At 36.0% G+C, this 71,434-nt stretch overlaps 5 protein-coding genes and 1 long non-coding RNA gene across 8 annotated transcripts; all 6 read left to right on the forward strand.

The window, feature by feature from the left end:
- The first annotated feature begins 5,929 nt into the window (after positions 1-5,929).
- Positions 5,930-12,696, forward strand: LOC132173831 (sodium/calcium exchanger NCL). Its single transcript, XM_059585455.2, has 7 exons — positions 5,930-6,524; positions 8,561-8,752; positions 9,497-9,678; positions 10,818-10,963; positions 11,046-11,322; positions 11,403-11,711; positions 12,234-12,696. Exons 1-7 carry the CDS (start codon positions 6,134-6,136, stop codon positions 12,480-12,482), a joined length of 1,746 nt encoding a protein of 581 aa, XP_059441438.2. The 5' UTR covers positions 5,930-6,133; the 3' UTR covers positions 12,483-12,696.
- A 4,349-nt stretch (positions 12,697-17,045) lies between these two features.
- LOC132175257 (sodium/calcium exchanger NCL) lies at positions 17,046-42,649 on the forward strand. Of its 2 annotated transcripts, none has more exons than XM_059587131.2 (7): positions 17,046-17,549; positions 21,555-21,743; positions 23,317-23,498; positions 39,568-39,713; positions 39,802-40,081; positions 40,227-40,526; positions 41,792-42,649. In XM_059587131.2, exons 1-7 carry the CDS (start codon positions 17,168-17,170, stop codon positions 42,038-42,040), a joined length of 1,728 nt encoding a protein of 575 aa, XP_059443114.2. In that variant the 5' UTR covers positions 17,046-17,167; the 3' UTR covers positions 42,041-42,649. The 2 variants fall into 2 exon arrangements, with proteins under 2 accessions (XP_059443114.2, XP_059443115.2); XM_059587132.2 differs by having other exon boundaries at positions 21,558-21,743.
- On the forward strand, positions 27,097-36,512 carry LOC148586720 (uncharacterized). Of its 2 annotated transcripts, none has more exons than XR_015911688.1 (4): positions 27,097-27,368; positions 27,941-28,018; positions 36,060-36,128; positions 36,219-36,512. It is a non-coding gene; the product is annotated as an uncharacterized LOC148586720 (long non-coding RNA). The 2 variants fall into 2 exon arrangements; XR_015911689.1 differs by having other exon boundaries at positions 36,069-36,128.
- On the forward strand, positions 29,916-32,607 carry LOC148586721 (uncharacterized). The gene has a single exon (XM_088514277.1). It carries the CDS (start codon positions 30,028-30,030, stop codon positions 32,605-32,607), a length of 2,580 nt encoding a protein of 859 aa, XP_088370403.1. The 5' UTR covers positions 29,916-30,027.
- Positions 33,814-35,821, forward strand: LOC132174086 (uncharacterized). Its single transcript, XM_059585792.2, has 7 exons — positions 33,814-34,048; positions 34,150-34,391; positions 34,484-34,735; positions 34,838-34,930; positions 35,005-35,106; positions 35,193-35,605; positions 35,710-35,821. Exons 1-7 carry the CDS (start codon positions 33,814-33,816, stop codon positions 35,756-35,758), a joined length of 1,386 nt encoding a protein of 461 aa, XP_059441775.2. The 3' UTR covers positions 35,759-35,821.
- A 5,708-nt stretch (positions 42,650-48,357) lies between the features above and the next one.
- Positions 48,358-60,384, forward strand: LOC132174461 (sodium/calcium exchanger NCL-like). The gene is made up of 7 exons (XM_088514781.1): positions 48,358-48,724; positions 53,030-53,215; positions 54,835-55,016; positions 56,526-56,671; positions 56,754-57,030; positions 57,112-57,420; positions 60,133-60,384. The coding sequence occupies exons 1-7, from the start codon at positions 48,358-48,360 to the stop codon at positions 60,382-60,384; spliced, it is 1,719 nt and encodes a 572-aa protein (XP_088370907.1).
- Positions 60,385-71,434: the final 11,050 nt, after the last annotated feature.

The raw sequence follows: 71,434 nt of genomic DNA on the forward strand, positions 1-71,434 counted from the left end.
ACTTGATAAGCTCAAACTTAATACCTGTTTTTTCGTGTCGGGTTTGTGGGTCGTGTCAAAATTGTCGGCCTTAATTATCTAAACTCAATTGCCCGTGTAAAAGAAAAATAGGAGATAGGAAGGAAAGTTGATATCAGAGTTACTTATTCTCTGCAATTTTTTGTCTTTTTATCTATCCCCATAAAATCTTTTAAACAGCTTATCTTATTATCTAAGTTGAGTTACTCTTAAGTAAAGAATAAAAATCCCATTTCTTTATTTGAGGGGAAAAAAAAAGGTAAACAAAGAGACCACAAACAAACCCCATATGGAGTATGCTTAGTAGATCTGAGCGTGTTTTGTAATTTGAATTATTTGTTAATATTTTTATTTTTAAAAAAAAAATTAAATATTTTTGGGAGGAGCCTGTGGCTCCCACCGCCGCCTCATGAAAAGAACAGCTGCCTACCTCAGGGGACCCGAAACAAAAGAAGAAAGAAAAAAAAGAAGACATCCAAGTGGTCATCACTTCAAGGGCAAAAAGACTAAAGAGCTCTCTCCATTCCCTTCTCAACGAGATGCCCCTGTCAAACCACAAAGAGGTTCGATCAAGTCATCTCATGAAATATCCGGTTCCCCGCCAGGGACAGGATCCTTGTCCTTACTTTATAATATCTAGTCGCCACCGACTTAATTAACAAAGCTCTTTAATGACTTATAATTCTCGAGGGATAACTTAATTTGTTTGAACACCACATTTGATAAAGCAAAAATCACTAATAATGCTTCCACCGCCCCCGATGAAAAGAGGCAAGTTCAAATTATTTTTCCTAAACACTCTTCCTTACTCTTTCACAATTTATTACTCGAATTATTATCAAATTAGTCTAACAACTTATTAAAGACATCGGTCCTTCAAAGCTGGTATTAATATTTGTAGCTCACTCAGACTATTTCATAAATTTGCATTAAGAAAATGGTTAAATAATAGAAAGTCTCCTAGGATTTGAACTCTTTTTTTGCCCCCTAAGTTTTCATTTTTATCGTAGAAGGTATCTGTAGTTTTTTATAAAGAAGGAGATGGTACATCCGTTAAAATTTTGTCCAAAACTTAACTCAACATCATTTTAGCACTAATCAAATGTTTTCACGTGTCATATAATTAATTTTTTGATTTTTAAAATTGATTGGAGATGAAATGGCGAAGATCATAGATGACTGGAATGTCCATGCAAAGAGATATTTTTAATCAACAAAGAGGATCCAACCAGCCAGGGAGCTCCTGAAGAACAACAGCAACATCAAGATGATGAAGAGTTTGATATGGAAGATGATGAAGACTTTGATTAGAATCTGGAACGATTGCTATCCAAAGAATAATGGCAAGTGTACCCGTACCCGGCCGTAGGAGCTTGATAAAAGGTTCAGGTCTCTCCATACTTGAGAGTTGAGAGTAAAAGTTCAGGGGCACGGATGGTTTCTGAGAATGCCATCCTTATTTCACTTCGATACAAAAGCATCTCCTCCTCGTTTTGTTCCAGATGGGAAGAATGCTCATGAGTGCCCTGGGCTTGCTTCCTTTGTGATTATGTATTCTGTATGCAGAAATTAACGACATTTAATCTGTACATTTGAATGAGTGTCTAGAAGTAAAATCATGAACAATGGCACCTTGGGCCGCTTGGGGTGGTTTCGGCTACCCTTTGGACTGCTGGGGGTGGTTCCCCAAACCGGCCAGATGGGGTGATCCGGCCACCCCATGGCCAAAGAGGGTGGCAAATGGCCAATGGGTAAGGCCACCCCAAAATTTTTAAATTTTTTTAAAAATAAATAAATAAATTTTTAATATTTAAAAAAATTAAAAATTTAATTATATGACATGTATTAACATTTAATTGGTATTGATATAGCATTTCGTTAAGTTTTATACCAAAATTTTAACAAAGTATCTCTATTTTTATAAGAGCTATACGTACCTCTGACAAAAATAAAAACTTAAAGAGGCAGAAAATAAATAAATAAAGAGTTCAAATCTAAGAACTTTTCTAGTATTTAACCTAAGAAAATATCAGAATGGAAAACGAGGCCCCCACTTTGCAGCAATTAGTACAGTGTACACCTAGTTTGACCCATTTCCTTCCTTACTTGCTGTCCAACCCATATCCACACGAATATCAAGTACGAAAATGATGGAGTCACATCCTAACCTGTCCATTTCAAGTACGCAAAAGACCATAATCAAAATTTTTATTTGTTGCATTTAATCTTGTACATAGTCTTATATTAAGTAATTTTTTAAATATAAATTTTTAATATTTAAAAAAAAAATCAAAAAATTAATTATATGACACGTGTTGACATTTGATTAGTACTAACATGACGTTCCGTTAAATTTTAGACAAAATTTTAATAAAATATCTCTATTTTTATAAAATTATATGTACTTCATATAATAAAAATAAAAACTTAAAGAGGCAAAAAAAAAAATAAAAAATAAAAATAAAGAAGACTTCAGTCCTAAAGAACTTTTTTAGTATTTAACCTAAGAAAATATCAGAATGAAAAACGAGGCCCCCACTTTGCTGCAATTAGTACAGTGTACGCCATGGCTTGACCCATTTCCTTCCTCTCTTGCTGTCCAACCCATATCCACACGAATATCATTTGAAACTCTTTAATGTTATTATTATTATTATTTTCAAAGCGTGGATCTCACATATTCAACCATAAATTTTTACATCTTTTATATACAAAGGACAAAAAATAAAAATAAACATTAATTTTTCACATGGCGGTGTCGGCATTTACCATTTTACCTCCACAACACAAAAGCATTACATGAGCAAGATCTTCTCCTTTTTATTTAAAATGGATAATATTTATTTTGAAGTCTAATTTAAAGTTAGTCTATTTAACAGTTAATATGAGATCATATCATATAATTTTTTTTTGTTTTTTTTTTTTTAATGTGTTAACATTAACGTTATGTATTTAAATACATTAAGCTTCACAAGACTCAAGCAATAGTATGCTGGAACTCACCCGACAAGTGAGACAGAGATGGAAGAGACCTCCTGGCTCCTACATGGGCAATTGAGATAAACTAAGATCCAACGCTTGATATATTAAGAAAAAAATTCACTTTACCTCTTGAAGTTTTAAAGGTTTTTAAATTTGAATCTCAAAGTTTAAAAATTATAAATATATCCTATAATGTTTCAAAATTTTTTAATTTAAACTTTTCGTTACTAATTTTTGCTAAATTTGACTAAAGTTAAAAAAAAAAAAAAAAAAAAACTTGAAGGTAATTACGTAATTTCATAAATTTTCGTTCAAGTTAACGAAAATTAGTAACGAAAAGTTTAAATTAAAAATTTTTAAAACATCAAAAATATAAATTGTCTATTTTTAAACTTTAGAGTTTAAATTAAAAGCTCCTAAAAGGGTAAATTTTTTCCATATCTTAAATAAGAAGATGAGGGTGGGAGTGATAGTTAGAGACCACGACAGCTTTTTGTTAGCATCTTTGTGTTCCACAGTGGCATATTTTACAAACCCAACAGTAGTCAAGGCGGTGATAGTTTGAAAGGCCGTAGGTTTTGAAAAGACTTGGGTTTTCAAGAATTATTTTGTTAATTGATGCATTGAAAATAGTACAAGCGCTGGGAAATGAGAAATTATGTTGGAACCGCTGTGGACAACTAATTGAAAACACTCTATTTGTTTTAAATGATTGCCTATCCTCATCAAAAGAGAAGGAAACGAAGTACCCTATTGTTTAGGGATAGCAACCCTCTCTCAATCTTTTGACCAAATATGGTTAGAGGAGAGTATTCGTTCAAAGCTGTGTACTTGTTTCTTTCTCTTCAAGTTGAATCTATTGAAGGATGATGATCCATTTCAAAAAAAAAAAAAATATATTAACTTTAATATTTAACAAAAATAAATAGTATCACATATAATATTTAGCATTTAATATCACAAATGCATTGCCTTTTCCGAGAAAAAATTCTCTCAATTTCAAATCTCCTTCATTTTCTTAATTTAGTGTATATTAAAAGATAATGTTACTCAAAAATTTTAATAATAGTAATCTATTAAATGTACTATTCTTTTAAAATGCACTAAATAAAAAAAAAGAAAAAAATTTGAAACGGAGAAGATTTCTTTCCTTTTCCGTGACCTTCTCTCGACAAACGACAAACGCATCAATAATTTTCCAGACAATTAACTTGTCCTTCAAGTTCTGCCAGCACCCCCTGACAACTCTGACAAACCCACTACAATCCCTCTCTTGCCCTTACCATTTGAGGTAATTTAAATGATACTCCTACGCTTTCAGTATTTACTGCAAATTTATATTTGTCATATTAAATATAAAATTTAATAATAATGACCATTTCTTTGATACAATAAAGGCCAGGGAAATGCTTTTTTGCATTCTTCTCACCATCTCCCCACCATCTCTTCTCTCTTTACTTTTTTTTTTTTTAAAAAAAAAAAATCAAAATGCAAGTGAAGAGATGGTGAGTAGAATGCATTATAGCATTCCTCATTCAACCATAACATCCACAACCTTTCCTATTCATCTTCTCCAATTGAGATGTACACAAATCATCTTGTTGGAATTGTCAGTAATTTGAAATTTCTTATAAAAATTTGAGACAAGTCATTCATTCTCTCTTGAACTTTCTCTATGGGCCTTACATACTCGGTAATAATTTTGAAAATTAGGAGGACGAGAGAAAGACTAGAGGAATAAATGAATTTTTTCTCATAAGATATATTTGTTTAAATATATTTTAAATGAATTGAAAAATATTTATTTCATGGTTAAAATTTAAAATTTGTGTGTTTAATGTTAATGATGTGTATAAAGTTAATATTAACACGTTAATTTCAAAAATAAATAATATCTATTTCTGAAAAAATAGAGCTAATTTTTGTCCATCTAATGGTGTTAAGGGTAGTCACTGTCTTTTGAGTTCAGTACGTGTACGTCAAAAAGTAGTGCCTTTGACATGGAAATATTGAATGCTCATGCCAAAACACCCAAACCCAAGCAAATTGCCCTTTCAAAACCCCAAAAATTATGACATCGCCAACTTGTCAATAGGGATGCATAATTTATAAATTATTTTTTTAACGTAATTTTTTGATATTTAGTGTTACTGAAAAAGAAAATTATAGGTGTTATTTTAATGTTTTTCTAATCTTAAGTGAATATTATTTTTTAAAAATTGGATAAGAGAAATTATACTAGTTTATTTTTTACTTTTTAAAAAAATAATGCCACCTTAAACCAAAAGAACACTTAGGACTTGTTTGAGAGGCCTAAAAGTACTTTTAGTACTCAAAAAGTCAATTTGAAGAAAAAAGTACTCGTTTGGTAAAAAAATGAAAATCGTTTTTAAGGGTTCAAAAAGTCTAAAAATAGTAAAAAAAAAACACTTTTGACAAAAGCTTAAAAATGAAGCTTTTGCCAAAAAGCTATTTTTGACTTAAAAACTCTATTTCTCAAACGTAATCACAAACATGCTCTAAGACCTTGTTTGAGATTGCGTTTGAAAAATAGAGTTTTTAAGTTAAAAATAGCTTTTAGGCAACTAAAAGTGCATTTTGACTATTTTTAGGCTTTTTAAACTTTTAAAAGTGCTTTTAATTTTTTTTTACTAAATGAGTACTTTTTTCTTCAAACCAACTTTTTGAGTGTTAAAAATATTTTTAGGCATCTCAAACGCAATCCCAACCGGACTCTTAACATTTCCCGACTGAAAATAATAGTTATACCAATTTTTTTTTTTTAGGTTACCAAAAATATTTTATTTTGAACAAAAAAAAAAAAAAACTCCTGTAATTCATGACAAACCACAGGGCCAAAGTGGGAAAAACGAATATCACCATTTCAACTATAAAACTTTCAATTTTCATCATCACTAAGCAGCTTGATTTCATCGTCCTCTCAAGACACGGCGTTACGGACACACGGTTCCGACGTTTATCATACGGTGTCTGCCACTATAACTACTCGTCACCAATCTCTGTATATATATATATATATATATATAGTAAAGCAATTGCACACAATCCAAAAGAGAGCCTCTCTCAGATGTACAGCTAAGCACAGTCCCCAAAATCCCCCATCCCCTTATCCATGTCTAACCGCTTGACCCTGATCTTCTTCCTCATCTTCATCCTTATCCTCTGTGGCCCCTCCAATGGCCGCTTCACCACGCGCCTTCAGTCATCCTCTGATCTGGTCTCCGATGGTGGCGCCCGGCCGGTCCGCGGCTGGCCCTACCTGGCTCTCAACCGCCTCTCCGCGGCGGATTCGTCGTGCGACGAGACCTACGGGTTCTTGCCGTGCACGACCACTGTGATCGGCAACCTCTTCCTCATCCTGGCCTACGGCTACCTCATGTTCCTCGCTGCGACCTACTTGTCCAATGGGAGCGAGCTCTTGTTGGAGATTCTAGGCCCTGGAATCATTGGCGGTCTGTTCCTTCCCATCCTGGGTGCCCTTCCCGATGCCATGCTCATTCTCGGTAAGCACTTTTATTTAGATGCAGTAAATTTTGTTAAAATATTAATTAAATGATTAGGGGGCTAATATTGAATCTTTCAGCTCTTAAATTAAGCTTTTGAGAAAAAAAAAAGAAAAAAAAGAAAAGATTTTGCAGTAGTGTGATTTGGATTTTTTTTTTTTTTCTTCTTTGGTCTGTTTGGTTGCTGAGAAAGTGTGTTTTAACCAAAATGAAGAAAGTCGTAATCTTGTTTAACTCAAATGGATATCACTTTGATGTTTGGTTTCCTTTTCTTTTTCTTTTTCTTTTTGTCTGAAAGAGGTTGGCTGGAGGTTCTGTTTATCGAGTAAATCGAAGATTTCTGTGTCTCCTTTCCCTTTCTTTCATATTAGTGTGTGTATATATATGTATATATAAAATATTACTTATAAAGTTATAATGCTTTTGAGTACGAATCTAACGGTTCCTGAATCACGCTACTCATTTATTTCTATGGGTTTATATTTCCGTTGGTATCTGCAGGGGCGGATCTAGAGATTTTTATAATTTTTATAATTTATTTTATTTTATTTTTATTTGGACCACCTCAGGGTCCCCCAAGGCCCGAAGCCTTTCCGCCCCTGGCTTTTGGTAGGTTTTTAAAGCACTGGAGTCTGGGCTCTTCAAATAAAATTTAAATTTAAAAAGAAAACTCACTTTTTTTTTTTTTTAATTTTTAATTTTAATTTGGAGGGCCAATTTTGAAAGAACCAAACATTAAACTCTGTGTGTCATTTTATACTTTAGGTAAATATATTTTTATTTATTTATTTTTGTTCTTAATTGATGAGAGATAAGAAAAATGAATATATAAGCTTAAAAAATTAATATTTTTTTATTTTTTTGCTCTTGGGGTCGTTGGCAATGGACCATTACTATTTAGTGGACAGGAACAATAGCAAAAATTGACTGATGCGAGAAAAAAATAAGAATGTTAGGTATGAAAAAGTGGAAAAAAAAAAAAAAATTGTTATGTGGTGAATTTTTTATTTAAATAGTAGTAAAAAGTAATTAATGTGACTTAAAAAGTAAGAATATGAGTTAAATTTTTTTGGATGAATAGTAAGAGACTCTTGTCTAACCTTGATATTTGGAGAGTCAGTCTAACAAAAAGTTAAATTTAAAAGAAAGTAGGTAGCTGGTTAAATAGTCCTGTCTAAAATGTTTTTTGTTTTTAATAGCTAACTTTAAAAGGGTCACTAAAAATGATCTAATGGGTCAGTTGGTACCGGTACCATACTTGTTGAAAAAAGAAAAAGAATAAAAGAGTTAGTTGGAGTAGGTCAGTGAATATAGTGCAGGAATTGAAATCAGTTTTGTTTAAATACAAAAGATTACGCCTCTTTTGTCACTATAAGAAGATCTTTAATTACTACTTCTTCTATCACTCTCTTTTTTTTTTTTTTTTTTTTTTTTTTTTTTTAATTTAATTCATTGCATTTTAAAAACGATAAATATGGAGGTAACAAAATCTGAACTATTTAATTTAAAAAATAATAGATAAGATTTTAGGAACTCTGCTGTAGATGAAAAGAAATTTTAGATGAAAAAAAAATAATTCGAAAGGAAGATATTTTTCTTTTTTTTGGTTCCTGGTCCCATTGACAAAAATTTGAAATGTTTAAACAAGATTAGGTTTAAAAATGGAACTTATTGGGAAGGAAACAAGGATGGAATTTTCCTACGGAATTAAGGGTGTAATTCAGTCCTTTGCTACTGAATTTAGGTAGCATTAGGAAGTTTTCTTAACTCCTCTAAATTTTGATAATTTGGCAGTATTTATTAGTCATTGTAACTTATTAAGTGTTCTTATCTTGTCTGTTGTTTTGAAACCTTTTCAATGTGTTTCTTTTTTAATCAAGAAGTTCTTAAACTGTCCACTTCTTATGTTTAAATTTTGACTAAATTCCCTGTCTCTGTCTCTCTCTGATGACTGCAGTTTAGCTATTACAGCCATTGCAGTTCACACACTTGGTTGATTTTGTAATGTTTCTAATAAGTTCTCTTGTCTTGTATAGTATCCGGTCTATCTGGAAGTACAGCAACTGCTCAAAGTCAAGTCTCTGTAGGAATGGGCTTGCTAGCTGGGTCAACTGTTATGCTTCTTACAGTAATATGGGGATCATGTGTTATAGTTGGCAAGTGTGACCTTGACGTTACTCATTCAAAGGCTGAAGACTTGAAAGATACAAAAGGCTATAGCTTAACTGGTGTGTCCTTCAGATTTTCTTTTTCCTTTTAGTAACCTATGAAAATCAAAGAGCTGGCTCTGTAACCCTTGGTTTTTTTTTTTGAGTACTTTTAAGCATTAGCAACAAGGTGTTTATTTCTTTTCTATGTGTGCATGCATTTCTCTTTATTCGGTTAGGAGGGTGAGAATTGGGAGGCCAGACATCTCCGGGCTTTTTTTTTTTTTTTTTTTTTTTTTTCAATTGATGGCATACAAAATATCATAATTGGGTAGAAATGGTGGATAAGCAATCCAAAGCACAAGGACTCTCTCTCTCTCAACATCAATACGTTGGGTAACCATCGGCCATAGCAATGGAGGGACCAATGGAGAAACTACTTAGTTAAACATTGAAACAAAACTTGCAACTGCAAGACAATGCTCGGGTTAAACATAACAAACTTGTTTAAAATGAAATGTGAAATCAGTAATAGCACATTTTTTAATGAGACCTAAGGCAAGTGTATGTAGGAATTACTGTAGTTTTGTCTATCTTAGACTATTATGATTTTTACTCAAAAGTTCTTTACGTGCAGAAGAGATGCATAAACAATGCCATTCACTGAAATTTATTGCATTCTGATTTTTTGGAGAGTTAGGGGCGGGTTATTATCCTAGACCTCTGAATCATTTGCTTATCTGCCTTGTATAGTGAAATGGTCAATAACTGTGTGATTGAATACTTTACATGGATTCATGACCCAATAAATCTTCACTTTTACAGAATCTGGTGTTAGTACTGATATCTGGACTTGCTACGGTGCAAGGATTATGATCATATCTGTGATCCCATTTTTAGTCGTTCAAATACCACAAGCTCTCAGTTCAACTTCAGGGAGGCGCTTAGCAATCTTGATTGGGCTTATTGTCTCTCTTCTACTATTGGTTTCTTATTGCATTTATCAGGTAAGTGTGTGTGTGGTATTATTATATTTTCTTTGCAGTTTGATTCTCTGTTTTTATCTCAATTTTCATTCTCCTATTGGTAATATTGAATAATCATTTTTCTGTACTTTATCTGGAAATTTGGATGGTAGGTTCTACTGAATGCTAGACATTCTTGTTAAACATGTACTTTTGCTGGTTTGAATGAATGGTCCCACTTCTGGTTTGTGTTATGGACCTGATAATCAAGTGAACTTGGTCCATGCTCGAATTGTAAAACCAGTGGTTTTATTGATGAGATCAACAACTTGGTTGACCAGTAACATGAAAGATCAAATGACGGGGGTTGGCATGAATCAAAACATGGCATTCCAGAGGCATCAGGACATTCTCAACCATTGAGCTATCTTCCTTTCTTGTTGAGTTACTTAATTGTTTCAAGATATATTGGCACAGTTGGGCCACTGATTTGAATAAATTATACGTTTTTAGGTGGAGGGACTTGAACTCAGGCCTCTTAAGAGGCTTTACAATGCTAAACCATTGAGCTACCTTTTTCTTTGGAGAAACACTTGCAATGTTAATAATTTTAAATTAGTTGTATTTCATATTTTTAAAAGATAATTTTAGCAGTTCAACTGGTTGACCCAAAGTTGTACTAGTGATGTGAGTACCCCCACACACCCGCGACCCAATCAATGCTTGGTGCGGGTTCATGACTATGAATTTTAGATGCTGAAGGTTGACATCCCATAGTTATACAAAGTCTGATGTGGCTTCTTAATTCGGCTTTTTGTTTTTGGTCAAGTAAATTTGAAGAAATAGAGCAGAGGATGAGATCCATTAAGCATAAACCCAAACATGCTTGAAAAGGAGTACTTGAACACCCAAGATAGTTTGAATACTTGATAAACCAGCAGCCTTACTCCCTCCTTAGCACCATGGGCCAATTCACATGGGAGTCAAAGATATTTCATTTTCCTATTTTTCTGCTAAGGAAGTTTGAAAGAGAGTCTATTGAACATAACCTCTAACCCACCTCAAAAGGAATACTCTAAATCGCTAGTAAGATTAGATTTGCTATTGTGGTTTGAATATCTGAAATTCTTTCCATATTTATGTTTTACTTTCTGATAGAGAAAATGGAAAACGTTGTGCAGGTCCTTCAGCCTTGGATCCAGAGGAGAAAATTTTCTTATGTGAAGCACAAGCATGTTATAGTTGGACTTCTAAAGAATCTTAGACAACGTGCACTTGGAAGGCTGCTCAAGGATAATGGTGAACCTGACGAAGACGTTATTGACAAGTTAGTTCACTAAGTAACAGAATTAATAAATCGTTTACTTTTTTCTGTATTTGCTGAATTTTTGTTGGATCTCTCATGACAGGCTGTTTTCTGCAATTGACACAAATAAGGACGGAAATATTTCAAAATCTGAATTGAGAGCATTGATTGTTGGGATTGAGTTTGAAGAGATTGACCTGGATAAAGAGGATGCTGTAGATAAATTAATGAAAGATTTTGATACGTCCCATAATGACGTCATTGATAAGGGTGAGTTTGTCCAGGGCATTAAAAGATGGCTAAGGAAGTTGAAGTGGAGGCGGCCTGCCTCTGGTGATCCTGGTCCTCACACAATGCATTTTTTCAATGATGTTCACCACGTAAGTTGAGCTGTTTCTTATACACACACACACACACATATTAACATGATGCTTGATTTCTTTGAAAAATTCATATACAGGAAATAAAAAGAGAGGAAGATTTGTTGGATGTGGGGGTTCAAAGTGATGAAGTTGTCGAGGGTGTTGAGAGTTCCAAGTGGATCTCCATCAAAGCAGTGCTGTTATTGGTTCTGGGAACTCTCATTGCTGCAGCATTTGCCGATCCCCTGGTAGATGCTGTTGATAACTTTTCTGATGCCAGTGGTATTCCTACTTTCTTCATCTCGTTTATCGCGCTGCCTGTGGCTACCAACTCTAGTGAAGCTGTCACAGCAATTATATTTGCTAGCCGTGATAAGCGGAAAACTGCCTCATTAACATTTTCTGAGGTTTGTTTCTTATTCCCACTCTCCCTACATACATTTAGTGCTTACTCCATATTTTCTGAAGTCAATGTTGGCATATCTTTTAAAAAACTTAAATAATGTGGAATCACGCATATGGTTATATGCACAAACTTTAAATTTTGACCATAAATTGGATACTATCAATTTCATTTGAAATGAAGAATATTTTTGTCCAATATGTTTCCAGTTCCCACCAATCCTTGGAAGTCAAGGGACAACAAACACCTGGATTTTAACCATAATTTTGCATTGATTGCATTGTTATGTTAGTTGACTACAATCGGAAAGCATGTTCATCTTTCTTTACTGGCTGTTAAAAGGAAAAGATTGTCATAATATGCATATTATTTGATAACAGTTAGAATCAATCCATCAAAAAATGCATCTCATTGATAACAGTTTGGTAGTACTCTTGTCTCAATGTTCGATTACTTATAAAAAAAAACGTATTCGAGCTCAATGCCAACTACCGTAGCGCTATAACTCGTTAAATTCTTGCTGCAGCTATATGGGGCAGCAACGATGAATAACGTCCTCTGCCTCTCTGTCTTCTTAGCCCTAGTTTACTTAAGGGATTTGACATGGGATTTCACCGCTGAAGTGCTGGTTATTCTAATTGTCTGCATTGTGATGGGTGCCTTGGGCAGCTTCCGCACTGTTTACCCTCTCTGGACATCCATTGTAGCTATCCTACTTTATCCATTCTCCCTGGCGCTGGTTTATGTCCTTGATTACGTTTTAGGATGGTCATAGATTCACGGATGCCTTCAAAGTTTGAGTTGTGGGTATTACATTTCCTGCAGGAGGATTCACAGTTATTTATTTTACTCGGTTGTTGTTGTTCATCGTATGATACATATGTGTATGAGACTAATATTTTGACTGTTTTGAGGAGCCTAGTATGGGCAATTTTTGTAGTTGTACAATTATTGCTTTCATGGCCTGGTATTGTTGTCCTTTTTTTGTTTATTTTTCTTGGTGGCAATTTTTCCAAACATGTTCTGGTATTTGAGTATTGATCATTACAACACTCAATGAAAAAAAGTTAAAATTTCTGAGTTCATAGATTTCCCTTAAAACTCTAAAAACAATTACATGCAGCAGCCAATTTGAATGCTTTCAAATAAATATCGTATATTTGTGTGCTAACGAACCACCACACGCCTACTATTAATGAACCATTGCCGCTGACAAATAGCCGAGATCCAATCACAAACGACACCGTCGACCCCACGTTTAAGTGGAGTTGATGATAGCACTCCTATAAAGTCCATTGGGAAACCAAGAAACATTCATTTGGAGTTGTGCAAAAAGCTTGATTTTTGACGTCAATGGCCTATAGTGGATGATATATTACACAAACCTTGGCAACCGATCTTTCGCACAAACCATCCCATCCCACTTGACAAAGCACAACGAGGCAAGAATTTCCTCCAAGTCCAACTTGGAGGGAATTCCTCCCGTAGAGCCTAATAAATTGTCATGTGTTTCAATTGCCTCTTTTTAATTTATGAGAGAGCTTAAAAATTATTTTCAATACCTAAAAGTTATATCAAATAAAAAATTGATCTGTTTGGTAAAAAACTCCAACGATGATTCTTTGACTATTTTTTTTAGAAAAAGAAAAAATGATCAAAACACATTTTAGAAAAAAGCTTAAAAATTGAAAAAAAAAAAAAAACAATTAATAATTTCTTCTGCCTAGCTTTATTTTTCAACGCAATTTCAAATATGATCTTATCGGCTTCAATATCTGGTCTGGGGCAGTGACCAAATCATGTCCCAAATATATGTGAAATATATATAGCAATAGAAAACCAGCAAGTACTCGACCATTGTGATATACGTGCATGGGATATATATCTGGGCTGAAATCAAATGCAATTAAAAGGTAGTTGCACCCACGTACGACAGCTATGACCGGCCAGTACTCCTCTGAATACTTGAGCGGTCCATCAATAAACTAGAAACCACCTTATAAATGATAAAAACAGCTGTTTTCTTTTCCTTTTCTTTTAAAATGACTTACTTTTTTTTTTTTTTTCTTTTATTTGTATTAATAATTTCAGGATATCAATAAACAATCTTAATTAATATTTCCTTATCTCCATCCCCTCATACATGATCTGAAAAATTGAGCACAAATCGGAGTTATATTGCTGATGAGTGAAAAGGGTTTGGTGGAAATGTTGCAGGTGGATCTCAAGCTTAAGATTTTCATAGGTACATCAGTTTAGAAAGTTTTAATTCGGGAAGCAAAAGTTCAGTTAACTGCAAAGATTATAGTTGGAATTGTTTTACCAAGAATGCATTAATATACATATTTGAACATCATTCTAGCCCATAAACTTATTAAATTAATGGATTTAGGTCCGCTTAAGTATATTATGTATTTTATATATATATATATATATATATATATATATATATATATATATATATTAATGGTTTTGAATGATTCAATTGTAGAACACGGTCAGCGAAAGCAAGAAGCTGGCGTTTGGATCCAGTAATCCTCCGAAGGTACTTGGGGCTCCGAATTGAGACACAGATTGAATCCGAGAGAGAACAAGGGGGTTCGTAGCTGGCCATGGAAGAGAGACAGACGGAGAGCTATGAATTGGAGGGAAATGGATTTGCGGGATTTGTCTGTAAAATAAAATAGCGGGAATTGTGTTAGTAAGAATTAAAAAATAAATCTGAAGATGAATAAGCATAAAAGACGAATGAGTTTTAAAATTATATAACTTTTATTTCCAAATTAAATTATTTAAATTTATAATTTTGTATGTACTACTGAAAAAATGATATTCAATAAAGAGAAATGTTAAGGGTCAATACGTTTTTCATATATGGCCGATATTCTATTACAATCAACCATTGAATTTGTAAACTTATGTAGATCATACATAAGTTAGACAATAAAAGGGAATCGACCCGTGACCATAGTTCCATGCAATAAGGGTCTAAATTCAAGCTATTCAGCGAATCTTCGTGGACTTTTAGTCAAATGTATGGTGTGTGAGTGTGAAATGTGTAGTTCAAAAACTTCGTTAATGGTTTTGCAATTGTAGAACATGGTCAGCAAAAGCAAGAATCTACACTATATAGGGAATTGGTCACCAAAAGCGAGAAGTTAAACTATATGGATATGCTACACTATATAGGATATGCTACACTATACAGGTATAGGGAAGGTACACTATATAGGTATTGGGAATCGGTCACCAAAAGCAAGAAGTCGGAAGGTGTACTATATAGGGATTTGAGGCATTAGCACTAAAGTTAGGCTGACCGCATCTCTAAAGGGCTAACCTTCCACTCTTAGGTTTTAGTTTTTAATCCAAAAACGAATTTTGATGCATTAGAAATGACTTTTAAGGCATTAGGATCGACCGCCTACCCGTGCGCTCGATCACGCCACCATGTGATCGAGTGCATATGTGCTCGAGCTCTGAACACAAGGATCAAGCGTAGACGTTCGTTTGATCGCACCACCTGGCGGGTGCGCTCGAGCTCAGAAATACAAGGATCGAGCACACACTTGCGCTCAATCTCACTATAATACCCTCGCGTGTACTTGCACTTGAGCATAGAAGCGCATGTATTTTTAAACTACTACTTAATTAACAATATTTCTCTTAAACTTTCAATTGCAACAATGTTTTCCCCATACTACTAAAAATTTGATAATGTTCCATAGTAATGAAAGTAACTTTAAGAAAAAAAAAAAAAAAAAAGTTTTTGGGCGTGAAAATTTAATTTTAAAAAATTTCGTTTTCGAATATACTAGAGCATTTTTGTCTTATTGAAATAAAATTTAGATAATTTTTGTCTTTTTGCTTGCTTTGAGAGGGCATTGTCAAAATTTTGTTAGTTAAGATGGACATTGTTACAATTCAAAATTTTAGAGAGACATTGTCAATTGGGTAGCAGTTTGAAGGGTATGTAGACTTTTCCCTTGAATTTTTTACCCAAGGGACCATCTTTTTGTTGGGCATATTTTTTTATTAACTAAAATTATATTTTAAACTCCTTAATGTAATCCCAAACAAACTCTTTTACTTCTAACTTCTCTCTCCAACACACAAAAGAGTTCAAGAGTCCCTCTCCTTAGACGTTCATCTCCGTCTTATCTCCCCTCATACATTATCTGAAAAATTGAGCACAAATCGGAGTTATACTGCTGATGAGTGGAAAGGGTTTGGTGGAAATGTTGCAGGTGGATCTCAAACTTAAGATTTGCATAGGTACTTCAATTCAGAAAGTTTTAATTTGGGAAGCAAAAGTTTAGCTAACTGCAAAGATTATAGTTGGAATTGTTTTACCAAGAATACATTAATATACATATTTGTACACCATTTTAGCCCATAAATTAATGGATTTAGCCCATATACATATTTATGTACTTTTTTTTTTAATATATATATACTTTTTCAATGTAGGACTGAACTCCACTGAACTCCTCACAAGTGCACTCACAACAATCTCTCATTTCTCTTTCATGCACATTGACCTGATTCCCTCTCGCTTTAACGCAATTTCAAACCAAACGTGTGCAGTCACTTCTCCTAAGAAGTTAACCATGACTTTGTAACTACATTGACCTAAGTTAATGGGTTTGAGCCCACTTAAATATATTAACTCCATCATCAAGGCTAAAACACAATGAGCCAACTATTTTTCTTTATACCTTTTCAACTTGAAATTCGATACTCACAATGCACTCACTAACAATATAAATATTTATGTACTTATAAAAACATGCAAAAATGTGGTTGGCAATCATGGCCGGACTGGGTTTTCATGGGAAAGTATGCTCAGAAGAAAGGCAAGGGAAAAGAAGCGTCTATTGGTTGGACATTACTCGTGCAATTAATCATGGCAGAAGCTTATGAAGAAGAATTGCGTATATTTGGAGCAGGGCTTAGGTCAAGTTGTTGCAGAGTAACACAGAGTGTATAAAACCAGAATGCTCCATTTGTCATGTGAGTTGCCGGATCTGTACTTAGAAGATTCCGTCCTCCGGTGAAGGAATTGTTCCGGTGTGTGTCGTCTGACTCTTGAGAGAAGGAATTTTAGGCTTTGGAAGAGAAGGGTTGACGGATGACACATGGCAATTTGTGTGTTTCAAATGACATGTAATGAACTGTCTACTCAAAATATGTAATAAAGAAAAGCTTTTAATGTGTGGACGTGGTACTCTTTTATCTCTCATCTTTCATCTTTCTCCACCCAGTTCCAAGGGAAATTTTTGTCATATTCCGGTGTCCTGAATTTGACACCATAGCTGGCCTGTACTATTTCCCTTTCACAAATGCAATTGTAAAACATGTACAGATGGTGACGGGGACACACATTTTCCGACGCTTATAAGAGATCCTCTCTCTCTCTTAGATATACAGAGTCCACAAAATCCCACATCCCCTTATCCATCCATGTCTAACCACTTAAACATCTTCTTCCTCCTCCTCATCCTCTGTGGGCCCACCAATGGCCGTTTCATCACCCGCCGTCACTCATCTTACGATGTAGTCTCCGATGGTGGGGTCCTGCAGGTCCACGCCTCACCCTACCTGGCCCTCAACCGCCTCTCTGCGGCGGATTCCTGCTGCGACCAGGCGTACGGGTTCTTGCCGTGCACTACCTCCGCGCTCGGCAACGTTTTCCTCATCCTGGTCTACGGCTACTTCATGTTCCTCGCTGCGACCTACTTGTCGGACGGGAGTGAGCTGCTGTTGGAGATTCTAGGCCCTGGAATCGTCGGCGGTCTGTTACTCCCCATTCTCGGTGCCGCTCCCGATTCCCTCATCATTCTCGGTACGTACGCACCTTCGTTTCATTACAGCGATTTTTGCTTCTTTTTCTTTCTGTTTGGTTGCTTAGAAAGTTATTCGTTTTAACCAGATGAAGAAAGCCGTACGTAATCTTGTTTATCTCATTATTCTCATTCATGTAATTTCCTCGTCGTTTCTTATTTTTCACCATTAAATATATAAGACCACGTGCAAATTCCATAGGAAATTCTGAGTATAGCAATCTAATCCAGTCCTGCGATTGTGTTGTTAGAATATGTGTTTTGTTTTTTTTTTCTTCTTTTAAGGATCTAAATTATTTTTTTATTATTTAAATGCACTTTATAATAGCTTTTCTTATATTTCTTTATAAATTTTTTGGGGAAGTCCAGATACCCTCCATCGATAATGTTTCTACATACTTTTAATTGTGACAATATCCCTTACAAATTACAAAAAATTGTCAATATTCCCCCACGGACGAAACTAACTTTAGTAAAATAAAAACAAAAAACACTAAAACTTCTAAAAAAAACCTAAAACTTAAAAAAAAAAAAAAAAAAATTCTTGTCACAATTGAAAGTTTGGGAGAACATTGACAATGTTTTGGTAGTTTGGGGGAGACTTTGTCATAATTGAAAGTTTGAGGAAGACATTGTCAATTGAATTGTAATTTGAGGGGTATGTAGACTTTATCCTAAATTTTTTATTTATCATCACATTTTTAACAACATTCCACTACAATCTCAAATCAAAGACAAAAAAAGAAATAAAAAATATTTTATGTTAAAATAATAAACAGAGAAGCTATAGGGATGTTTCCCTATTCATTAGATATCACTGTAACGTACCTAATATTGTTTAAATTTTAAACAATATCACAAAAATCAAATAAATTGAACCAAGAAATGGCCGAATTGCTATAAAGCATCAAAGGTTGCTACATTGACTTTGAAAGGATTTGTTTGTTTTGTTTTGTTTTTTGTTTTTTCTAAGCACATGACTTTCGTTGTTGAAAGCAAAAAGATGAGCCTCAGCCCTTATACCTTCGAATCAACCTTTCTCCATCGCTTAATCCATTAGTGCTAAACATAGGATAAAGCTCTTCATCCAAACCTCTCCACAAAAAATATCTCAACAATTTTTCTAACCAATTAGCAACACTAATCAGGATAAGGCAACTGTAGAGAAAATAGGTTGGAAGGTTGGATAGAGTGCTCTTAATCAACGTTACTTGACCACCCTTAGGCAAGTAAAGTATTTTCCAAAAGGCTAAATTTCTCTCTATTTTCTTACTGATAGAATCCTAGACAGACTTAGCCTTAATGGGAGCACCCAAAAGAAGACCCAAATATTTTGAAGGCAAGGAAAAAACCCTACAACCCAGAATATGAGCCAACCCACTCATATTGGGCACATTATACACATGAACCTACTCTGGTTTAGCCAAGTTAGTCACTCACATTATGGAGTAGACCTCTCCAAATCACTAATATTTTTTTGCCTTCCTCAATTTCTCTTCATGATCACATTGAGTTCTCACGCCTTCCTAACGTTTCAAGCAAAACAAAGTACAAAATCAGTTGGTTTTACGCTTTTATAATTTGGTCTTTTTTTTTTTTTTTTGAATTTTTTTTTTCCTATGGATGTCACGACACTTGCAGATGTAACATTGTTATTGGGGTGATAATTTGGACATTAATAGGTGAAATAAGACACATGTAGTTAGGGACAGAGCCAACTTTAAATTTTGTGAGGGACTCAGGGCCAAATTTTTTTGGGAGGAACCAATTGACAAAAAATACCTTAAATTATTATTTTTTTACCTTAATTTTTTTTTCTTGTACTTAGGGGGGGTACCAGGGCTAATGCCGGTCCCCCCTCCCTAAATCTGTCTCTGCATGTAGCAGATGACAAACCATTAAATTTAATGCTAAAGTGCATATAAACTTACGTAAAACTTAGGCAACACCTAATGACTTTATGCTTCAAATTGAAAACTTAAAAGAATAAATTCAAATCAGATAAATACTTAACCACAAAATATGATTTTTCCTAAAAACTTATTGATGGGCTTACAGTTTTGTTGGTCATGGATTCCATATACGATATCTTTTAGGTCTTTTATGTGGTTCAGTTTGTAAAAATCATTATTTTTGCAATTATTAATTTATTATCTCAAAGTTTAAAACTTACACTTTTGTATATCTAAATTTAAAAAGTTTGCAATGTAATTCATTTGTTAGGGTTTGTGGTTAGATCAGCTAGTAAAGAGGTAAAATGTTTTTTTATATGCTTATAAAACAAATTAAAATAAAACATTACCCCTTAATTAAAAAAAAATAAAAATAACAAAATAAGGCCAAAAAAAAGGGAAACTTTACAAAGGACGCTTAAACTACTACGTGTTTTGAGAAGACTTCTCAAATTTTAAAAATTCTCAATTTTACCCTCCAAATTTTTAATTTGATGCAATTTACCCCTCCATCAATTTTTGCTGTTAAACCCGAAAGGAAACCCCTAAAAAGACCAAATTACCCTTCCATTTTTTTTAAAAAAAAAAAAAAAAATGAAGAAAAAAAAGGTCACAAGGAGTCACCTTGTGATTTTTTTTTTTTTTTTTATACTATTTTTTTTTTAATTTTTAATTTGAAATTAAGGATAAATTTAAAATTTTATAAAAAGTTAGGGATATAATGGCCATTTTATTACTTTTAACGTTTAAAAACCGATAGAGTGGGATACATTGCATCAAATTGAAACCTCATGGGTGAAATTGAAATTTTTTAAAATTTGAGATGTTTTCACAAAACGCGTAGTAGTTGGGTCTAAAGTTCAAAATAATAATAATAATAATAATAATAATAATAATACTTATGGCTTACAGTCAACCACGGTAGATAACGACGAGTGGCAACTTGTGATCTGGGCCGTTGATTTTGGGAGTAAGGCCGAGCCGAAATGCCATATTCGGATGAGACGACGATGTCTTTGGACTAGTAGGAAAAAGGTCAGGGACTCCGCATCCCTCTACACAGCCGTGTATGTATATTTTGACTGTAAGCCATAAGTATTTTAAAATTTGAGATGTTTTCACAAAACGCGTAGTAGTTGGGTCTAAAGTTCAAAATAATAATAATAATAATAATAATAATAATAATACTTATGGCTTACAGTCAACCACGGTAGATAACGACGAGTGGCAACTTGTGATCTGGGCCGTTGATTTTGGGAGTAAGGCCGAGCCGAAATGCCATATTCGGATGAGACGACGATGTCTTTGGACTAGTAGGAAAAAGGTCAGGGACTCCGCATCCCTCTACACAGCCGTGTATGTATATTTTGACGAAGAGTGGGAATTACTACCCGTTTGGGAGTGCGATTTTAAAAATTGCGTTTTTGAAATCGTTTTTTTTTTTTAAATCACACAAGCGTTTGGTAAAACATGTTGAGAAAGTTTTTTTTTTTTTTTTTTTTTTTTTTTTTTAGGGATAACATTAGCATATAATTGCGGCTTCATGGCCAAATAGGTAAATATTGCCCCAAATATTTTTTTAAGCGAAATCGTGATTTTGGTTTAAATTCGCACTTTTTCAAATGAGCACTCTCTAATTAGCTTATAGAAATTGCGGATTTTTTCACGATTTTAAAATTTACGACGTTTTTAAAATTGCAATCCCAAACACTCAAAAAATGAGGTTTGGTTTAAAAACAGAGATTATTTCTTTAAAAATGCACTTCCAAACGGACCCTTAGTGAGAGAGAAAGAAGGTTACCAAATGATGAAGAAAATGAAATCAATGTGACTCACGGTGCGTCACAGACCCACGACCGTGGGTCACCACTCACCAGACCCATGGTGGGTTAGCTAGCGTGAGTAAGGTGTTTTATTTATTTATTTTGATAAAAAAAAAAAAAAAGTAATTTGAAAATTTTGCAAATTTTAAAATTTTAAGAATGTGATTGCAAATGGCACTTGTTGGGTGATTTTGTAATGTTTCTAATCAGTTATCTCGTCTTGTATATATAGCAGCATCTGGTCTTTCTGGAACTACAGCAGATGCTCAAAGTCAAGTCTCTGTAGGAATGGGGTTACTTGCTGGGTCAACTGTTATGCTTCTTACAATATTATGGGGATCATGTGTTATTGTTGGCAAGTGTGACCTTGTTGATTCAAAGGCAATGGACGAACAAAATACAAAAGGCTATAGCTTAACCGGTATGTCCTTTAGATTTTCTTTTTCTTTATGATTTGTAAATGGATAGAAATGGTGGTTTTTCAATTGATGTAAATGGATAGAAATGGTGGATAATGAATGCAAAGCACAAGGACTCTCTCTCTCTCTCTCTCAACATCAACACATTGGGTAACCATCGGCCATATCAATGGAGGGAGAGATGGAAAATCAATTTTAAGTTACTTAAACATAGAAACAAAACTTGCAACTGCAAGACAATGCTTTGGGCTAAACATTATATTTTGTTTAAAATGAAATGTGAAATCAGTAATATCACATTGTTAATTTAATGAGACCTAAGGCAAGTGTATGTAGAAATTACTGTAGTTTTACACGATCATGATTTGTACTTACAGTTCTTTGTGTAGAAGAGATGCATAAACAATGTCATCCAATGAAATGTATTGCATTCTGATTTTTTGGAGAGTTAGGGGTGGGTGGTTAAGTTTGTTAGGTTTTAGATATTGGTCATATTCGGTGTGTCAAAACTCACTGTTTGTTTTCCTTAAGTTCTTAGAAGTCTTGTTGCAATTTGTGTCTTATTTTGAGCATTCTGTGTAATTTCATCATGAATCTGTCATGATGAAATGCTCATGGTTTTGTTCAGTAAGGTTGGTTTACTTTCTGTAAGATTTCGTCCTAACAACGTCAGCATCCCGTCATGACAAAATGCTCCTTGAAGCTACTATCCCTTTTCGTCATCATCCTCCATCATGGTGAAAAAGACATGTTTTGATATCCAACCTTCCGTAAGGTTTCGTGCATCTAGTCTTGACAAAATTGCTAGATAGGAATGAAACCCTAGCATTTCGTCGTGACGTTTCCACAACCATCATGATGAAATTCCAGATCTCAATTTTCATCATCAAACTGTCTTGACAAAATTTCCCGCAAATGAACAAATCTAAAGGATTTATTACACTATACAAGGAAAGATATAAATAAAAACTTATGCTCATTTGGAGCTTAAGCAAGCTAATTATAATTTACCTAGATTGGATTCTAGAGGTGCTCTTGCTTCACTGTGTCTTGCTTCAATTGTGTTCTTGCTTCGTTGTGCTGCTACTTATTTGTGTTATTGTTAAGAGCTTATCATTGGAGTTAGTGAGGAAATGCACTATGTGAAGATCGTTGAGCTTGGAGGCATGCCGGTTGGTCTGCTGTCTTACAAAATTTCGGAGTTTATATCGGGTCGTAAGTTTTCCTTGTGTCTGTAATCTAAATCTATCTCATAGTGATTTCTCGGGTTTGACTGCCTTGGAGTGATTTTTTCCATTGGTGTGTTCTTTGGGTTTTGCCACTTAGTAAACAAATATGTTGTCTTATGATTATGATGTGCATGTCTTACTATGTCTTCATTTAGTTTATATTATCGCTGAGTTTATTGTACATTGTTTCAGGATATTACACGATCCACGTGTTCTATCAAAGTTATTATCCTAGACCTCTGAATCATTTGCTTATATGTCCTGTGGAATGAACTGGCCGGTCAGTAACTGTGTGATTAAATACTTTACATTGATTCATGACCCAATAAAATCTCCACTTTTGCAGAATCTGGTGTTAGTACTGATATCTGGGCTTGCTACACTGCAAGGATTATGGCCATATCTGTCATCCCATTTGTAATTGTTCAAATACCACTAATTTTCAATTCAACTTCATGGAGGCGCTTGGCAGTCTTGATTGGGCTTATCGTCTCTCTTCTACTATTGGCTTCTTACTGCCTTTATCAGGTAAGCGTGCTTGTGCTATTATTATATTTTCTTCGCAGTTTGATTCTCCATTTTTATCTCAATTTTCATTCCCTTATTGGTAATATTGAATAATCAGTTTTGTGTACTAAATCTGAAAATTTGGATGGTTTGTTCTACTGAATATTTTAGACATTCTTGTTAAACATGTACTTTTGCTGGTTTGAATGAATGACCCGTTTTCATGCTCTGGTTTTTGTTATGGACCTGATAATCAAGCGACTTGGTCCATGTTTGGATAGTAAAACCAGGCGTTTTTATTGATACTTTGGTTGATTAGTAAGATGAAAAATCAAATGACTACGGTTGAAGGGAATCAAAACATGGCTTTCCAGAGGCAAAGTTGGGCGACTGATTTGAATAAATTATACGTCTTTAGGAGGAGGGAGTTGAACTCTTTCATAATTTTAAAAGATAATTTTAGCAGTTCAACCGGTTGACCCAAAGTGGATGAGGTCCATTAGCACAATAAGCCGAAGCACAAGGGAATCAAAAGTGTTTCATTTTCCTATTTTTCTGCGAAGGAAGTTTGAAAGAGAGCCTATTGAACATAACCTCTAACCCACCTCAGAAGGAGTGCTCTAAATCTCCAGGAAGATTAGATTTGCTATTGTGTTTTGAATATCTGAAATTCTTCCACTACAAGCAATATGGTCTTTAGCGACCAAACAAATAGCGGCGACCCAAAAGTCGCCGCTATTGATGGGTCATTACCGGCGACTTTTTTTAGTTGCCGCTAATGATCCATTTATAGCGGCGACATCTGGGTCGCCGCTAATAGTCGACACTAAAAACCAAAAAAAAATTTCTTTAGCAGCAACAACAATAGCGGCGACTATAAGTCGCCGCTATTAAGCATCATTAGCGGCGACTCTGCGGGGTCGCCGCTATTAAACAACAATAGCGGCCACCCTTATCGCCGCTAATAATACACCAAACAGCGGCCACGTTAGGATCGCCGCTAATGAGAGTCAACAGCGGCGACCCCGAATAGTCGCCGCTAATAAGTGGTCATTAGCGGCGACTCCACGGTTGCCGCTATTGACAGAGGAAAAAAGTAATTAAAATTAATTAGCGGCGACCCAAAAGTAGCCGCTATTAATGGGTCAGTAGCGGCGACTATAAAAAGTGGCCGCTAATGACCCCTCAATAGCGGCGACTTTTGGGTGGCCGCTATTGACACGGGAAAAAGTAATTTCAATTAATTAGCGGCGACCCAAAAGTTGCCGCTATTAATGGGTCAGTAGCGGCGACTCTAAAAAGTGGCCGCTAATGACCCCTCAATAGCGGCGACTATTGGGTGGCCGCTATTGACACGGGAAAAAGTAATTTCAATTAATTAGCGGCGACCCAAAAGTTGCCGCTATTAATGGGTCAGTAGCGGCGACGATAAAAAGTGGCCGCTAATGACCCCTCAATAGCGGCGACTATTGGGTGGCCGCTATTGACACGGGAAAAAGTAATTTCAATTAATTAGCGGCGACCCAAAAGTTGCCGCTATTAATGGGTCAGTAGCGGCGACTATAAAAAGTGGCCGCTAATGACCCATCAATAGCGGCGACTATTGGGTGGCCGCTATTGACACCACAAAAAAAAAAAAAAAAAAAAAAAAAAAAAAAAAAAAAAATTATAAATATTGGGGCTGGGCTTCCTATTAATTATTATTGAAGTTTTCTATTTCTTATTCTTATTTAAACGTTTGATCGAACAATTGACCGATCTTGGTGAATTAATTCGATTGATTGTGATAGGATCAAATGATTGATCAAACATCCGATCGATCCAGGTGAATTAGTTCAATTGATCGTGATATGATCAAATGATCAATCAAACATCGATCCTATGAATTAGTTCGATTGATCGTGATGGGATCAAATGTTTGATCAAGCATCCAATCGATCCTAGTGAATTAGTTCGATTGATCGTGATAAGAACAAATGATTGATCGAACATCCGATTGATCCTAATGAATTAGTTCGATTGATCGTGATAGGATCAAACATTTGATCGAATCCGTTGGATCGATCATAATGAATTAGTTCAATTGATCGTGATAGGATCAAACGATCGATCATAATGAATTAGTTCAATTGATCGTGATAGGATCAAATGTTTGGTCAAACATCTGATTGATCATAATGAATTAGTTCGATTGATCGAGATAGAATCAAATGTCCGATCGATCCTACTGAATTAATTCAATTGATCATGATAGGATCAAATTATCGATTAAACATCCGATCGATCCTACTAAATTAATTATATTGATCGTGATATGATCAAATGATCGATTAAGCATCCGATCACTCTTAATGAATTAGTTCGATTGATAATGATATGATTAAATATTCGATCAAACATCCGATCGATCTTAATGAATTAGTTTGATTGATTGTGATATAATCAATTGATAGATCAAACTGGATACAATTAAAGGTTCAATCGAATACTCAATTGAACTGTAAGCTTTTTACATTATCTTAGTGCCTTAGTTATATTGATTTTATATTCTTTTTGAATTTTGTATTATTTTATAATTAATTATAAGATAAATATCAACTTAATGATCTTTATCATAAAAATTTATTAAACGGAAATTTTTAGTTAATATTATAATAATAAAAACATATTACAAGAGAAATTTTTTTAAAAAAAACTCTAAATAAATAAATAAATAAAAATTAAAAAATTGTAGGAGAAAGTCCACATAACCCCCTTAAACTACCACTCAATTGACAATGTCCCCCCTAAACTTTCAATTGTGACAATGTCCCCCCCAAACTACAAAAAATTGTCAATGTTCCCCCCAATGACGAAATTACCTATAGTAAAATATAAACAAAAATACTAAAACTTTTAGAAAAAATCTAAAACTAACAAAAAAAAAATCCAAACTTGGCCAATTTTTTTTTTTTAAAATCAATTTTATAAGAAAAAAATTTTAAAAATTTTGATTTTGATTTTTTTATTTTTATAAATATTGAAAATTTTCGTTTTTTTATTTTATTTTATTCTTGTTCTATAATTTTATTTAAATAAAAATTTATGTTTAAAAAAATAAAATTTTCGCTTAATAAAATGAAATTTTTTGTTTTTTAAAACTAAATTAAAAAATAGTTAAATATTATTTTTAAATTAAAATTTTCGTTTTTAAAAAAAATCAATTTTTTTTAAAAAATTTATAGAGATATTTTTGTCTTATTGAGAAATCTATAGGGGCATTTTTGTCTTATTGCTAGCTTTGGGGGAGACATTGTCAATGTTTTGGTAGTTTGGAAGGGACATTGTTACAATTAAAAGTTTGGAGAGGGACATTGTCAATTGGGTGGTAGTTTGAGGGGGGTACATGGACTTTACCCAAAATTGTAAGTATAATTTAAAAAAAAAAAAAAAATAAATAAATAATAATTGAGCTCATTAGCGGCGACTAAGGTCGCCGCTAATGAGTGCGCATAAAAAATTGGCGCCAGCTATTTGTATTGGCGCGATTTCTTAAATTTTCAGACAGCCTGAAGCGTCTCCACTTGCTTTTATTTTCAGACTCCACCATATTATTCTTTTATTTTTTTTTCTTTTTTTTTTTTGGATCAAAATCCCTCATCGAAAGCTCTGTTTTAGAAAGCTCTGTTTTATTTTCAGCATTTATTTTTCATTTTTTCAGACCTCCCATCAGTACTCTCTCACTCTCACTCTCTCTCTCTCTCTCCGGCGAACGTTTCTCTCTCTCCGGCGAATGTTTCTCTCTCTCCGGCAGCTCTCTTTCCGGCGCACACAACTCTCTCCGGCAGCTCTCTCTCCGGCGCACTCAATTCTCTCCGGTAGCTCGATCTCTCTCCGGCGTATCTCTCTCCGGTATAGTCATCTGAATCCTTTTTCTTTAATGGTAATGAGTGGCTTTGAATCTTGATGCCTTGTGTTTCTTGAGGGTTTGAATTTGGGAATCTTCTTGGTGGGTTTGTCTGTGAACAGCTGGGTGGTTTTTGGGGGCAGAAGATTAGAGGGGTTTAGGGTGTCTGGTAGGGGGATTTCTTTTGGGGCTGTGGCCTGTGGGATTAGATTTTGGTCATTATTAGAAAGTGGGTATATGTTAATGGAGTGGTTTTAGGTTTTTGATGGGTTTTGGACTTGGTTTTTGAAGGCATATGCGTGGTTCTCTTAAATCTACTGGTAGATTTGGGGCAGTTTTGCTGGAAAATTTAGTGGGATTCTGCAAATTCAAGTGCTGTTTCCTTGTGATTTTTGTTTGTGTAGTTTGTCTGTAGCTGGTTCTTGGTGGGGGTTATTGGGTGTTATTGGTTGGTTTTATTATGTGGGTTTGTCTTAGTTTTAAATTCCAAGTTATCCATAAAAATTGTACCTCTCCCTCATACTATTTCTATCTATTTATATTTATTTCTCCTATCTTTCTTTTGGTCCTTTAAAAGCTGATGAATTGGGTTTTGTACGAAGTCTTCGACTTCTCAGGCTTTTGGCTTCTGGGTTTTCACCATCTCTCACAACACGTAAGTTCTGAAGCTTCGATTTTCAGCTTTGTACATGCATATGAAAAGGGCTTCTATATCTTGATCATATTTTCTTTGGTTAATTGGATATTTACTCCCGGATATTTTGTATGGTGTTATCCCCTTTGTAGTAGTTTTGGCGTGGTTCTGTTTTTTTTTTTTTTGGCTTTTTCTGAAACAGCTTTGTAGTTCTTCTTTTCGTGCTCATCTGGATTATCATGATTGAAAATAGCTGAAAGTGATATAAAATTAGTTTGTTGCTTTTGTTTTATTTCTGGGTAATTTATTTTGTTTTTAGTGGTAAAATTATGGAATATGGGGTGATGTTGTTGAGCTTTTGGATTGTATGTAGTGAATTCCTTTATAAAAACTGCTATGCTAAAAAACATAAAAATTTATAGAATGAAGTTATCCATTTTGCTTAAAATTTATTAATTTACAGACAAAGTGAAGTTATCCATTTTCCTTGGGATGCAAACATAAAAATGCCAAACTGCAATGAATTGTTGCCATCAAATAATTCTCCGCTTTTCTCTCTTTATTTTTTTATTTATTTTTAATGCTTGTCAGCCATCTTTGTAAGGGATAGTGATGTGCATGCACAGTCACATCTTGATGCCATTTAATTCAGCCTTACCATTCCATCTTAGAAATTTCCTATTAAACTGACATCATGCATGGGAGATTAATCATATTTGCTAAGGATAAATATTAATTTAATAAATAAAATTTAAAGAATTTTCTTTAACATAATTCAAAAAAAAAAGCTTGGTAATCCATCCAAAATTAGCACTAAAAACTACCTATGGCTGTACGTATGGCATAGGATATATTAGGTGCACTCATAGGGTAGCCAGTTTTGTCTTGCTATCTCTGTCATGAAGATGATTAATATATGAACAAATTAAAGCAAACATAAGAATGCCCAAATACAGCCATCAAATAACACTGTTTTTTTTCTCTTTTTTTTAGGGGGGGGGGGGGGGGGGGGGGGTGGTGGTGCTGTTGTCAGGCAACTTGTTTAGGGATGGTGATATATACAGCCATATCAGCAAAAGCTATGGCCCAAATTCAACGGGCGGTAGCTCATAAAAATATATATATACATATATTAAAATAAAACTATTTCGTCACCATTTTATCATGATTGAGAATTTCAACAATGTTTAGTTGGGAATACTTGTCCGTTGTGTTATTGTTTTATTCACCTACGCAATTAGGTTCTGACATTAAACCCAACAAACCTAGAATGTGACCAAATTATATTAAATTTGCCAGTCAATTGAATAATGTAATTTTAAGTAATAGCTTTTGGATAATCTAATACAAGTTGAATTTACAACTTGTAACAGCAATTAACCTTAATTAGGTTAAGCTACTCCACTAGGCACTAAATAAGTCCTCTTTATGAGTGATTAATTAGCTCCTTTAGCTTATAGGTATTTACCGTATTTTCAGTTTGGCTTGCTTGCAGCGAAACTGAAAATAAACGGTTTAGATTGCAAAATGGGGAGAGAACTTCATTTTCATTGTTTATTTTTGCATTGAAAGATTTATAATGATTTTTTCACCTGAGGCAGATTTATAAGATTTATAACTTCACTTTGTCTGAAAATGGATAACTTCACTTTGCAGAAACTAACATCTTTTTTAAGCCTCAATGAAGACAGAGGTAAAATTTATAGAATGAAACCATTTGTAATTATAAAATTACAAATATCCGTTTTATATGGGCTTTGTCCTTTAATATCAAACCATTCCATAAACTGCAAATTATATATATGTCACGCATGAAAGAATATGACATCTTTTACAACTACAAATAAAAGATGTCAGTTTCTTGCACAAGATGACATCCAATGATTTAATGTCATAACCCTTATGTATCTTAGATGTTGGTAAATAGTTCCAAGTTGAATAGTTTCATATTATAGAGGTAACGTTTATCTTCTCTAAACACGCTTGTGATTAAATGTAGGGAAAGAGTAACTTGTGATAGTGACATTGAGATGGATAAGAGTTGGATGCAAGAACCTATTCGATGTTCAGATCGATATCTAAAAGGACTTGAAGAATTCTTTACAATGGCGCGTCCATGTGTGGATGTAAATGGTATTATGAGGTGTCCATGTCGTGATTGTGCAAATCGATATTTTCATCATATTGAATTGGTGGAGAGTCACTTGTATCTACATGGAATTGATCGCACATACACTCGATGGATATTTCATGGGGAAGAAGATCCGTGTAATATAAATGTGACTGCCAACTTACACACTAATACAAATGCGAGGATAGAGGAGGTTGATGAGATCCAAGAATTGTTAGGCGATGTTCAAATGGGGACATTTTTGGAAGCCAACATAGGTGAATCCTCTACTAGTCGGGGTCCAACAACTGACAATCACGAACATAGAACTGGTTTTGGTCGATTATGGGAAGATGGCATGGGTGAACTTTATCCAGGCTGTGATAAATTTACAAAAGTAGCTTTTATTTTGAAGATGCTTAATATAAAGACGATTTGCAACATAAGTAACAAGGCATTCGATATGATTATTAAGTTGATAAAGGAGGCCCTTCCTAATGGAGAGACTTTGCCATGCTCCTACCGAGCAGCAAAGCGATATTGCCGGGACTTGAGTTTTGGTTATGAGTCTATACATGCATGCCAGAATGATTGTGTGCTTTTTTGGAAGGAACATGCTGATAAAGTACAATGCCCAACATGCAACACTTCAAGATGGAGTTGTGTTAAGGGTAGCGGCAAGAAAATTCCTCAAAAGGTCTTGCGGTATTTCCCAATAAAACCGAGGTTGCAACGATTGTTCATGTCGAAAGATATGGCCAAAAATATGAGGTGGCACAAAGATGAACGAAAAGATGACGGCAACACTCTAGGACACCCAGCCGATGGTCTTGCATGGAAAGAGTTTGATAAAGAACATGAATGGTTTGCTCGTGATTCCCGCAACGTGCGACTTGGTTTGGCAAGTGATGGTTTCAACCCATTTGGTAATATGAGTACCACATATAGCATATGGCCAGTAGTATTAATGCCGTACAATTTACCTCCATGGATGTGTATGAAGGATCCAAATATGATATTGTCCTTAATTATCCCTGGTCGCACTGCACCTGGAAACGACATTGATGTGTATTTGCGGCCTTTGGTTGATGATTTGCATGAATTATGGAATGAAGGTGTAACCACTTACGATTCTTTGACTAAAGAGACATTTCAGTTGCATGCAGCGTTACTATGGACCATAAACGATTTTCCTGCGTATGGAAACTTGTCTGGTTATTCTACGAAGGGAAAACTGGCATGTCCGGTATGTAACAAGGATACAATGTCTTATAGGTTGAAGTATGGGTCTAAAGAGTGTTACATGTGTCATCGTAGGTGGCTTCCTCAAGACCATGTGTGGCGACAAGAAAGAGAATTGTTCGATGGTACAGAGGAGCATAGATTGGAACCTGAAGAAATGTCCAGAGATCAACTGTTGCAACAACTAATACATGTTGAACATGTGCAGTTTGGGAAACATATTGGGAACAAGAGAAAGCATCGCACAAGTGGTGGTGATATAAATGTGTCGAATTGGAGGAAGAAAAGTATTTTCTTTAAGTTGCCTTATTGGTCAACATTGAAATTACGACACAATTTAGATGTCATGCACATTGAGAAGAACATATGTGATAGTATCTTGGGTACATTGATGAATATTCCTGGGAAGACAAAGGACACAGCCAACGCACGAAGAGATTTACGTGAGATGGGTATACGTAAAGAATTGCACTTGCAGACAAATGGTGCAACCACCAAGATGCCAGTTGCGGCGTACACTTTGACAAGAGATGAGAAGAACCAGTTATGTGAGTGGCTGAAATGTGTAAAATTTCCTGATGGGTATGCGTCTAACATTGGTCGATGTGTGAACAAGCTTCCTGGCAGGATATCGGGAATGAAAAGCCATGATTGTCATGTTTTTTTACAGCGCTTACTTCCTGTTGCGATCCGTGGAAAATTAACGCCTGAAATAGAAAAAACATTGATTGAGATGAGTAATTTTTTTACGCAGTTGTGTGCACGGACATTAAAAGTAGATATCTTGAAGCAAATGAAGGTCGACATTGTTGTGATTCTATGCAAGATGGAACAAATATTTCCACCAGCATTTTTTGATGTTATGGTCCATCTAGCGGTTCACTTACCTCGAGAGGCTGAGCTTGGGGGACCGGTACAAAACCGTTGGATGTATCCAATGGAAAGGACACTTGGTAAACATAAGAGGAAGGTGCGAAACAAAGCGCGACCAGAGGCTTCAATTGCTGAGGCTTATTTAGTTGATGAGTGTTTGACGTTTTGCTCCATGTATCTTCGTGGGATTGAGACAAGATGGAGCCGTGAAGAGCGAAATGCTGACGGCTGTATGGAAGAAACGGAACAAGGCCTCGATGTGTTCTTTCAGCGAGTTCGACCATTGGGTGCGGCAAAATATATGACACTTGATGAGAACATTTTTGCGAGGGCTCGATGGTATGTACTTAGCAATTGTAAGGAAACAGCTTCATACTTGCAGTAAGTGTATAATTGTGGGTTCCTTATCCGATTCTCTTTTGTTTAATCATGACACTAGATGATTACTAACGACATACACTTTTCTACGCAGTGAACACTATCAGATGATCGAACGGGAAGGTGGCCATGACATTGAGAAGAAGCATGAGGCCACATTTGAGCGCTGGTTTCGAGATAATATATACAGTGGTGGGCGTAATGCAGAAAATGTCCCAGAACAATTATATCATCTTTCACTCGGGCCTGATCGTCAAGTTAGATCATATAGAGGTTGCATTGTGAATGGGGTTAGGTTCCACACAAAAGAATGTGCAGAAACTCGTACTACCCAGAGTAGTGGTATTGTTGTGAAAGGTGGGTACAACACGTCAGACGATGAGTACTATGGTGAGTTGAAGAGCATTTTTGAGTTATGTTACCCTGGCCGAAATCGGGTGTATCTGTTTGAGTGCGATTGGTGGGACACTGGGAGTAATACGCGGGGAATAAGAAAGGAACAAGGTTTTACAATTGTGAATACCTCTCGTAAATGGTATGAGTCCGACCCGTTCATATTAGCATGCCAAGCTGCGCAAGTGTTTTACTTGAGTGATCCTAAATTTGGTGGCAGTTGGAAAGTAGCACAGACGCTGACCAATAGAAACACATACTATAATCCAACAGTGGTAGGGGAAAATAATGAGAATGGTGACCAAGGAACCAACAATGAGGTATACCAGGAAAATGAATGTGTTGGGGGTAATATTGCAATTGTTGAAAACTCTACTATGTTACGTAGAGATGATTCGACAATACCTATTGACGAATTATATGTGCAACTTGATGCAAGCATGTTCATTGACGATAACCCTTCGATTGAGGAGCACAATACTAACTCTGATAGTGAAGAAGAGTTAAGTAGCAACTATGACACAGAATCTGAGCACACAGAGAACTCTGAACACGAACAGTCATCCTCAAGCAACAATGATACAGACTATGATACAGAATGATCAAGTTGGAATTGGATTAACAAATTGTATGATGTGTTGCTACTCATATTTTATTTTTAGTTTTTATTTTTCTACATATTGACCACTTATGTGCAATTAACTAAATTAAGTATATGAACAATTTTTTTTGTCCAAACCATATAGCATGCAATATTATGGTTATATGACTGATCCACATTTATTTTGTGTTGTTTGCAGATCTATCAGAACAACTACAAATGGTGATAGGGCAAAGCCAAGGGCGTGGCCGAGTCCAAGGTCGTGGTCAACTCCGAGGTCAAGGCCGAGGCCTGTGTCATGTTGAGGATCGTGATAGGCCGACTCTTGTTGATGTTGATGATGATATGGACATGCTATCACCGGTGACCCTCGATTCGGCGGAGGGCCATAGCCATTCTTCCCATGAGCGGTCTAATGACATACCCTCATCGGGAGTTGCACCCACTGCAAGCTGTAAGTGAATATAAAATCTTTTTCCTATTAGTTTGTTGCATACACTGTGCGAACTTCTTTTCCAGATACAACTAACTACGTTTTCATATGTTGATTAATAGCTAGCACGTCTGTTAGACGGCCAAGGGGTCAGAACAAGAATTCCAAGGTTAATGATATGATAGATAAAGATGGTCCGCTCAATTTGGAATTCAAGGATGAGTATGTCGTACCTGTGGGCGACAATTCCGGGGCGTGGTCGAGGATAATTTCTAAGATTGTCCTTGATCATTGCGACCTCCATTATCAGAGTTGGACCATGGTCCCAGATGAAATGGTGAAAAGATTGGAAGAACGAGTGAAGGTATAAATCTCATTGTGTATGTGTATTATGTCACTTGCTACAAATAATGTGACAAACTTTTGACCATTGTTTTCGTAATTACTATGTCTCAGGGTAAGTTTGTTTTGGATCCGGAGCTACAGAAGCACAAGGATGCCTTAAAGCATCAACTAGGTAAGGCCTATAATAGGAAACGCTCCGCATTGCACCTCAAGAACTACCAAATTTATTTCAAAAATGTGGATAGCGATGATTTAGTAGCAGTGGCCAATGCTCAAGCTGAGGCGAGGGCCAATGTTCCAACTGGTATTTCTCCGGAACAATGGCCTGCTATATGTGATTCATTCGAAGTTGATATATGGAAGGTAAACACATCTTATTCAAATAGATAGTCAATTATTATTTCTAAGATTTGTATTCAGCTATAAAAAATGAAATTAATATGTTTTTTTATTGAATTTTTGTAGAAAAAATCTGAGCGAAATAAGAAAAACAGAGCAAAGATGGAAACAAATCATACCGCTGGCAGCACGACGTTCGTCAATATCATTCACAAGAAGGTAAGAATATATAGTGTTAGGCTTTTATAGTAATGTTCTTTAGTGTAACAGTTAATTATGTGTATTATGTGCAGGCAAAGAAAACTAATGCCGCACCCAATCCGATAGAAATATACAAGGACACGCACACTAACAAGGATGGGATATTTGTGAGTGAGTACGCTGAGAGTAAATATGTAAGTGAATGAAATGGGTACTCATGATGAATATGTCTAATGAACTTGCATGGCTTATTTAGTTGAGGTTTATATGGATTGTGCAGAATGAAATGGAATCAATAGCAGCAAACTCCGACAACACTAATGCCAGCCAAGAAGACATTTTCTTAAAGGTGCTAGGTGGACACCGCTCAGGACATGTCAGAGGAAAAGGTTGTGGTGCCAAACCTACCAAGTCAAATTCCTCATGCAACCAACAAAACCATGATGAATGCTTGGCTAAACAGCTAGAAACCGAAGAGAAACTAGCTGCTATGGAGGCATCATTTCAGGCCGAAATTAGGGAGTCAAAAGCATCACAAATTGCTATGGAGGCAACATTTCAGGCCGAAATTAAGGAGTCAAAAGCATCACAAGCTGCTATGGAGGCAGCATTTCAGGCCCAAATTAAGGAGTCAAAAGCATCTCAAGCTGCTATGCAAGCACAAATGGAAATGCTGCTAAAACATATAGGAGGGTAAAAGAATCTTGCCTATAACTTTTTTATTTTTTTATTTCGCACACATATCAAGTAATTGTTAGAAAGATCATTGATTATGATATGAATTCTATTATTCCTAGGATTGGAGGGAGCTCTTATGGATCTCAAGCAAGCGGAAGCAACATTTGAAAGAGTTTTTGTTGTATTTAGTTTAAGACTTTGTTTTAATATTATTAAGATTTGTATTATAGGGTAAGAACTTTAAATAGTTTGAATGTTTAAGAACTTGGAGGGTGCTTTAGTTGTACTTTGTTGAAGAAGTTTTAAAATTACAAAGATTATAACAAATTTGGTTTGTGTTAGAAGGTAAGAACTTCAAACAGTTTTTTTGTTTAAGAACTTTGAGTTAGTGAACCTCTCTTGACATGTTTATCAAGTTGAGTAAACAATGTAAGAGAGTAATATTATATAACAATATTTCATTTTTAAGTGTATACAGGATGACATGAGTGGAAGATGTGCAAGGAGTTGTGGCGCTAAAGGACTCAAATAACAATGGGTAAGATATTTCAATCCCATTGTCATTCACTTGTTGGTGGGAAGTTAATTCCATTTAATACAAGTATATAACACTATTTTCTTTTTTTAGTGTATGTAGAATGGCTGGAGAGAAAGATAGGCAAGAAATTGCTGCACTAAAGGACTCAATTGATGGTAAGTTATTTCAAACCTATTGTCACTCACTTGTTGGTGGAAGTACTGTGAAATGTAGCGAGCGGGAGGCTTGCATGGAGTTATAAGGATGAGTAGAATGTGAATTGGAGTGTTTGGTTTTTGATTATATTTGTTTGTTGGTTTGCGTTTGTGACCTCATTAATCATATAAGCTTATGTTTGTGTTTGATTGTGGTAATTAAGGCCGACGATCTTTTTTTGTCTTACGTTATTTGTTTCAGGAAAAAAGAATTGCTTTTAGTCTTAGTTAATTCTTTTTTTTTTTTTTTTTTTTTAGTTTGTTCATATGAATGTTTGTTTCAGATCAGTGAGCTATACCCAGTTTGTAGTTAGATCTAACAACTAGTTTGACACCCCAAGAAGGTCTCATTTGGATGGTTTTTTTTTAAATTTTTGTCTGTTTTCTGGTGAATTTTATTTTCAACATTTGTTTGTTCCACCGTTATGTGAGTTGCTCTTCTTTTTATAAGAATTTGCAAGCATGTAAATAGCAAATACTAGAAGCATTTGAATAAAAGATAGTGTTATTCCTTTGCTTGATGAGATGAAGTCCTTTATTATTTTTTGGACATAGTTTGTGCTCATAGGTGAGGACTCAAACCCTTCAATATATGTAAGGTTTGTTGCTCTTAGGGTCCACAATTCAAAGGCAAGCCTTGGATTGGGTGGTTTAGTTTGATTGACTTGGCATGAGTTTACTTTTGATTATAACCTTATTGTCCGGACGTCCCCAACATGTCATTATTTTGTGTTGTTGTTTCCCTCTTTTCACTTTTTGTTTCATGATAAGAAGTGAATCCTTGAATCCACTTGTCCTTCCATATGCAATGCTTGCACCAACTTGTTTTAATGGTTTAGCTATTATTCATTTGCTTGATGAGATGAAGTCCTTTATTTTATTTTGGACATAGTTTGTGCTCATAGGTGAGGACTCAAACCCTTCAATATATGTAAGGTTTGTTGCTCTTAGGGTCCACAATTCAAAGGCAAGCCTTGGATTGGGTGGTTTAGTTTGATTGACTTGGCATAAGTTTACTTTTGATTATAACCTTATTGTCCGGACGTCCCCAACATGTCATTATTTTGTGTTGTTGTTTCCCTCTTTTCATTTTTTGTTTCATGATAAGAAGTGAATCCTTGAATCCACTTGTCCTTCCATATGCAATGCTTGCACCAACTTGTTTTAATGGTTTACCTATTATTCCTTTGCTTGATGAGATGAAGTCCTTTATTATTTTTTGGACATAGTTTGTGCTCATAGGTGAAGACTCAAACCCTTCAATATATGTAAGGTTTGTTGCTCTTAGGGTCCACAATTCAAAGGCAAGCCTTGGATTGGGTGGTTTAGTTTGATTGACTTGGCATAAGTTTACTTTTGATTTAACCTTATTGTCCGGACGTCCCCAACATGTCATTATTTTGTGTTGTTGTTTCCCTCTTTTCATTTTTTGTTTCATGATAAGAAGTGAATCCTTGAATCCACTTGTCCTTCCATATGCAATGCTTGCACCAACTTGTTTTAATGGTTTACCTATTATTCCTTTGCTTGATGAGATGAAGTCCTTTATTATTTTTTGGACATAGTTTGTGCTCATAGGTGAAGACTCAAACCCTTCAATATATGTAAGGTTTGTTGCTCTTAGGGTCCACAATTCAAAGGCAAGCCTTGGATTGGGTGGTTTAGTTTGATTGACTTGGCATAAGTTTACTTTTGATTTAACCTTATTGTCCGGACGTCCCCAACATGTCATTATTTTGTGTTGTTGTTTCCCTCTTTTCATTTTTTGTTTCATGATAAGAAGTGAATCCTTGAATCCACTTGTCCTTCCATATGCAATGCTTGCACCAACTTGTTTGAATGGTTTACCTATTATTCCTTTGCTTGATGAGATGAAGTCCTTTATTATTTTTTGGACATAGTTTGTGCTCATAGGTGAAGACTCAAACCCTTCAATATATGTAAGGTTTGTTGCTCTTAGGGTCCACAATTCAAAGGCAAGCCTTGGATTGGGTGGTAAATTGACTTGGCATGAGTTTACTTTTGATTATAACCTTATTGTCCGGACGTCCCCAACATGTCATTATTTTGTGTTGTTGTTTCCCTCTTTCACTTTTTGTTTCATGATAAGAAGTGAATCCTTGAATCCACTTGTCCTTCCATATGCAATGCTTGCACCAACTTGTTTTAATGGTTTACCTATTATTCCTTTGCTTGATGAGATGAAGTCCTTTATTATTTTTTGGACATAGTTTGTGCTCATAGGTGAGGAGTCAAACCCTTCAATATATGTAAGGTTTGTTGCTCTTAGGGTCCACAATTCAAAGGCAAGCCTTGGATTGGGTGGTTTTGTTTGATTGACTTGGCATGAGTTTACTTTTGATTATAACCTTATTGTCCGGACGTCCCCAACATGTCATTATTTTGTGTTGTTGTTTCCTTCTTTTCACTTTTTGTTTCATGATAAGAAGTGAATCCTTGAATCCACTTGTCCTTTCATATATATGCAATGCTTGCACCAATTAACTTTAGTTATCTCGAGCGATTTGACTATAAATAGGCTTGATGTAATTCTCATAACTGTTATATAATAACATCTATTATAAGCAGGTTCTTTTTTTTTTTTTTTTTTTTTTTTTTTTTTTTTAAATATCATTAGCGGCGACCTAGATGTCGCCGCTACTAACTATCAATAGCGGCGACCTACCAGGTTGCCGCTATTGATACTAAGTAGCGGCGACATCTAGGTTGCCGCTATTGATTATCAATAGCGGCGACCTAGAAGGTGGCCGCTATTGATTATCAATAGCGGCAACCTAGAAGGTGGCCGCTATTGATAATCAATAGCGGCCACCTAGAAGGTGGCCGCTATTGATAGTCAATAGCAGCCACCCAGATGGTCGCCGCTATTGACTGTCAATAGCGGCGACATTTTTGTCGCCGCTATTGACCATCATCAGCGGCGACACTCGGCCCATTTCAAGCTTTTTTTGCGGCAACAAAAAAAGTCATTAGCGGCAACTAAAAGTCGCCGCTATTGACCCATCAATAGCGGCGACCCGAAATGTTGCCGCTATTGATCATCAGTGGCGGATTACTACCAGCAACTGAATAGCGGCCAAGGGTCGCCGCTATTGATCAATAGCGGCGACATTTTTCTCATTAGCGGCGACTTTGGGTCGCCGCTAATGAGCAAATTTCTTGTAGTGTTCCCATGTTTATGTTTTACTTTATGATAGAGAAAATGGAAAACGGTGTGCGCGCAGGTCCTTCAGCCTTGGATCCAGAAGAGAAAATTGGCTTATGTGAAGCACACACATGTTATAGTTGGACTTCTAAAGCATCTGAGACAACGTGCACTTGGAAGGCTGCACAGGGATGATGGTTCACCGAACGACGACGTTATTGACAAGTAATTAGTTCATTAACTGACAAAATTAATTTTAAATCGTATACTTTTTTCTGTATTTGTTGAATTTTTGTTGGATCTCTCATGACAGGCTGTTTTCTGCAATTGACACTAACAAGGATGGAAACATTTCAAAAGCTGAATTGAGAGTATTGATTGTTGGAATTGAGTTTGAAGAGATTGATGACCTGGATCAAGAGGATGCTGTAGATAGAGTAATGAAAGAATTTGATACGTCCCATGATGAAGTCATTGATAAGGATGAGTTTGTCCAGGGCATTAAAAGATGGCTAAGGAAGTTAAGGTTGAGGCGGCCTGCCTCTTGTGATCCTGGTCCTCACACAACAAAGTTTTTACATGACTATCACCACGTAAGTTGAGCTGTTTCTTATCCAATATGTTCCAACCCCTGTTCCCACCCATTCTTGAAGGGACAACAAATCTCATATATATATATATATATATATATATATATATATATATGATGTTTGATTTCTTTGAAAAATTCATATACAGGAAGTAAAAAGAGAGGAAGATTTGTTGGATGTGAGGGATCAATGTGATGAAGTTGTCGGGGGTGTTGTGAGTTTCAAGTGGAAAGCAGTGTTGTTATTGGTTCTGGGAGCTATCATTGCTGTGGCATTTGCCGATCCCTTGGTAGATGCTGTTGATAACTTTTCTGCTGCCACTAGTATTCCTGCTTTCTTCATCTCGTTCATCGTGCTGCCTTTGGCTACAAACTCTTGTGAAGCTGTCTCAACAATTATAACTGCTAGCCGTAATAAACGGAAAACTGCCTCGTTAACATTTTCTGAGGTTTGTTTTTTTATACCCACTCTCCTTATATTCCTTTAGGTACGTTTGGTGAAATGTCTATTCTATTAAAAAAACGAATAATTATTATTGAGAAAAGAAAAAAGTAGAATGAGATAGCTATTTTTATTCTTCAGTTTGGTGACAACACATATACTATTATTGGAATTGAACCAAAATTACTAAAATACTCATATTAAAAAAAAAAAAAAAAAAAAAAAAACACAAGCTTTCTTTGTTTAAGAAGTAGGGACTTTGGTGGTAGATTCCGAAAACTGGTAGCCAGCGAACTCCAATGAACATCGGCGATAGGTAGTAGTGGATTCCGACAAACTTCGTCGGTAGATTCCATAAAAAAAAAAAAAAAATGTTGGTTATTTTTTTTTTGGAAAATGCAGTTTATTCTTTAAAGAATAACTATTCATCTCATTTTTAAGAGGAATATATATTCCTAAGAATGGGGCCCCCTACCAAAGTGGTTATTCTATAAAAATAATCATTCCATTTAAAGGAGTTATTCCACAAACCAACAAAGCCTTAGAAAAATAGTTCTTCCTCAATTTAAGGAATAGCTACTATTCTAAGGCTAAAAACCTTATCAAACTATGGAATAAATTATTCCATTCCATGGGTTTAATCCTTGTACCAAACATACCCTAGTATTTACACCACAGGGTTCATACTTGGATAAATTACAGAAATTGCAAGATATATACTAAACTGTGTAATAGGTGTCTTAGCTAAAGTCTACAAAATTTTAAACAGCTTTTCCGAATAATTATTAGGATTGTGCTGAATCCTTATGACATATGGATCTTTAAATTTCTATAGTCTGGTTGTTCTGGGACTTCTGGTGAGTGGAACCAACCAGTGAAGGAGATCCTAATCACCAATGGGGCCCCTTAATATGTTGCCTAAGCCAACCCATCCTTGGAAGCCAAGAGACAATTAAGGATCACCAGGATTTTAACCATAAGTTTGCATTTATTGCCCCTTAATATGGATATTATTGATGGCAGGCAGTTTGAATCATCAGTCAAAATGTGGATGTCATTGATAACATTTAACATCTGTTGTACCTTCACTCTAACCAGATTTGTTTGTATTACTTGACCAGTCTCGTAGTAGGTCTATTTGAAATAAATCCAGTATTTGATTGGTTACATGAAAACAATGATGTGTATTAGCTGTGCTTCAACTTTAAATTATTGATTTTCTACAAAATGCTAACTACTGCAGTGTTATAATTCGTTAATTTCTTGGTGCAGCTTTATGGGGCAGCAACGATGAGAAACGTCCTCTCCCTCTCTGTCTTCTTAGCCCTTGTTTACATTAGGGGGTTGCCATGGGATTTCACTGCTGAAATGCTGGTTGTTCTAATTGTCTGCGTTGTGATGGGTGCCTTAGGCAGCTTCCGCACCCATTACCCTCTCTGGACATCTATTCTAGCTATTCTACTTTATCCATTCTCCCTGGCGCTGGTTTATGTCTTTCATTCCGTTTTTGGGTGGTCATAGATTCACGTATGTCCCGAAGTTTTGACATGTGGTGATGCAGAAATTGACGGAGTCTGTGTCCTATATAACCAGTAGTGCGTTAGCTCAACCACCAACAACGAGGAGCTCCATGTCTACTGGAATTCGAATTATCATCAACAAGCCATAGATGACATTTTATGAAATATGAAGTTAGTGAGGCATTTATTGTATGAGTGTGACGCTAGCTTGTTGTTAGAGTCCTACATTTAGTCTGTTTCTAAGTCCTAATTGGTTTTGAATAAGTTAGTGGCTATATAAGGTGATGTAAGTTGTAGTTTATTTTAAACGAAAGAATGAAGTACTTTTATTGAAATTCTAAGCTACTGGGACGAGATTTCTCTTTTTGTGGTGTGATTCTTCTTGACGAGTGAAACTCTGTTCAACATAAAAGGCTGGAATGTTGGCAAGGTTAAATCCTAGTGGGAATTTTGAGTGGGAGGAGTTCATTTCTGCTTAAGAGCCAGCTGAAGTTCTTGTAGGCAGATTTGGGAAGGCTACTGTGCAAAAGTCTGATGCTTAGCTACACAGAATGCAAGCTCCATTTGAGCCAACTCTACTTAGACGCAATCATGGAGATTCTTCATTTTCAGCCCCAACAGTTTCTCTTGCTGATGTTATAGGGCAACTCACCGTCACGACTGAGATGCTCATAACTCAGGGATCAAGTATTGAGGAGATTAAGAGGAAGATTGGGCATATGGAGACGGACTTGGAGCAAGTCAAGTTGAATGTGAAAACTATTCTGAGCATAATGCTGCAATAGGAGAATCAAGATCAAGTGCTGATGCAGCGTGACTTAGTGGGCTGCAGCGAATCACAACAATAAGTAGTGGATGAATACTTGTAGACCTTGATTCTATCAATGATCTAACAAATCTTCTTGACAAAACTAGATACTTTATAGGTTTTGAAGGAAAATAGAGGAATAAACTCAATTCTGAGTAATTCTGATCATTAATAAAAATCAATAATCAACATAAACTGATAAATTAGACGCTATAAGCATGTATTTGTAGTCCCAAGGCTCATAAATCTAATAAAATATGAAATAAATACCCCAAAAACCCCAAATCAAATAAAATAACGAAATATTGACTCCAAAACCCTAAGCCTAGTAAAACAAGGAAATAAAGACAGCTTAACCTAATTAAAACGCAGAAAATACATAATAGTCCCGCGTGCACTCAATCACAGCACGTATGCGATCTATCGTAGATCGAGTGCTCGATCGCAGTACTAGACGCTCGGCTGTTATCTAATCTGCATAATTCTCCCCTAGTTGGAGAGAATTCATCCTCGAATTCAGCTGGTTCTTTCCACGGTCCTTCGGATGCCTAGTCAACTCATTCCACTCGTTCTTCCTCAAGATCAAGACAAAATACCACCCCACAAAAAAACGTGACGCTTCTCATCATCGAAATAACTTGACGGTTGTTGTGAAAGCCCCACACACTACTTGGCAATATTTCGGATTTGCCATACTTCTCTCGTTCCTTCTTTCTTCCACGTGCCATGAAAATACTCAAGAACGTGTCAACTATTGTTTCCCTTGTGAACATATAATTTTTCTCATCCGCATAAAACTCACCATATTCTTCGTTAGGCAAATTTAAAATATCTTCAACACCAAGGAAATCACATAATCAACCTCTTCATCATTAAAATTAGACACTTCACTTGGAAGGTTTTCATCAACTCTTCATAATCGTCAATGTCAACTGTGGATTCTTCATCTTCCAATGGGTCATCTTCTTTGAGATAGAGTCCGCCAAACTTGGAAAAAAACCCATCTTTTTCGTGCTCCTCCATGGGTCTTTCCTGTTCCCATGAGTCATCTTCTTCGGGCTCCTCATCTTAGGTTGGTGGAGAATTCCAATCCACGAATCCTAGCGAAGGATCTTCAACATCTTCATGTCTGAACTCTTCATCAATGAACTCGAATTCCTGAAACTCTTCATCCACAAATTCTCTTTCCTCCTTCATAGAATATGGATTTGGTTGATGGATTTGAGGCTCGTGAATAATGGTTAAGTTGGCTTGTCGCGGTATCTCCGTCTCAATCCATGCCCTCCGTCGTTGAGATTGCGCCCTACGGGCGACAACCACATTGTCTTCATCCACAAAGCGTGGAGTTGTTTGATGGTGACGAACTTTAGGGCTACTCATGTTGTTAACTCGGGTCGTGAAGGCCTCTATTTGTTTCCGCAGTATCTCCACATCATCCTTCATGCATTGCCAACGAATCGCCGATTGATTCGTCATCTCTGTTGCCTCCCTAGGCACCCTCTTTTCTCCGGACTTTTCTATCTTTTCTTTTTGGGTGTTGAGCTTGACGCCTGCGTCCCGTGATATAGCATGGGCTTGTGCCGTTGGAAATTCCTTCTGCACTCCTCTCCCCGCATAAGGATTGACAGGTTCACCCTCAACGATAAATTTGTCTCCCACCCCCGCGAGTTGACAACGACGAATACTCGGATCATCCATATCTGCCAAGTGATCGGTAGGAACCCCGTGTTGGGTGCGCGCACGCCCCTTCATCCACACGGTTAGACCACAAAACATCTCCTCCATGTGCCGTAAACGAATTGCCGGTTGCTCCTTACGTGCTGCCTCTGTGCGCACGTGCACTTCGTTCATGTCTGTTAGACGGTTGCTCCTCCTCATTCATGGAAAGTAATTTGAGCTATGATACCAACTGATGTAGTGTGACTTAGTGGCCTGCAGCGAATCACAACAATAAGTAGCAGATAAATACTTTTAGACCTTAATTCTATCAATGATCTAAGAAATCTTTTTGACAAAACTAGATACTCTCTAAGTTTTGAAGGAAAATAGAGGAATAAACTTAACTCTAAGTAATTCTCATTAATAAAAATCAATAATCAACATAAACTGATAAATTAAAGGCTATAAGCATGTATTTGTAGCCCCAAGGTTCATAAACATAATAAAATATGACATAAATACCCACAAAACCCTAAACCTAATAAAATAATGAAATATTGACTCCCAAAACCCTAATCCTAGTAAAACAAGGAAATAAAGACGGCTTAATCTAATTAAAACGCAGAAAATACATAATGGTCCCGCGTGCGTTCAATCGCAGCATGCATGCGATCTATATCGCAGACCGAGTGCTCAATCGTAGTCACAACGTGCGCTCGATCGCAGTACCAGACGCCCGACTATTATCCAATCTGCATCAAGTGCCTTAATGATCTTGATGTGTTTTGATTTGTTTATACATATGACGGTGCAGCCTATATGACATTTTTTTTTTGTTTATGGTTTCTGTCTTCTGATGACCTTGCTACACTTTGATATTTTCTATGTGGTTTGACATTATTGACTTGATATTTGGTTGATAAACTGTCCCTTTATCCCTTGTTGACAAAAGAGAAAGAAGTTTTTGGGATCAAGTTTTTTCTGAATCGTGATATATGATGATATATCAAGTTAGTGGTTGAAATGTTATATTTCTCGATGGTTATACTAATGTGATTAATTATAAGTTCTGAATAGGAATGGTGCATGTAAATTTTTGAACCCATATCAATATTTCCATATATTCCTATGTGCATAATGAGTTTGTTTAAGTGTTTCAAGTTTCACTCAGAGTTCGTTCAAGAGGCTTCTGATCTACTTATGGCTTGATAGGTTAGGAATGTGTCTTGGAGGGGAATATTGCAACTCATTCGTATATGTAAAGGGTTTTTCCATCGAATGGCCAAAGTAGAAGTTTGTTAGGTTTGTAGTTGGTGCATTCGGTGTCCAAAACTTGTTTTTATGTATTTGGAGATTGGGTATATTTGTAATTAGGTCTACTGTTGAAGAGTTTGAAGAAACGGCTGAAAAAGTCAAGTATAGAGATTGATGTGCAGACATGGACATGAAGTGTTCGGACATGATGAGTTCTAACGAGTCTCTATGCCCTGGGTTGTCGGTACAGATCAACGAACACCCACTATCGAGTTAGGCTAGTGTCCGGACAATGTGTATTCCAGAAACCTCCTGTTGGTTGGGATGTCTAGACAAGGCTGCAGGCAGGAGCTCTTAGGTTACTCTAATGTCCGGACAACAAGTACATATGTCCAAACAGTAGATAGAGATGTTTGAACACGACAAATTTGAATCTAGAGATGTCAGGACACCAATGAGCAATGTCCGGACATAATGGGCGGTTAGGTTTAAAAAACCGTAGCCATGTTCGGACGTCCAATTTCTATTTAAAGCCTGCTTTTCTCTTAACTTTCACATCTCTCCGACATACCAAATTTAAAGGCTCCCAAGTGAGTTTTGAGAGGCTAGTCGATCCCAAGAGCATGGTGTGATAGTACTGCACAGTTATTTCTTTTTCTCAGTTTTTGTTGTTCATCGTATGATACATATGACTATATGAGTTCATATGAGACTAATATTTTGACTGTTTTGAGGAGCCTAGTATGGGCAACTTTTGTAGTTGTACAATTATTGATTTTATGGCCTAGTATTGTTTTATACATATATTACATGCAAGAGCCAATTTGAATACTGTTAAATAAATAATGGTATAACCCAAAAATTGGGCCTACTTCTTTTGATGAGACATGGCATGTTTGATTTAAGAAAAATGCTAATACTATAAAAGTATCCCATATTTGTCCCACAAATATCACATTAGCCACATTTTTTTTTTTTAAAAGAAAAAAAACAAATCAAAAACTAGTGTCAGATTTGCTTTTCACCCTCCCACTTGTTTTCTCAAATTTCTTTCCCCAAAATCTTCATCCCCCCTCTTCTCCATTCCTCCAAAATCGTCAGATTGATAACTAAACCAGTCGACGGATCAACAATCCAACGGACGTCAAGCTTCATGCAACGCAACACCGGGTCATGAACCATCGTATTCAGCAAGCACACACATTGTACACCACCCAGCCCCATACACATTGTATACCACCAACAAACCACCACATGCCCACTATCAATGAACCATTGCCGCCAACGACAAATAGCTGAGATACAGTCACAGAAAACATCGTCACTAACGGAGCTGGGGTGGCCAGTTAGTGTTTAAAAGAAAATTTTAACTTGATAATAATTTAATTGATTAAGTTTTACATTACAAGTTAGTCTATTTATAAAAGATAAATACTTGCAAGAAAATAAACATTATCCTAATAGTAAAAGTAAATTTAATCTTAATATGAAAAGTAAACATAATCTTAATAAGAAAATGAATTATAAATTAAATAATTTTTTTTATCCTTTTAGTCGAGGACATGTGGTTCACGTGAATCACGTCCTACATCAGGGGCAGTGACTAGGTCAGATGTTCCTGAGTGAAATATTAGCAAACAGAAAACCAGCAAGTAGTGGACCAACGACCAACGTGATGTACGTACTTGGGATATATCTGGGCTGAAATCAAATGCAATTAAAAAGTAGTTAAACCCACGACAGCTATGAGCCTATGAGCATTATTAATGTTGATAAGGAGGACGGTTGGATCGATGAAGTTTCCTGCATTATTGATTGATCGCTACTTGACCAGTCCATCAACCGCTACGCGCGACAACCTTAACCTTCTTGAAAGAAGACTTTGAAAAGGATGAATTAAGATTTTTTCAGATTCATTTGAAATGGACCAATTAGTTCATTTGATAATATTCAATTAATTTTATTGAAAAAGTATTTTTGTTTACTTAAAAAATAAAAAAATGAAAAAAAACCTTTCCAATATAAGGGTGGACGCAGTGACAGAAGATTGGGTGGCCAGGACCCCAAATGACAAGAAAAAAAAATTTTATGGTTAATTTTTTTTTTTTCTGCTAATAGCTCCCATCAGCTAAATTTTTTCGTCAGGCCCCTACCCATTTTCAAAGCGGATCAGGATCCCGGCAATGCCTTAGAAATTGCCAACCAACACTTTTATATATCTAAGCCATTAGATATATCTAATGGCTTAGAATAAGACACCTAAAAAGTGGGTGGCATTATTCCTGAGGTCGAAATTTTTTTCTTCCAAAAGCTTGTTTCTTCCTTCTTTCCTTTCAGAGCTGGCCCCGTCGACCACACACGGCAATTCATGTGCACTCCCATTAATTACAGATTAGACATATGGCAATTCATTGAACTGACTTCTAAGAATTTTCTTCAACATTGGTGTTCTGAACTTGACACTGTACGCCATAGCTACCAAACCTCTACTCTAAGACTCTGTCCACCAAATCCGAATCACGCGAACCAAAAGAGAGCCTCTCTCTGTCTCTCTCTGTCTCTCTCTCAGACATACAGTCCACAAAACCCCCTTATCCATGTCTAGCCACCTAAACCTCTTCTTCCTCATCCTCCTCCTCAGTGGCCCCACCAATGGCCGTCACTCATCTTACGATGTAGTCTCCGATGGTGGGGTCCAGCAGGTCCACGCATCACCCTACCTGGCCCTCAACAGCCTCTCTGCGGCGGGTTCCTCCTGCGATGAGACGTACGGGTTCTTGCCGTGCACCACGTCCGTGCTCGGCAACCTCTTCCTCATCCTGGTCTACGGCTACTTCATGTTCCTCGCTGCGACCTACTTGTCGGACGGGAGTGAGCTGTTGTTGGAGATTCTAGGCACTGGAATCGTCGGCGGTCTGTTACTCCCCATTCTCGGTGCCGCTCCCGAATCCCTCATCATTCTGGGTACGTACGCAGCTTCGTTTCATTACAGCGATTTTTGCTTTTTTTTCTTTCTGTTTGGTTGCTTAGAAAGTTATTCGTTTTAGGGTTAAATACTCCAAAAGTCCATGTGGTTTCACAACTTTATTTTTTCCTCCCTGGGGTTTCATTTTTATCACAGGAGGTCCCTGTGGTTTTGATAAGTGACCAAATTAGTCAATCCGTTAGTTGACCGTTAAATTGACACGTAGACCAATCAGACGTCGACACGTGGCACATATATTAATTTTTTTTTAAAATTTTTTTTTTAATTAAAAAAAATTTTTAAAAAAATTAATATATGTGCCACGTGTCGACGTCTGATTGGTCCACGTGTCAGTCCGTACAGTCAACTAACGGTCAACTAACGGATGGACTAATTTGGTCACTTATCAAAACCACAGGGACCTCCTGTGATAAAAATGAAACCCCAAGGGGAAAAAATAAAGTTGTGAAACCCCAGCGACTAATTTAGTATTTAACCCTTCGTTTTAACCAAATGAAGAAAGCCGTACGTAATCTTGTTTATCTCATTCATGTAACTTTGTCTCCAAAAGAGGTCATGGTTCTAAGAATGCTGGTGTGCATGACTGTTCATGTACGTCAGGTTTTTTTTTTTTTTTTAATAATTAAAATAATAAAATTAATTATTTTATTATTTTAAAATAATAAATCAGCGCAACACGCCGGCGTGATGTTTAGCATCACCTCTTTAAAAGATAGCTCAATCAATTGAGACCACGTCTAATGAAGCAGAAGTCATTAATTTAAAGCCTCCCCCTCTCTCGTATGGACATGTAAAAAAAAAAAAAAAAAAATTTCATCGTTATTTTTTTTTTTTTTCACCATTAAATATATAAGATAGTTATGAATACTCTTTTACTGCTTTTTGTAGTGTTTTCACTGTTTCTAATATTTATGGAGGGTTGTATTGCGTGTTTGCTTCTATAAAATGTTTCATTTTAAAAAAAAAGTGGTTGATTGGAGTTTCTGTTTATCGAGTAAATCGAAGTTTTGTCTCTTATTTATTTATTTATTTATTTTTTAAATTTTAATATATATTTAATTTATATGACCCAGCACAATAAGAGTTAACTATAAACTAAAAATGGACTTGAATTTTTTGGACAAAGTTTTCTTTCAAATTGAGTTGGAGAAATTTCTTTTAATTTAGTTTATAAAAGTAACATGTGTCAATTTTTTTAATAACATGTGAGATGCACATATTTTTAATAAAATTTATTTAAACTTTATTCATGTAATTAAAAAAACATGTACATCTCACATGTTAAATAGACATATATCATTTTTATAAACTATATTAAAGAAAATTCTTCCGATCTAATTTGGAGAAAACTTTGGGCCGGCCGAATCATTACAAAGCAACAAAGGTTGCTGCATTGACTTTGAATTTTTTTTTTTTTTTTTTTTTTTAATTTTTTCTAAGCTCATGACTTTCGTTGTTGAAAGCAAAAAGATGAGCTTCAGCCCTTATACCTTTGAACCAACCTTTCTCCACCGCTCAATCCATTAGTGCTAAACACCACCATACATTCTTAACCCCCAAATTGAGAAAAGTCTCCCCAAGAATGGAAAGGATACGCCTACTTGTGGGGACCAGATTTCCTGGTGCACTGCTAGCCAAGGCGCCTGCTGCAATTAGGATTTCTTCACAGCCCATGGTGCTTGTTGTGTGCTGTGTGTGTGTACGCCTACGGCTTGGAAGAGTGAGATTTGTGCTTTCTGATTTTTTTTCAATTGAGTGAGACACAAATCAAAACGAATAGCAACTAAAATAACAGAAAGGAACCAATTAAAGGTGACAGGACCAAGGGAACAAGAATTCACAGGACTGGGAGCGAATACTGGCTCATCATCCAAACCTCTCCACAAAAAATCTCTCAGCAATTTTTCTAACCAATTAGCAAAACTAATTGGGATAGGAAAACTGTAGAGAAAATAGGTTAGAAGGTTGGACAGAGTGTTCTTAATCAATGTTACTTAACCACCCTTAGACAAGTAAAGTATTTTCCAAAAGGCTAAATTTCTCTCTATTTTCTTAATGTAGAATCCTAGACAGACTTGGCCTTAATCGGAGCACCCAAAAGAAGACCCAAATATTTCAAAGGCAAGGAAGAAATGGTACAACCCAAAATATGAGCCAACCCGCTCATATTGGGCACGTTACCCACATGAACCAACTCTGATTTAGGCAAGTTAGTCTTCAAACTAGAGGCAACTTTAAAACAAACGATGACACATCTCAAATATCTCATCTGGTCTAGAGCAGTCCCACAGAAAACGAGGGTATCATCTACGAAAAGGCAGATGGGATACATAAACAAGATCATCACTCCTGGCCCCCTACTATAATACTACTTAATGCAATCTATAATACTACACATTGTAGTCTCCAATCTCATATAATCCGTAGAAACTATGCCATTGACGAACAAAGACTTAATAAAGTTATTTCTTTTGTTCGAGTTGGTCACCAAATAAAAAAGCTTTGTGCACTTCTCGCCCTCTCTTCACCACAAATGCCTTTAATTTCTGCCTCCAACTCACGTTATGGAGTAGACCTCTCCGAATCACTAATATTTCTTGCCTTCCTCAATTTCTCCTCATCACATAAAGTTCTCACTTTTTCCTGAAGTTTCAAGCAAACACAAAGTACAAATCAGTTGGTTTTACGCTTTTATAATTGGGGTCTTTTTTTTTTTTTTTCTTCCTAAAGATGACACGACACTTACTGATGTAGCATTCTTATTGGGGTGATAATTTGGAGGGTAATGGGTCAGATAAGACACATGCAACAGAGGACAAACCTTTAAATTTAATGCTAAAGTGACATATGGACCTATGTAAAACTTGAGCAATATCTAATGACTTTATTCTTAAGATTAAACACTTAAAGAGTACTTTCAAAAAAAAAAAAAAAAAACTTAAAGAGTAAATTTGATGCAAGAGAAATTTGAAAAAATTGTTATTTTAATTATGCATATGTGTTTTAGTTTTCCTTTTTCAATAATGATTTGGTTTTTCCTTTCCTATTAAGATTTGTTTTCGTTTTCTTATTAGGATTTGTTTTCCTTTTCCAATTAGGTTTGCTTTTACTTTTCCTTATTAATTTAGAAGGTGTCTAACCTATATAAAGACATCTAATCTTTGTTAGTTTAAAAGAATTCAATTTATATTATCAATTAAATTTAAGTCTTTCAGAGTTATTTCTCTGTTTACTTATTTAGGGCACTCAAAGATTTTATCTTCCCTATTTGTTATTTTCTCTATTTTTGAATTCTCTTTCTAATTTTCAATTTTTAGTTTCTGCTGCTATCATACGCTGTCAGAACAATCTTAGTTTTGTCCGGCATCAAAATTCAAATCAGATCGACAAAATATGATTTTTCTTAAAGACTTATTGATGGCTTATAGTTTTGTTGGTCATGGATTCCATATATGATATCTTTTGTTATTTTTATTTTTTTAATTAAGGGCAATGTTGTATTTTAATTTGTTTTATAAGAATCTTTACTCAGTATCAATACGAATTGCATGGCAAAGTTTTTAAATTTAGATATGATACACAAAAGTATAAATTTTAAACTTTAAGAATATGATTGCTTTTTCAGAAAATAAGTAAAATTTTCCATAAATAGATGGTACCAATACCAACAAAATATTACAACATTATCCTTAATTAAAAAAATAAAAATAACAAAATAAGAAATAATAATAATAATAATAGTACTGATGTCTCACAGTCCACCGTGGTAGATAACGACGAGTGGTAACTTGTGGTCCGGGCCGTTGATTTTTGGGAGGAAGAGCCGAGCCGAAATGCCATGTTCGGATGAGACGACGACGTCATTGGACCAATAGGAAAAAGGCCAGGGACCCCGTATCCCTCTACGCGGCATGTTTGTATATTTTGAAGAATCATGAGAATTCCTGAGTTGTTTCGTCGGTGCTTGAATCCATTCCAAAATATGCGTCTGAGGTAGCGAGAGAGAAATTAAGATGGTTACCAAATGATGAAGAAAATGAAATCAATGTGACCCACGGTGGGTTACAGACCCACGGCTGTGGGTCACCACTCACCAGACCCATGGTGGGTTAGCGTTTCTAAGGTCATTCAAATATACTTTTAACAAGCGTGAGTGAGGTGTTTTATTTATTTATTTTGATATATATATTGAAAATTTTGCAAATTTTTAAATTTTAAGAATGTGATTGCAAATGGCACTAGTTGGCTGATTTTCTAATAAGTTATCTCGTCTTGTATAGCAGCATCTGGTCTTTCTGGAACTACAGCAGCTGCTCAAAGTCAAGTCTCTGTAGGAATGGGCTTGCTTGCTGGGTCAACTGTTATGCTTCTTACAATAATATGGGGATCATGTGTTATAGTTGGCAAGTGTGACCTTGTTGATTCAAAGGCTGTAGACTCGAAAGATACAAAAGGCTATAGCTTAACTGGTATGTCCTTTAGATTTTCTTTTTCTCTATGATTTGTAAATAGATAGAAATGGTGGATAATGAATCCAAAGCACAGGGACTCTCTCTCTCTCTCTCTCTCTCAACATCAACACATTGGGTAACCATCGGCCATAGCAATGGAGGGAGAGATGGAAAATCTCTTTAAGTTACTTAAACATGGAAACAAAACTTGCAACTGCAAGACAATGCTTTGGGCTAAACATTATATTTTGTTTAAAGTGAAATGTGATCAGTAATATCACATTGTTTAATATGACCTGAGGCAAGTGTATGTAGAAATTACTGTGGTTTTATCTATCTTACACTATTATGATTTGTACTTAAAAGTTCTTTGTGTGTAGAAGAGATGCATAAACAATGTCGTCATCCATTGAAATGTATTGCATTATGATTTTTTGGAGAGTTAAGGGTGGGCGCTTAAGTTTGTTAGGTGTTAGATATTGGTCATATTCGGTGTGTCAAAACTCAGTGTTTGTTTTCCTTAAGTTCTTAGAAGTCTTGCGGCAATTTGTGTCTTATTTTGAGCATTCTGTGTAATTTCATCTTGAATCTGTCATGATGAAATGCTGACAGATTTGATCAATAAGTTTGGTTTACTTTTTGTAAGATTTCGTCCTAACGTCAGCATTCCATCATGACGAAATCTCCTTGACGCTACTGTCCCTTTTCGTCATCATCTCACCATGATGGAAATCATGACGAAAAAGACATGTTTTGATATCCAACCTTCTGTAAGGTTTCTTGCATCCCATCATGACAAAATTGTCTTTGAAGCTTCTGTATCTTTTCGTTGTCATGACAAAATTGTCTTTGAAGTATCTGTTTCTTTTCATCATCATGACAAAATTGCTAAATAGCGATGAAACCCTAGCATTTCGTCGTGACCTTTCCACAACCATCATGACGAAATTCTAAATCTCAGTTTTCGTCATCAAACTGTCTTGACAAGATTTCTGCAAATGAAGAAATCTGAAGGATGTATTACAGTACAAGGAAAGATATAAATAAAAATTTATACTCATTTGGAGCTTAAGCAAGCTAATTATAGTTAACCTAGATTGGATTCTAGAGGTGCTCTTGCTTCAATTGTGTTCTTGCTTCGTTGTGCTGCTATTTCTTTGTGTTATTGTTAAGAGCTTATCAATGGAGTTAGTGAGGAAATGCACTACGTGAAGATCGTTGAGCTTGGAGGCATGCCAGTTGGTCTGCTATCTTACAAAAAGTTTGGAGTTTACATCAGGTTGTAAGTTTTTCTTATGTCTATAATCTAAATCTCTCTCGTAGTAATTTTTTGGGTTTGGCTTCCCCGGAGTGGTTTTTTCCAATATGTGTATTTTTTGGGTTTCCCACTTCGTAAACAAATATGTTGTCTTATGATTGTGATGTGCATGTCTTACTTTGTCTTCACTTAGTTTATATTATTGTTGAGTTTATTGTACATTGTTTGGGGATATTACACGATCCATGTGTTCTATCAAAATTATTATCGTAGACCTCTGAATCATTTGCTTATCTGTCCTGTAGAATGAACTGGTCAGTAACTGTGTGAATAAATACTTTACATTGATTCATGACCAATAAAATCTCCACTTTTGCAGAATCTGGTATTAGTACTGATATCTGGACTTGCTACACTGCAAGGATTATGGCCATATCTGTCATCCCATTTGTAATCGTTCAAATACCACTAATTTTCAATTCAATTTCATGGAGGCGCTTGGCAGTCTTGATTGGGCTTATCGTCTCTCTTCTATTATTGGCTTCTTACTGCCTTTATCAGGTAAGCGTGCTTGTGCTATTATTATATTTTCTTTGCAGTTTGATTCTCCATTTTTATCTCAATTTTCATTCCCTTATTGGTAATATTGAATAATCGGTTTTGTGTACTAAATCTGAAAATTTTGATGGTTTGTTCTACTGAATGTTTTAGACATTCTTGTTAAACATGTACTTTTGCTGGTTTGAATGAATGACCCGTTTTCATGCTCTGGTTTTTGTTATGGACCTGACAATCAAGCGACTTGGTCCATGTTTGGATAGTAAAACCAGGCGTTTTTATTGATACCTTGGTTGATCAGTAAGATGAAAAATCAAATGACTACGGTTGGTGGGAATCAAAACATGGCTTTCCAGACAGTGGCGGAGCCAAGATTTTCTTATTGTAGGGGCGGGATGTAAGATTAATACTTAATTAATATAAAATTATATTATATTATACTATAATTTACCAAAAACCAATATAGATTATTTCGTTATTTCAAAGTTTCAAACACTTTGAAAAAATATTACGTGTCCAATTAATTACTTTGAATATTTAATTATCTATTATTGGTATGTAATTATTTTTGAGTTATTTTATTTAACATTTAGAAAACATATTCACGTTAATTGATATAAGTCTATTGTGTTTTTCTTATTTATCCTCTTAAGAGTGGCCGTATAGCATTGGGCAGAGGAGAAATTTTTTTTTTTTTTTTTTAAAGAGTGGGCAGAGTTGAACCAATTAAAGTGGCTGAAATTAACCCACAAGAAAATAAATAAATAAATAAAATAAGGCTGAAATGTCAAAAATTTATTGTCCACGTGGTAGGCTGAAAAAAGAAGGAAAGTGGGTCTCTCATGTTCCAGAGAGTCAGAGAGAGAGAGAAGAGAATATGAGACTTTTGAGAGAGAAAAAAAGTTCCAGAAAGGAGAAATAAACTATTTGAGAAAAATGGAGAAAAAGAGGGGAAGCATGAGGACTGGATGACAGAGATGGAAGAGAGAAGCTGAGCAAGAGAAGAAGAATAAGAAGAAAAAAGGAGGAGGAAGAGGTAGAGGCAAGAAAAAAGGAGGGAGATCAGTAGGGGCAAGAGAAGAAGAAAACAAAAGGAAGAGGAAGAGTAGGCATAAGAAAACTTAAAACACTACTACTCAAAATTTTTTTCCAGGATTTTTGCATGGGCAGCGCCCCTGCCTATATCCGCCACTGTTTCCAGAGGCAAAGTTGGGCGACTGATTTGAATAAATTATACGTCTTTAGGAGGAGGGAGTTGAACTCTTTCATAATTTTAAAAGAGAATTTTAGCAGTTCAACCGAAGCACATGGGAGTCAAAGATATTTCATTTTCCTATTTTTCTGCTAAGGAAGTTTGAAAGAGAGCCTATTGAACATAACCTCTAACCCACCTCGAAAGGAGTGCTCTAAATCTCGAGGAAGATTAGATTTGCTATTGTGGCTTGAATATCTGAAATTCTTTCCATATTTATGTCTTACTTTCTGATAGAGAAAATGGAAAATGTCGTGCAGATCCTTCATCCTGAGATCCAGAAGAGAAAATTGGCTTCTCTGAAGCACAAGCATGTTATAGTTGGACTTCTAAAGCATCTTAAAAAACGTGCACTTGGAAGGCTGCTCAAGGAGGATGGTGAACCTGACGAAGGCGTTATTGAGAAGTTAGTTCACTAAGTAACAGAATTAATAAATCGTTTACTTTTTTCTGTATTTGCTGAATTTTTGTTGGATCTCTCATGACAGGCTGTTTTCTGCAATTGACGCAAATAAGGATGGAAACATTTCAAAAGCTGAATCGAGAGCATTGATTGTTGGAATTGAGTTTGAAGAGATTAACCTGGATCAAGAGGATGCTGTAGATAAAGTAATGAAAGAATTTGATACGTCCCGTAATGACGTCATTGATATGGATGAGTTTGTCCAGGGCGTTAAAAGATGGCTAAGGAAGTTAAAGAGGAGGCGGCCTGCCTCTGGTGATCCTGGTCCTCACACAATGCATTCTATAAATGTCTTTCACCAAGTAAGTTGAGCTGTTTCTTATTCACACACACACACATATTAACATGATGCTTCTTGATTTCTTTGAAAAATTCACATACAGGAAATAAAAAGAGAGGTAGATTTATGGGATGTGGGGGATCAAAGTGATGAAGTTGTCGAGGGTGTTGAGGGTTCCAAGTGGATCTCCATCAAAGCAGTGCTGTTATTGGTTCTGGGAACTCTCATTGCCGTGGCATTTGCCGATCCCCTGGTAGATGCTGTTGATAACTTTTCTGATGCCACTAGCATTCCTGCTTTCTTCGTCTCCTTTATCGTGCTGCCTTTGGCTACAAAGTCCAGTGAAGTTCTCTCAACATTTATAACTGTTAGGCGTAAGAAACGGCTGCTTGCTTCGGTAATACTTATGGAGGTTTGTTTTTTATATCCACTCTCCTTATATACCTTTAGGCCCGCTTTAGTATGCAGAATAAATTCTTAGAATAAAATGGTTTTCTTTTATTTGGTAAGGGACAAAGTTTTCTTTCAAATTGGGTTGGAGGTCCTTCAACGTAGTCTATAAAAGTAACATTTGTCCATTTTTTTAATAACACATGAGATGTATATGAGTTTTTAATAAAATTTATTTCAATTTTGTCTCTTCTATTAAAAAAATATGTGCATTTCACATGTTTATGAGACACATGTCATATTTATAGATTAGGTTGAAGAAAATTCCTCCAACTCAGTTTAGATGAAAACTTTGTCCTTTGGTAAGGGCCTATTCGTAGGAATAGTTATTCCCGTGAAAATAATAATAATAATCTAACGAAGAAGAATACAACCCATTGAGGGTAGTGGGCCACTCACTTTATTTTTTAATGAGTTGAAAAAAATAATAATAATGGGGGGATTTTAGTATTTTTGATTTAATTCCAGTTAGAGCATGTGTGTTGTTATCAAACTAAGGAAAATGAATAACTATTCTATTCTACTCTCCTCTATTCCGAGTAATAATTACTCTATTTCCGAGTGGAGTAAAATAGTTATTCATGTTAAAGTAATAATTAAGTGAATAAATTTACTTCTTTCTCTAAGCTTAAGCTTTTGGGATAAGTTGTAATTTAACATGGTATCAGAGACAAAAGTCATAAGATTTAACCTTGACTTCGTCAATTCACTCCCATTTAAATTAAATATTCCTAACACTCAGTCTACCAAAACCCACAGACTTGGACAGGGGGAGAGAGCATTTGCCAAGACCATCCAATGGCAGACAACTCAGCTTCACCACATGCCCAACTCGCCGCAACAACCCTAAAAGATGATGTTTCATCCTTTGAAGTCCCAAAGGCCGAGTTTTCGACTGCGTGCTAATCGAACCGTCGTGTCCCGTCCCAACAGCGGCGCGGGGTTCACTGGAAATCGAGTTCAGATTGGAGGATGGGTCAAGACGAGCCGGAAGGCCGATAAGGACACATTTGCGTTCCCTTGAGCTCAACGACGGGGTCGTGCTCAGGGAACCTGTAGGTCATCGTGTACACATCCATGGCGGATCTGAGCCCGCTCGTGTCGACCGGCACGTGCGTGGTCATCGATGGTGTACTGAAGCTGCCTCTCGCCGGGACCAAGCAAAAGGTGGAGCTCCGGGGCAAGAAGGTGGTCCACGTTGGCCCTGTTGTGCACCTTCGGTCGAGAATGTTAAACTACTAGTTATCCCAAAAGTTTAAGTTTTGGGATAACTGGTAATTTAACATGGTATCAGAGCCAAACGTTATGAGATCAAACCTTGACTCCATCAATTCACTACATTTAAATTAAATATTTTACGTGTTGGGCCTCACCTATTAAAAGAGAGTTTGAGCCCACACATGAGGGGGAGTGTTAAAGTAATGATTATGTGATTAAATTTACATCTTCCTATAAGCTTAAGCTTTTGGGATAAATGGTAATTTAACAATTCATGTTTCTTAGTTCGGTAACAACACATGCTCTAACAGGAATTGAATCAAAATTACTAAAAACACCACATTATTTCTTTCTTTCCTTTTTAACTGAAATTTTTTAAAAACAAGGAACTTGAAAAAGATAATAGGGGTGGCCTTAGCCACCCCCAAATGCTATGGGGGTGGTTGCATCACCCCCGACCTCTTCTAAGGGTGGCCGTCGTCTTATTCTTCAGGTTTTTTTTTTTTTTTGAAGGTTTGAAATAATATAAAAAAAAAACAATATGGGTTTTGTGTGTGGAAAATACAGTATATTCTGTAAGGAATAGATATTTTTCTCATGTTTTAGAGGCTACATATTCCTCATCGTAAGGGAATTGAATGGTCATTCTTAGGAATGAGCCCCTACCAAACAAAAGAGTAGATATTCCATAAAAAATAGTCATTCTATTTCAAGGGCTTATTGCACAAACCAAACAGGATCATAGAGAAATAGTTATTCCTCAATTTAAGGAATAGTTACTATTCCAAGGCAAAAAATCTTATAAAAATATGGATTAATTATTCAATTCCATAGGTTTAATCCTTGTACCAAACATACCCTAGTACTCACACCACATGGTTGATACTTGGATAAATTACAGAAATTAGAAGATGTATACTAAATTGTGTTATAGGTGTCTTACCTAAAGTCTACAAAATTTTAAACAACTCTTCCCAATAATAATTAGGACATATGGTGGATCTTTAAATTTCTATAGTCTGGTTGTTCTGGGACTTCTGGTGAGTGGAACCAACCAATGAAGGAGATCCTAATCACCAATGAGGCCCCATAATATATTGCCTGAGCCTACCCATCCTTGGAAGTCAAGAGACAATTAAGGATCACCTGGATTTTAACCATAATTTTGCATTTATTTCCCCTTAATTTGGATATTATTGATAGCAGTTTGAATCAATCAGTCAAAATATGGATGTCATTGATACCATTTAACAGCTGTTGTACTTTCACTCTGACCGGATTTGTTTATATTACTTGACCAATCTTCAAGTAGGTCTATCTAAAATAAATCCAGTATTTGATTGATTGGTCACATGAAAACAATGATGTGTATTAGCTGAGCTTCAACTTCAAATTATTGATTTTCTACAAAATGCTAACTACTGTAGTGTTATAATTCGTTAATTTCTTGGTGCAGCTTTATGGCGCAGCAACAATGAGAAACGTCCTCTCCCTCTCTGTCTTCTTAGCCCTTGTTTACATTAGAGGGTTGCCATGGGATTTCACAGCTGAAATGCTGGTTATTCTAATTGTCTGCGTTGTAATGGGTGCCTTAGGCAGCTTCCGCCGCACCCGTTACCCTCTTTGGACATCTATTCTAGCTATTCTACTCTATCCATTCTCCCTGGCGCTGGTTTATGTCTTTCATTCCGTTTTTGGGTGGTCATAGATTCACGGCTGTCCCGAAGTTTGACACGTGGCGATGCAGAAATTGATGGAATCTGTGTCCGATATAACCAGTAGTGTGTTAGCTTAACCACCAACTGCGAGGAGTTCCATGCCTACTAGAATTCAAATTATCATCAACAAGCTATAGATGACATTTTATGAAATATGAAGTTAGTAAGATATTTATTGTGCAGAGTGTGATGCTAGTTTATTGTTAAGAGTCCTACATTTAGTCTCTTTTTAAGTCCTAATTTGTTTTGAATAACTTGGTGGCTATAAAAGGTTATGTACGTTGTAGATTATTTTAAATGAATGAATAGAGTATTTTTATTGAAATTCTAAGCTATTGAGACAAGATTTCTCTTTTTGTGGTGTGATTCTTCTTGACAAGTGAGACTCTATTCAACATAAAAAAATTATCATTTTTATGGATACCTATTCCATCAAAAGCTGGCCGGAATTATGGCGAGGTTCAATCCTAGTGGGAATTTTGAGTGGGAGGAGTTCATGAACAAAATATCTATTGGTAGTTTGCAGGGACCTGAGAGACTGTTGGCTAGAGTAATACTTCAGAACATGCTGCCAATCAACAGAAATAGTGAGGTCACAATTGACACAGCCAAACTAGCCTATTGTAACACCCCCAATTATAGCCTTGACCATTCTAGTAGGGTTACTGGCAATTCTTCTAATTGAGTTAACTAGTAACTAACTAAAGCGATCGTCCATCTAGCATACTAAGAGTAAATGTAGCGGAACGTGAAATTGATAAATCTGAGATATCTAATAATCATAAATTATACAGATTTTTCAGCTTCTCTCTCTCGATAAGCTTTTTCCTTTTTCTTTGAAACAATCCACCTCCCCCATGAGGTCCCTGCACCACCGTTGTGCGGGTTTTCCGGTGAGGAGGGATGGACGTTGTTCTCTTCCTCCTCCCCTCTTCCTTGTTGCCTTTTGCGGTCGCCCCCCACCCCCCCCCCCCCTTTGTCACCAAACCCCTCTTTTTTTGGTCTCTTTTTGCCACGTTGCAGCTTCACTGACGCTTCACCGCCTCCTGACCACGCTCCTCCGCCACCAGACCACCTCATTGTCCCTCTCTAGACGTTTTCCATCCTCAGATCCGATTCTACGATGGATCTCATATCCGATTCTCTCTAGGCCAAATATGTCACTTTCCGTTCCTCCTCTGCTCCGACGCACCCAGCCACCTTGTTCTCCGGCCTTCCAGCTCTCCACCGCTTCCGCCATCTTCATTTTTCGGCAACCACACGCCGCCGCGTGGATCCAATGCTCCGGCGTATAGATCTCACTCTTTGCCACGTATTTTCCAAGCTACAACCAGAAGCTCCCTTGCCAGCCATCCTCTGTCCTTTCGCTATGTTGAACTTGATTTTTAGTGGGTTTATTTATTGTTTTTATCTTTTTCTCTGTATTTTTAATTTGTTAGTGTTTTGTAGCTTTTCTTGTTATTTGCTGCTTTTGTGTTGTGTTGTTTGGGTTACTGTCTTCCAACTCTTCAATGGTTTTATCTTTCTGCGAATACTTTTATAACCGAATCTGTGTTGGTGCTTCTCTATTTTACAGTCCCTACAATGGACTTTGATAGTGCCTTTATCGTTTCAGCCTCCTTTCGGTGGTTGTTGTAGTTTCTAAGTCGGGGTTCAGATAGGTTCATTATTCTGTTCTCCTTTTACTTCTGTTACCGCTTTATGCAGCCAATTTGAGAGGACCGGGACAATTGTTTGCCCAATTTCCTACCGTGTGTTCTTATTTTTGCATTGTATTGTTCGTTTTGGGTCTATTGTTGGAGAGCCTACCCCTTTTTCGGTTTATGTTTGTTTTTTCTTAGGATCCCCCATTTTCTCTTCCTTCCAAATCAAGAATGGCAAAAATCCTCCCTCGTAACCCTTTTCCCCAATCAATTTGAAATAATAATAATAAGAATAATAATAGTAATAATAATAATCATCATCATCATCATCATCAATTATGCATGTATTTACATCGATCATAAACTGGAAGCTACTAATCGAAATCTAGGTATTCTAATCAAACATGGTATAAAGGCCCAAACTCATTTCCTTTAAAAGTCCCTTCAACAGTTAACCTGACAAATTGCAAACAGTATGCAAGTCTAAGACTTAGTAAGTAAATCTCACAGTCGAGTATGGAATGAGCTTTGATTTATTTGCAATAATAGACATGTATTGTTTTGGTAAGCAATTGAGGTGTTGCATATGTTATTACACAATAAAAGTATAACTTTAGTTTATGATATGTATATGTGTAATTCCAGTGACAATCGCTAATTTTTAATGCAGAAAACTAATACTTTAATAGGTCATAACTATCATATATGGTCTACTCGAAATATTACCCATTCGGCGTTGTCCCGATGGACCTGTAATACAATATTGATGCCCGGGATATTGCACTCTACCATCCATAACACTAGTAGCCCAACCGAGCCTGACATCGGGTGACCCGCACTACTAATGATGTACGTCATGTAGTGACCCACCAATCAAACATGGTTATCCCAGTCACAAAACAACCATTGGATCCAAGGCTGATATAATACACACGCACATATTTGGCCATAAAATCAAGTCTATATGGTAAGCCTATGACCATTATACTGTACGCATTAGTGTACTATGTCAGACGATGCTTCTTATTAATCAGTTATTAAAACATTTAAGAAGTTGCATGAAAAAGTCATTATGCTCATAACATATTCATGCTCAGTCAGCTGACATATTGTACGTTTTTAAAGAGCTCAATCGTAAGTATTTACTTGTTTCGTACGCTCGTTCGATTCCTCAAATATTTCGAACTCCTGCTATAAAGAAACATAGTTTATCGTTATGTGCTATACTAAGGAGCCTATTTTAAACACATAAGACCCTATCGAGTAGCAAACTAGCTTAAGGTGACAAAAACCCTTATTTCACCCATTCTAGACACTGTTCAAATATTATGGCTTATGGCTGAACGTTCAGGCTTGAGGGCAAACGTTCAGTCGTAATGTAGAGAACTTTCAGTCTGAGGCCAAAATGCTTGAAAAGCTCACATCTTCAAATCATTACATAACAAATCTCATCTTAGGCTTTTAATGAGTGCATGCAAACATAGTAAACTACAATAACATGCTAACATAAGCAAACATAAGGTATCTTTAAAACGTTTGAAAAAACCCTTTTTGTAATGACCATACTTTTTACAATAATAACACTTAACTTTCTTTTTTGACTTGGATTGCGATCAACCTCTTGATTTTCTAATAGCCCATAACAAATAAACCATCTACCTGATCATAACTACATTTTCTATTCAATTTAGTCCTCAACTTCATAGAATGTAACGAAAACTTAATGGCCGCTAAGGAGATGATATCTCTACCGTACAACATTGAATTAATAAAATAGGAAAAAATGCACTTTACCCCTTGAAGTTTGGCCTCTTTTTCAATTTGAACCTCAATGTTCAAAAATTTGCAATGCACCCTCCTAAACTCTTAAAAATTTGCAATTCAAACCCTCCGTAACTCACTGCCGTCTAAGAAGACGAAAAATCCATCATGTGCATTTTTTAGTCCCATTCTTCCCAAAGTGCCCCTAACAAATTAATTTTTTTCTTAAAAAAAAAAAATAGAGGAACAACTGGGGGTGGCTACGGCCACCCCCTTTGGGCCATCCGGCCGTGGGGGTGGCTAGGCCACCCCCATGGCCAAAGGGGGTGGCTAGCCACCCCCCAATGGCCCAAGGGGGTGGCAACGACCACCCCCAATTGTTCCACTATTTTTTTTTAGGAAAAATATAATTTAGCCCTCCAAACTACCAGCAATTTCCATTTTAACCCCCGAATGTTAAAAAAATGATATAGTAGCCCCCAAACTACCAAAAAGTTACAATTTGGCCACTCCGTTAGTCAACATCGTCAAATTGGATGGAAAATGCAAAACGACGTCGTTTTTTTAGGTTAAGTTACTAAAATGCTATTTTGAAAAAGAAAAATCAATCTAAAAAATGCCCCAAAAAACGACGTCGTTTTGAAGAAAAAAAAAAAAAAAAAAAAAAAAAAAAAAAAAGGTGCTTTAGGGGTGCTTGTTGGCCACCCCATAGGCCATGGGAGTGGCCGGCAAGCCACCGCCAGGCCTGTAGGGTGGCCGCCCAATCACCCCGACAACTACTCGATCTATGTTGCAGCAACACAAACCCAGGCACATTGTTTCTTCCAGGGTCATTAATGGGCCCCGGCCTCGAGATTTGCAGCAAAAACCAACCCCCTTCAATTCATCACCACCTTAATTTAATTTGCTTGTGGATACAAGTATGTGGGAGGTGCTTTAATTCACACCGCACAATGATTGTATGGAAGCCACTCGTCATGAAATGGGTAGATGTAGAAACCTGGCCAAACCAAACCAATGGTTGTGAGAAAGACTTTCGCTCCACGTACGACCCACCCTTTCTCCCCCATTTGTTGTCACTTTCTCTCTGGTTTTCCATCCAGTGCATGTACCTCTCAAATGGCTTGTCCCTCCATCCACTAACATATCTGCTTTTACGTTGTTCTTCCAGAATCTGATTCCCAGATGCATGTGATTTTTTTTCCCCCTCAAAATGATGTTGTTTTGAAAGGCATTTTTAAATTGATTTTTTTTTAAAAAAAAATGGTATTTTAGTAACTTAACCTTTTTAAAACGACGTAGTTTTGAATTTTTCATCCTATTTGACGGTAATAACTAACGGAGTGGCCAAATTGCAACTGTTTGGTAGTTTGAGGGCTACTTTATCACTTTTAGAATATTAGGAGGCTAAAATGAAAATGACTGGTAGTTTGGAGGGCTAAATTATATTTTTCTCTTTTTTATTTAAAATTCAAAATTTCTAAATTTTAAGTTTTTTATGATTTTTTTAATTTTTTTAAGGGGCAATTTGGGGAGAATGGGACTAAAAAAAACGCATGTGATGGATTTTCTGTCTTCTTAGATGGCAATGAGTGACAGAGGGTTTGAATTGTAAATTTTTGAAACTTTAGGATGGTGCATTGCAAATTTTTAAACATTGGAGTTCAAATTAAAAAAGATGTCAAACTTTAGGGGGAGTAAAGTGCATTTTTTCCAATAAAATAATTAATGAAATCAGGTAGTGAGCACAATAAATTTAGGTCTTGATCCTCATCAACTTTAATATTAATATTTTCCAAACCTAAAATAATTTTATTAAGATATTAAGATGATCACATAAAGGCTTTCTCCCTTCATCTTGTGGGTACGTATAGAACTATTACTTCACATAGGACATAAAAATTTATGTGATTCGGCTTTACAAGCTAACATCTACAAACAAAGACAATAAAGAGGAAATCCACTATCGGAAGATGGAGTACAAAAAGTAGTAGAAAGAAAACCACTCAAAACCTGAAACCATAACATACCAAATTCTTTCACATAAAAGAGATTTTTAACAACAAAATATATATATATATATATCCGTAATTCTCTAAGCTAGGGTGCGTTTGAGATTGTGATTTCATAAGAATAATCTGTATTTTTAAAAGAAATCGCAAAAAGCAAAGCGTTTGGCATTGCGATTTCTATAAGCATGTTAAGGGTGTTCATTTGAAAAAGCGCGAATTTAAAGCAAAGTCACGATTTCACATAACAAATATTTTGTGCAATAATCACCAAATTTTCAAGCGGAAATGAAAAAAATTCTAAAAATACCCACCTAAAATATGTTAAAAACCTATCTTCTTTATTATATGTCAGTTTGAAATCTTTGTCTCAAGGAAAAAAAAAAACAAAAACAAAAAGGCATATAGAAACAAGTAATTTGGCAAGATACAATTGCTTATGTAGAAAACTCAAAGTTAATGTCGAATTATAAGTCATTACTTTTGTTTGCAAATGTGTTAAAATTAAGGCTTATACACAAAAAGAAAAAAAAAAATTAAATGAAAAACTTTAATTAAAAAAAATTGAAAAAAAGTAAAAAATATATATTTAAAATAAATTTTTTTTTTAAAAAAAAAAAAAAAAAAAAAAAAACTGGATTGTTCTTTCAAAAAGTTAAAATAAATTTTATTAAAAAAAAACATTGCAAGCAATCGCCAGCAGCCCAGCAGAGACGTTAAGGGACGGGATAATTCCGGTAGTCAGGTTCAACTTCATGACGATGAAGGTGAAGAGAACCCCAAGCATAGAGCTCACCACAAATGCCCCGAAAAGTCAGCTGCCTCTGCCATGAGGGCACCTCCTTGCTGGAGAATATTTCCTCAATAGATTCCTTGAATATTTCATCCTTCTCATCTGCATCTTCCACTTGAACTGCCTTTTTGGTGTACTTGTCTTCTTCGTCACACACGGCCACTGCATCCGGCCATGCACGGTAAGCCATCGGATCCAATTCTTCTCGTACCTGCAGGTCACCTTCGCCATGGCAATCTCAGGCATAGATCAATCAATGAGAAAAAATAAAAAAGCCCTAAATCAAACATACAGCAAAGTGAACAACTGAGAAGTTGATTAAACTGCACAAGAAAAAAAAAGTTGATTAAACTGTTTTTGGGGTGGCTCGGCCACCAGCAAAAACATCTTGGGGGTGGCCAGCCACCCCATTAATGAGACGGGAGTGGCCAAGCCACCCTCGAAAATGGCAAGGGGTGGCCGATCGACCCCATGGTGGGTGGCCGGACCATCCCCAGTTACCTAGGAGTGGTCTGGACACCTTCCAAGGGTGGTCCGGCACCCCATAAGTTTTTTTTTTAAAAAAAAAAAAATTGCTTTTTATTTATTTATTTTTTATAAATTTTAGTATTTTTTGTTTTTATTTTAATAAGGGTAATTTTGTCATATTGTTAGCATTGCGGGGCATATTGTCAATTTTTTGAACGTTGAGAACGACATTGTCGCAATTGATAGTTTGGGAGAGAGATTGTCAATTTGATAATAGTTTGAGGTAGGGGTGTCAAAAATTACCAGGAAACCGGGGAACCGGTTACGGTTCCGGTTGGGAAAAATAAAAAACCGGTGACCCCGGTTTTAACCGGGAATACCGGAATTGGGTGCATATATATAATAATATTTTTTTTTAATATTTTTTATATATATATATTAATTTTTTTTTTTTGGGGTTTTATTTATACTTTAGGGTTTTCTTTCTTTCGTCTCTTTCTCTCTTTCACTTCCACTTCCGCCTCCCTTTCTTTACCTCTCTCTTTCACTTCCAGGATTTTCTTTCTCTTGGATCGCATTTCTTGTTCATTTTCCGCCATTCTAAACAATCCTACCTACAAGCCTAAACCTTTATCACAAAATACACCCAAAAATTTCGCATCCTACACCAATCCCATTAGAGTCTTAAATCTTATTTCTAGCTAAAACACACCCAAAAATGACAAATGCGAAAAAGGGTCTATAAAAGAACCTGTAATCCTTCCAATCTCTTGGTTCCCAAGAATCGGATAAAGCTTCAATAACCTTTCAAACTGGAAATCATCACTAACATTTACTCAAAGACTCGGTTTTTCATAAAACAAAGACTAAATCTTTCTATACTGGAAAAAAATAATAATAATGTCGACTTGAAGAGTAAACCCCAAATGACGTGGTCAAAACTGGTTACCTGGTTCGAAAAACTGGGTGGAAACCGGAACCGGCCGGTAACCCGAATCCCAGTTAACCGGGACCCGGTTTTCGGTTCCGGTTTCCCAAAACCAGGAACCGGGGTACCCTGGTTCCGGTCTTCAGTTTTGGCCAAAAACCGGGAAACCGGACCAAGTTGACACCTTTAGTTTGAAGGGGTTAAGTAGACTTTACCCAATACTTTAAATAGAAATCTGACATAAAATACCTAACTTGATGGGGAAAAAAATCACTCGAGTGTCTCATCATTTGAGTTTTAACAGCGCCTTCTATTAGAATGTGGTGTAAACCTTATTTTACAGAATCCAATAGAAATTTGACAGATAAGATAAAAACACCAAATATAATAATGATGAAAACATCATACCGTATCTTTAATTCAAATTGTTGTGCACGGAACTAAAATTCAAGATACCAAAGAAGCAAAAAAAGAACAAAATAAAAAATAAATCCATCACACAAAACACCAAGATTTAAGTGGCTTGACTAAACAAACATATATCCACTAGCAGAGACAACCCGAATAAAATTCACTATCAAAAGATAGAGTACAAAAGAGTAGGGAGAAAACTACTCAAAGCCCAAACCCCCAATTCACCCAAATCTCACTTTCACACAAAAGAGAAAAATAACAAAAAATAAAAACTCTCTTTTCTCTAAGTGCCGTATGGCACAAACTCCATGAGAATACCAAGTGAGATCACACAACTTCTCTTTCTATTTTGCTATGCTTATTTCACAAAGGCCGAACCAGTGTTTCTTTTATAGAAGCAAAAGATGGTTGCTAAGAAGCCAAATTTGGCTAGGAGTAGGACAACACACCAAGTCCAACTTGTATTAGGAGCTTAACACCAATAAACTCCAAGTCGGCAAATCAAGGAAAACCAAACCAAGAGTAAAAGGGATAGTGCATGGGCCCCGCTTGACTTGAGAATGCAAGTCACACCACAACAATCTCCACCTTGGCTTGAATTTCATCAAGTCTCAATTACATCTCCTCATGATGTCTTCTCCAACACCCACACAGGCAATCACAAGCTACAAACAACAATTAAGTCCAAGTAACTCTTGAACTTGAGAACCAAAACTGGCTTAGTCAGCATATCTATTGGATTTTCCTCAAACACAATTTTCTTCAATGTGGTATCTCCTTATACGATAACCAGATCACGAGCATAATCTGAATCAACATACCCAATGACACTAGATCCGATACCATTGTCTCTGTCAAAGACTAAACCAACATTTGTAGCAACCTGCAAATAACGGAGTATCCATTTTACTACCAGCTAGTGAACCTTACCAAGACTAACAACACTGCTTGCATGTGAAACATTTGGACAAATGCACACCATAATATACATGATGCTCCCAAACGCACTAGAGTAAGGTACATGCAACATGAAACACTCCTCCTCCTCACTCTGTTATGCTAACACTGCTAATAGTCTGGAATTATCTAAAAAAGAGATCAGTTGAACCTGTTACCGTACTGTCTCGAAGAAAGCAGAGACCACAAATCATGTTACCTTCCATCACAACCAATGAGTCTATACTAACCTTGATGACTCCACCTCTACCGGAATATTTGTATCCAAGGGGGTCCAAAGTGCCTATAGAAATAAGGTTTTTCTTCAAATATGTTATGTGTTGAACATTTGTCAAAGTCTTCACAATCCCATCATGCATCCTTATTTTGATTGCACCTATGCCAACAATCTTGCAGGCAACATCGTTTCCCATCAAGGCCGAACCACCATTGAATGACTCATCTGTAGTAAACTAATCCCTTTTATGGGACATATGAGAAGTACATGCAGTATTAAGGACCCACTTATCGTAAAAACGACCATCATAAATAGTAATTGCAAGGACAATTCTGAATCCTCATAATTTATTCGACAACAGTAGCCACAAAAGAGAAACTTGGCTTAGCACCTTCCTCTTTATTTCTCAACTTCGAACACTCGAATTTATAATGCCCACACTTTTTGCAATAGTAACACTTAACTCTGTTCTTCAAATTGGACTGCGATTGCCTTCTTCTATCTGAGTCTCTCTCACTGAATCGACCTCTAAAATTAAAGAAATTTTCCGAACGACTCCTAACAATCAAACCCTCGGCCTGATTGTTACTACGTTTTTCCATTCAATCTTGTCCTCAAGTCCATATAATTCAAAGCAAATTTAACTTCAACTATGGAGATGGTATCTCTATCGTAAAACATTGAATTACTGAAATTCTAAAAAACTCAAATAGTGAACATAACAAAATCAGGGCCTAATCTTCATCATCAACTTTAATATCAATATTTTTCAAATCCATAAGAATGTTATTAAATTCATCAAGATAATCACAAAGAGGCGTACATTCTTGCATCCTGAGGGCATATAATCGTTGCTTCAAAAATAAACAGTTAGTGAGAGATTTCTTCATGTACAAACTTCATAACTTTTTCCAAAGTCCAGCATCAATTTCTTTATCGGAGACTTCTCTCAAAATTACATCTGAAAGAGATAATAAAATTAAACTGTGGGCTTCTCTTCAAGTTCCGCAATTTCCACATTTGATGATGCTGATGGCATCCTGCCATCCAAAATCTTTGCCAAACCTTGTTGTCGCAACAAAGTACGCATCTTGATATGCCAAAGACTGAAACTATTATGACTATCAAACTTTTCTACTTCAAATTTTGCAGTAGTCATCACGCAAAATAAAGAATCTGGCTCTGATACTACTTGTTATGCACAAAACTAAAATTCAGTATCCCGAAGAAGAAGAAGAAAAGAACAAAATAGAAAATAAATCAATCACACCAAACGTACACTAATATTTAAGTGATTCGGCTTAAAAAGCCTACATCCACTGGCAGAAATGACTCTGATGAAATTCACTTTTAAAATATGGAGTATAAAAGAGTAGGGAGAAAACCACTCAAAGCCCAAAGTCCAATATGCTCAAACCTCACTTTCACACAAAAGAGAAAAATAACAGGAAAAAAAAAAAAACTCTATTTTCTCCTAGTGTCGTAAGGCACAAACACCATGAGAATACCTAGTGAGATCACACAGCTTCCCTTTCTTTTTTGTTGTGCTAATTTCTCAAAGGCCGAACTAGTGTTTCTTTTATAGAAGCAAAAGACGGTTGCTGAGAATCCAAACTTGGCTAGGAGTAGGACAACAGAGCATGTCGAACTTGTATTAGGAGTCCCAACACCAATAAACTCCAAGTCAGCAAATCAAGTAAAACAAACCAAGAGTAAAAGGAATAGTACACGGGCCCCACTTGACTTGAGAATCCAAGTCACACGGCAACACAAATCCATACTATTAAAGTTTTTTCATTCATTATAACTCAACGGACACCGTTTCTTATTTACCTTCAACACTATAGCCT

The sequence above is a fragment of the Corylus avellana genome, chromosome 3 (genome assembly GCF_965113065.1).
Source record: "Corylus avellana chromosome 3, dhCorAvel1.hap1.2, whole genome shotgun sequence".
NCBI classification, from domain to species: Eukaryota; Viridiplantae; Streptophyta; class Magnoliopsida; order Fagales; family Betulaceae; genus Corylus; species Corylus avellana.

What these genes read in the sequence shown, in the direction of transcription:
- LOC132173831 (XM_059585455.2), top strand. Translation starts at nt 6,134, where the DNA reads ATGTCTAACCGCTTGACCCTGATCTTCTTCCTCATCTTCATCCTTATC. An exon ending in TTTTCAATGATGTTCACCAC is followed by an intron (nt 11,323 to 11,402) that starts GTAAGTTGAGCT and finishes ATTCATATACAG; the next exon opens with GAAATAAAAAGAGAGGAAGA. An exon ending in CCTCATTAACATTTTCTGAG is followed by an intron (nt 11,712 to 12,233) that starts GTTTGTTTCTTA and finishes TTCTTGCTGCAG; the next exon opens with CTATATGGGGCAGCAACGAT.
- LOC132175257 (XM_059587131.2), top strand. Translation starts at nt 17,168, where the DNA reads ATGTCTAACCACTTAAACATCTTCTTCCTCCTCCTCATCCTCTGTGGG. An exon ending in AAAAGGCTATAGCTTAACCG is followed by an intron (nt 21,744 to 23,316) that starts GTATGTCCTTTA and finishes CCACTTTTGCAG; the next exon opens with AATCTGGTGTTAGTACTGAT. An exon ending in AACGACGACGTTATTGACAA is followed by an intron (nt 39,714 to 39,801) that starts GTAATTAGTTCA and finishes CTCTCATGACAG; the next exon opens with GCTGTTTTCTGCAATTGACA.
- LOC148586721 (XM_088514277.1), top strand. Translation starts at nt 30,028, where the DNA reads ATGGATAAGAGTTGGATGCAAGAACCTATTCGATGTTCAGATCGATAT.
- LOC132174086 (XM_059585792.2), top strand. Translation starts at nt 33,814, where the DNA reads ATGGTGATAGGGCAAAGCCAAGGGCGTGGCCGAGTCCAAGGTCGTGGT. An exon ending in AGTTGCACCCACTGCAAGCT is followed by an intron (nt 34,049 to 34,149) that starts GTAAGTGAATAT and finishes GTTGATTAATAG; the next exon opens with CTAGCACGTCTGTTAGACGG. An exon ending in TCAATATCATTCACAAGAAG is followed by an intron (nt 34,931 to 35,004) that starts GTAAGAATATAT and finishes TATTATGTGCAG; the next exon opens with GCAAAGAAAACTAATGCCGC.
- LOC132174461 (XM_088514781.1), top strand. Translation starts at nt 48,358, where the DNA reads ATGTCTAGCCACCTAAACCTCTTCTTCCTCATCCTCCTCCTCAGTGGC. An exon ending in CTTCTTACTGCCTTTATCAG is followed by an intron (nt 55,017 to 56,525) that starts GTAAGCGTGCTT and finishes AATGTCGTGCAG; the next exon opens with ATCCTTCATCCTGAGATCCA. An exon ending in GACGAAGGCGTTATTGAGAA is followed by an intron (nt 56,672 to 56,753) that starts GTTAGTTCACTA and finishes CTCTCATGACAG; the next exon opens with GCTGTTTTCTGCAATTGACG.